The sequence below is a fragment of the Acartia tonsa genome, chromosome 8, assembly GCF_053477335.1.
Source record: "Acartia tonsa isolate MP-2025a chromosome 8, ASM5347733v1, whole genome shotgun sequence".
Lineage (NCBI taxonomy): Eukaryota > Metazoa > Arthropoda > Copepoda > Calanoida > Acartiidae > Acartia > Acartia tonsa.
The window spans coordinates 39,690,955-39,763,043 of record NC_137267.1 but is presented as its reverse complement, the minus strand read 5'-3'; the positions used below and the strand labels follow the sequence as shown (position 1 = coordinate 39,763,043).

Below are 72,089 nucleotides of genomic sequence, written 5' to 3'. Positions count from 1 at the left end.
TAGGTACTAAACTTAGTAAATGGATGCTGGGGTCAGGTGTGTATACATGGCTCTAGCCTGGATTTAGGGTGAAAATAGGTGACTTCTCTTTAACTCTAGTATATGACACCTTATTTCTAATATATATATACTTTCTATCCAGTACATATATACAGGCCTTCAACTATTCTAGGGATCCCTAACTATCCATATACTATATGTCCTATATCAACTATTCATAATGCCTGATGGTTATTGGCAGGTTAACACGGAACCAAGTAGCACACAGGGGGGGGGGTGGGGTGTCCATTAGCACAGGAATCTTCACACATCTAGGCCTCCTGACTCGTACTTGGAATTTACTCTAATCCACACTGTTAACCGTACATCCAAAAGTGCCCCTTTGAGAGGGAACACTTTCAACGGCACCGAATACCAACAAGGCTAAACAATTACTGAACAAAATCACAGTACACTCTATCGTGATTTTGTATTTATATGCATATTATACGTTTATGATAAACATATAATTACGTTAACATTCTTTTTGATCTCTTTTAGTAATTTATTGGATATTTCATTTCTATTCATTTATGTTTTATTTTTAACTGTCGACAACTCCCAGTTAAAATATGTATGTGAAATTATTATGAAGCTGGATTTATCAGTTTTTCCAACTTTCACAAAACAAATGTGGCCTCCCAGCAGCCCGATCTTAATTCAATGGACTTTTGGGCCTGTGGATACTTAGTAGCATGCAACAATAGACGTGCCCATACTACAAAGACCTCCCTCATTGCAACTATCAAGGAGAACTACGCCAGCTTGGACAGGTACATTTGACCTGGACCTGCCAGTGGTTGAGAAGGCGGATAGAGGCGGTGATTAAGGCTGGCGGCGATTTTATTGAATAATCAAATAGTCATAAAATCTTTAAAATTGACGATTTTATGTTCATTTGTTTAGAAGTTAGAATTTGTCCGGTCTTATTTGCCCCACCCTGTATATAATAGTGTAAATTATGTGGGGAGGTTTCTAAGACATATCTATGTAGATGCATGATCCACTAACATCATGTGACCAATATATGTACATATCATTAATTACTGAAATAAATAAGATTGACTTTTTAGAGAAAGATATATTAACAATAATCTATTTATGTATTCATCTATCTATCTTGCTATCTATTTATTTATTTCTCTATCAAATCCGTGTTTATTATATTAAACAAACTCCGCCTAATCTGACAATAATCCTCTGGGGAAATTTTGTTTTATACCACAAATTTATTTTGATAATGTACAAAGAGTAAACAGAAAATCAGTCACAACTCAGTGAATTATTAAAAGCGAAGCTTTTCTATAACTAGGGTCGGTCCGTTCATCCGTAACAGTTAGCTCTTTTCGTTAATTTTGGCATGTTAGAATTGTCCTATCGATATCAAACTTTGTATGATGATTCCTATAGCAGTTAGGTACGAGTTAGAAAGCGAAGCAACTCTATAATCGTTACAGGAAAGTCCGTACGTCCATTTTTAAAATGTTGGTTAATAACTTTTTAACAATACTTTTTTATATGATAAAACCATCCGATTAGTCCGACTTTTAGAATACTGATTCCTAGGACAACAAAGTACATTGTCATGAGCTAAGCATCTATGTATATAATCAAGTCCTAAAAATGTAAGTATGTCCTCAAACAATATCCTGTATTTTAATAGTTTTTCAACAGATTTACTTACAATTTTGTTTTGTTTTATTCGACTTTAATACAAATTTATATTCTGATTATTCATTCCCGTCGCTCTACAAGTGAAATGTTCGTTTGTCCTACCGTTTCAGAGCTTCGCTATTAATGATGTTATCATCCTTGTTTTGTTATGTTGCAGAAATTGATATAAAATACTTTGACGGGAAAAATCGTCGTAAATTTTTGTTGCTAATCAGGAACCTATTTATTGGCCTGTTCTTTAATACAGTGAATTAGAAACAAACATTTTTATTTCAATAAAAAAAGACTATTTTTTGTATCTTATTTCACCCTTTTGTGTGTTTACTACATAATAGAGATAATCTAAAGACGTTCCTACTAAATCAGCCAATAGGATAACATCCTAACAGGTCATTGGTTGAAGTTGTGTATAGATTTTGGTAGGAAAGGGCATATTTTTAAAAAATCTTATATCGAAAAAATCATAGCTGTTATGAAAAAAAATAAACAAAGATGTTTGTCTGCTTAGGGTTCCCTTTTTAATTTGACGAATTTTGGGGTCACATGGAACATCTATCTCTATTATGTCTATTTACAAGTCAGACAAAAACATTACACAATATAATCTAATTAAATTGTATACAGGAGGATAATATATTATGATTACATCTTTACACCTAGCCTATCTATCTATCTTCCTTTTTATAGCTATCTAACTTTCCATCTCTTCCTTCAAAGGTTTCGTGAGTTTTAATATATGAAATATATATTTTTAAACTGGTAATTTCATTCATTAATGAACTAGAAGTTCAGTTGAACTTCATAATGGATAAATACAGTGTGTTTTTTTATGAGAACTTTTTTGAAAGATATTTTACCCCACTTATAGTTATCAAAATTTAATGATTAATGGCTTATTTTCTTCGTTTTTTAAGACAATTAGAATAATAAAAAAATATTTCAGTTTTTTAAAAGTACAGTAAAATCTAAAATTTTAAACTTAGGTGTCAACATCTAAAAATGGTTTTAGCGCAATTTTCTTGTGCTCAAATCTTCTACCTTTTGCAAGAATGGCTGCAAAACGCTTCAAAGTTGAGATGTAGAGATAAAAATTATTACAAATACTATTGGTGACATGTAATAAAACATATCAAAGTTTCAAGGCCATATCTCAACCAGGAAGGGAGTACTGGCCCTTCAAAGTCGACTACTGAAAATCCAATTTTTTTTCTTGGAAAGGGTAGAAGTTTTGAGCTTAAGAAAAATGCGCTAAAACCATTTTTAGATGTTGACACCTAAGTTTTGAACTTTAGATTTTACTGTACTTTTTAAAATAAAAACTTAATTATTTTTTTGTTGTTCTATTAATGGTCTTGAAAAAAAAAAAATAAGCCATTAATCATTAAATTCTGATAACTATAAGTGGGGTAAAATTGCTTTCAAAAAAGTTCTCATAAAAAAACACACTGTAATTTTTGCAATATATAAGAGAATTATTCAAATCAAAACCATCATTGTCTTAACTATGCAAAGTTGATTTCATATGTTGGGCCAAGGAATTCCCTCTAACATAATTATTACCAATAATACATGCAGTGGCGTGCACAACGATTAACTAATGGGGTGTGAAACAATTAGGGGGTAAAAAAGGGTAAGGATTCTAATTTTAATTGGGGTGTTGACATCCCTCAACAACGCAAGCCTTGGAGGCCATGTATATTTAACAGTCTGTTATTTGTGTCCTTTTTTTAATTACTGGCATCTTCGCCCATGCCTCTAGGGGCTATGCCCCAAGAGGTATAATTACATCTTTTATTACCTGGAGAGCCCCCACTCCACCACTATTTTAAATAATAAAAAAAATGGTGGTGAGATTTTTTGTTTTTGGGGTTGTTGGGAGTGTCCCACCCCCAAGAAAATAGCCTAAAACTACCAAAGGATTAGTAGGTATATTCCCTGAAGAGTAGAATCTGAGGGACAGACGGACAGTCAGACAGACGGACAGACAGACATCATTCTACTTTGTATTATAGAAAGCAAGATCCTTCGCTACAGACAAAAATAGCTTAGTACTTTATATTTTTTTCTAACTTTATATAATAGGATAGACATAATTGTCCTTGTTGTTGAATCATGGTAATGTTAAAAACTTGGAAAAACAGATGAGTGGGGGGGGGGGGTGAGATAAGACAAATATTTTCAATAAAACTCACAAACAACAAACACATCAATATCTATCTGCTTGTGGTTCTGTATTTTTATATCTCATAGACGTACAAGGGTGGGGATAAAGGGGTGTTTACTCCCCTAAAAACTTTAATGTTTTCCCACTACCAAAAGTGAAAAAATACATTAGAATACCCAAATCAAACCTTGAAACCCTCATTTAACACCGCTCAGAATAAATATCTTGGACATCCCTGTTATATCTATCTAGTTTTTTAACGAAATTCTAAGGTCTGTAAGTCTGTCCTTCTGTCTGTTAGTCTGTCAGTAATACTGTATAACCAATAATGTATAGATGTATAACCCAGACAACTATAGGGTTCTAGTTTTAGGGAATTTTTTGATCTGCTAAAAAATTGCTTTCTGTTCTTTTGTAGTGACTTGACTGTGTTAATATTCCCGACGCTAATGGATGATATTCCATGACCCAATTGGAAGTCTGCAGAGGGTCACCACAAAATAAACATAAGTCATTTAACCCCTGCCCAATCTATTCTTTTAACATTAAATTCATTATCTACCTTTCAGTATATTGAAATATTTTTTTTTATAAAAAGAGAAAACTGATGAAAAGGCTATCCTATATCTTGCTTATAATTTCAAACAGCTTATTATACTTAATCGTCTTTTATTCATTACTAGCAGCTACGCCCCTAGAAGACTCTAGGGGCACTGGTAGGAGATGGAAAAGTCAACCTCATAACATTTTAAATGTGAGTTTAAAAAGAGTTAAACAAATATTTTTTGGGGGGAGGGGGGTGAAGACACTCTCTCCAAAAATAGTTTAAAACCTTCCCAGGACCTATCAGAAGCTTCACTGTAAAGTAGAAGAATATCGGTTCGGCGGTTAGCGAGATCCTTCGGGACAGACAAAAAAACGCTCACTACTTTATATAATAGGAGGATAGCAGTAAAGAATACAAAATTTTACGTTCAGATGTAATATATAAATATCTTGCTTTCTATAAATTCATCCATCTGTGTTGCAATCTATCCATTTATTTCTCCATTTTAATACCTCTATCTCTATAATCTAATATCAATTTATCTTATCAGTGTTTTGAGAATGATTTAAAACACATTCATTTATTTGTTTTATAAATGAAACATAGAAAAAGAGAAAAAAACAAAACTAAAGAGATAGAACAATAGATGATAATTTTATGTACTCCTAAACTATTTTTTAAAAATATGTTTGATATGTTTACCTGGTAGGGGCGGGATGCTCCTTCGATTTAAGTGATCATCTAGAGAATCCAGAGCATCATCCACGTGTAATGGGATGCGATACTCTAACACCCAAGGATATTAGGTCAAGAATATGTTACTTTGTAAAACCAAATCAATAACCAACAAAGTAAAACCTTTTGCAGTCTATTATCCCCTCCCCCTGTTTTAATGAAGAGATTAGACCCATAATTTACATACACTCCCTTTACATACATGTTTGTTCACTAAGATCTTAAAAACTACGGAACTATAAGAGCTACAATTATTTTCAAGGAAGATTTCTATTTAAAAAAAAACAAAAAGAGTTTAGAAAATCTATAAACGTACTATGGTAAGTTGAAGTGTTTCAGCTTACCGTTGCGAGTTCGAATCCAAACGAGCCCCTAGCCTTAAAGATTCTACCAATAAAGAACTAGCAGTAGTTACTACTACAAAGATATATTTTAAACTGAATACATTTACAATAGGATTATTACTATATATACAAAAATAGATGATAACAATAGGTTAGGTCGAAGGGGGTGTGGGGAGATGAAGGCGGAGCCCTGCTGCGGTAGACAATTGTGGGGTAAGCCGCAGTCAGGGGGAAGGCAAGCATCTCCCGGTAGGATAGTTGACTGGGGCTTGGGGTTGTAAAGTGGCCGCGTCCCTCCCACTATTATGCCGTCCAATCTGACCGCTGCTTGTGAGGTCTCGGCAAGGCCCCGGAGGGGCAGGGGTGAAATGGTGATGATAGGATTAGCGCTGAAGGCTTGATTTGATAAGCCGCTGCGTAGCAACTCTGTGAAATGCTTGTCCGTATGCTGCCGTATTACCACAGTACTTTACAAGACATTTAAAACATGTTAAAGCATGGGAGGGGGAGGGGGGTTAACAACCCAAATCCTGGCGCAACAAGCAGTAAAGTACATAAACGAAAAAATCTTTTATATAACATAAATTAAACACAACATTTGTCTTGTTTTCAAATCTAGACATTTTATCAGCCAAACAAAGAAGGAGTCCTTTCAAAACCACAAAAAAAATATATCAGAGAGAGAGTAAATAAGGGACTGTTTATTACACTAGTCCCCAAAGTTTTATGATAACATTTTCTTATTCGTTGGTTTAACAACTTTGGGGACTTTTACTGTATTTTGAATGGTTGGTTTGTTGAGTTTAAAAGTTTCAACCTTTAATCTACATCACAGGTATTTTTGTGTGTCATTGTTAGGGATGTACATCAATGTATCGGCCATTGTCTTATCCCTTTAGATCTCTAAGTTTATATTCACTATTCAAATCAAACAAGAAAGAAATATATGTATAATAAGAGATAAATTATTACAAAGCAAAAAATTATTTATTATTTATAAGACTTTATTTTAACAGTCTTAAGCGAGACAGCGTAAAATGGCACCAAAAAATGACGTCATAAGATAAAATAACCAATGAGAGGCGAGTATTTATCTTACTATTGGTCAATTACAATGTATACTAGCCTCTCATTGGACAACTTTATTGTATGTTGTCATTTTTTGGTGCCATTTTGCGCTGTCTCTTCTTAAGGCAATTAGTTATAGCCCTCAATAATTAACACAAAAAATATGATATAAATGTAAAGAAAATCTTTTAGTAAATTTTGGTCTGATTTAGAGAATACTAGAAAAGCACAAATCTTGTCAGACATTGAGATAAAAGCTTTTAGCACAAAATGTAATACAACATAATAAATTTTTTTATGCAAATATAAATTTCCATTTTTTAACCCCCTATGCTACGAAGCTTTAAATCTGCTTAATACTAATACAAGGCTCTCAGTAATAAAAAAAAATATTAGTTTTGCCGTGTACGAGATTTTACAGGACTTAATACACTTACTGGATATATCAAACTTTTAATGTAATACAGAATGAAGAAAATGTATATTGTCACAGATTTATAAATTTATATCTTATACATCTTTATAAATTTTCTAGTATTGAATTTAGTCAGGGAATGAATCTAACCACTCCTGGGGAGCCCCTAGAAGCTAGGTTAGTTGCTTATCATTAGTAGTTGGAATAAAGCAAAACATATAGCATATTTACTTATACCTTTTGCTCTAACATTAGTTGAGATTGGAAGATTAATTTTGATGAAAGCATTTTTGTTCTGTGTTTGCTTGATGATGGCTATTTATGTATTGTAACTTTAGATTCTGGATTTATGCAAAATTATAATCATTCTAAAAATGAAGTTTATAGAATATAATCTGATATCATAACAGTTGGTAAAATTAGCCAAGATACCATTCTTTATTTGGTCCTTTATTAAATTTGATCTATTTTTTAATTTTACTTTTTTGCTTTACTACAGAAACAATTTTGGGTAAAGAGAAAACGTTTAAAGAAAGCCTTTTAATGAAATTGAGCTTTTATTTAATTTCAAGATTGCCCAACCAAAAAATCCTCTAATTTTATAAATTAACTTTTCTGCACAAATATATATATTTTTTTTTACAAATAAATCAAATACTTTTAAAAAGGATAAATGATTTTAGTTATCTTTAGTTAAGGAGGGGGAGGGGATATAAGACTAAACTATACTGGTACCCAAAGTTTTATAAACAAGCCTCTCATTTAATAGCCTGTAACTTTTTTTACTTTTACTAATCTTTTTTGGTTGGTGCAAAATCACAGTGTAATTACTTTTCCACCAACAATTATAATCTATATAGATAGGATAATTTTGTTTAAGGATGTTTATCTTTTTATAGTCCATTGTTAAAAAGGTTTCTTGATTTTATGATTCGTCGCATATTTCTTTTTCCTTTTTAATGACAAAATTTTTTTTTGACTTTTTTGTTTGTTTCTCCATCCACGGTTTTTTTGTGCTCTACTAAATATGTATACTGTCATTCTTGTTTTTAGTTCCATTTTTAACTTTATTTTAAGTAAAAATTAAGTAAAAAGCCTTGCTTTGAATTATTTCTGATAAAATAATTTATTGATAATAGTTATACAAAATACAAAGCTGATAACAATATTTCCTTAATTATACTTGATATGATGGAGAGTGCATTCACTTCTGCATATTATCATATTAGCAATTTTACATCAATTGCAAAATTTACAAAATAGCAAGTAAAATAGAGAATAATTTGAGAGAAAAATGAAAAAACATGTATTGCAGTTTATGCTTTAGTGATAAAATTCGATTTTATTATTTGCGAAAGCGATTGCACACCAAAATTTTTTGTCAAAATATATTTCATATTTTTTTTGCATAAGAATGCATTTCAATTTTTACACAAATATATTTACAATACAATTGTATGATACATAATTTGGCCTAAATTTCACCAACTGTGTTAATCATTAGAAATCTGAAGGGATAAGACAATGGCCGATAAATTGATTTATTGTTCATCCCCAGTTATGATACTCTAAATTACCCCTTTTGTAGATTACAAATAAAGTTGACGCTCAAAACTTAATAATCAATAAACCAAAAGTCAATAAAACCTTTTAAGCCAACAAATAAAAAAGCGTTATTATAAAACTTTGGAGACTAGTGTGATAATCAGCACAATGTCCACCCCCCCCTCCCCTGGTTATTCATGATACAATTATGACTATAAAAGCTAAATATGAATTAATCCAGTTTTTAAAAAATGAGCAGCTTCAAAAAGAAGCGAAGCACTAAAACCATCATTGATAGACCTACTGACCAAGAAAATTGTATTAAAGATTTTCTTTGGTTAGAAGTATTTTTACGAAAGCAGCCCTATACCGCGTTACGGACTAACAGACTAATGAAAGAACGTACATCAAAGTTAATTTTATAGCATCTTCGCTGCTTCAATGAGGGCTGAAAAGAGTGATGAATTAAAGAGGATCTTTTAAATCATAAGTGTGTCCCGAGTTTGTTGTGAGTCTGATGGTTGGATTCCTCTGGTCCCTTCGAACTATAATAAAAAATCATATTGATAGGGTAGATATATAGAAGAAATATTTAGGACCATAGATATAACTTTTAGATGCACAGAAAATATTATTTTGTTTTGGAGACTACGCCGCGCCCCTAATATATAGAGACATATTATTGAATGAGAAGGGAAGGGGCTGAAAAATAGCTTCACACATTCCAAGAATTAAATTTGAAAATAAATAGTCTAAAACCACCTGACCCCCCCCCCCCCCCTTACCTCTATGAAATTTTTCGAAAAACGTATTTCTAGCCTCTGCGAGTGTATCTAAACCTGCAGAATCGTATCTTTACTTTGAATTATCTCTTTGAACCTATCATAACCTAAAATAAGCATCAAACTAATACTTTTTGTTTTCTTCAACGTTGGTTTGTGGTGAAAATAACTACCTGCATCTTCATTTATATCTGCAGTCAACTTATTTATATCTTCAACCTTGGGGAGGCTTCCCGGACGAGGCTTGGGATTACCATCCTAAACAAAAAAGCTCGTTTCAAGGATGAAAGAGGAAATACTCATTTTTGCATACCAACCTAAAACTCAAAGAACCAATACTTTTTTTTTAAAATTACAACGACTTGTTTCAAAGTGCCTTGTTAAGCACAGAACCCTTATTTTTAAAAATAAATCGATAGATACTTTGCGAGGGGCCTTAATCCTTCGGGGCCTATACTTGATGGGCCCTAACCCTCCAGGGCTACCCAGTACCCAAGAAAACCAAGCCTAACCTGACCTGAAGGAATAAACAAACAAACAACAACGCTAACATTATTTTCAGGGGGAGGGAGGGGCTGGTTACTATGCTCTACAGGGCACTGACAAGTTTCTTTTTTATAGCAAAGTTCTTTACATTTTTAATGCGTATTTCTGGACAAGTCTATGCCAGTGACGGTCCATTGAAAAATATTTCTGCATACAATAATAATTTACTTTTAATATTTTGGAATGGTGATTGCTAGAGCAATTAGGATTAATGTCAAAATAGCAACATTTGGAATTTTAAAAAAAGTTTAGTTATGTCCTTATTAGGCATACTTTATTTAAAACACTGTGTAATTGTTATACATTCATTTGTTAATTTTTAAATAAAAACTTTAATGTTTAAATGTATCTGTCTATCTACCTTGTCAATTATCCTAGGAGTTTTTCTAAAGTTGAAATAAAATCCGCTCAGTAACATTTCATTCTAAAGTAAAAAGTGTCCTAGCTTTCTTGATGATGGCATTTTAAACAACAAGAGAAAGAAACTCTCAAAATCATTTTCAAAATGTTTATCAATTTTTAGTCTGAAAACGTAGTTTTGATTCTATAAATATTTTTTACTACGGTTTGTTAGCCAACTTTCTTTTTATTGAAAGATAATCATAATATCCTGACACAATTGATTTAAAAGTCTCCTTTTTTATATTTAATACGAAAATATTATAGCAAAAATTGGAAGTAAAATAATTGAAGAAAGAAACGAGGTACAGCCACTGTTTCTGGAGAAGCAGCAGCCACAAATCTAGCCACTTGTCCTCTGTATTAAACAATTCCTTATTATCCATTAGCTGTTGCAACTACAGCCGCTATTTTTTCAACATATAAAATCGGCAGCTGTAGAAAACAAAAGAAAATTTTAATATTGAAAAAAAATCCAGGTTGGCCTCGAAACCGATTAATATCCGCTGGATTAGAACCGGTTATAAGCCATACTGAAAAATCATTTATCGTATAGTTTTATATACAGTTTTTCTACTAATATAAAATGTACAATCATAATATTAGAACCCGTTTTTTTAGCCCGTGCCTTCGGCATCTCGGGGATAACAAAACTAGTTTTAATCTAGTTTTAATTGTACATTTTTTATTCGCGGAAAGCTGTTTCCTTTACGATGCGATAATAACTAGTAAAAGATTGTAGCGAAGCTTTTCTAAATTGTTGAACCTTATCTAAAACTGTGTATCTGGATTCCATGCTCTTTTCTTGCCGTTGAAGCTCCACAAAGTCCTTTATTTAGAAAAATGCTTTAAATTCGCAAAACATAGAAAAAAAATATTATTGTTAACCGCAGGGACATATTTTAGTGGCTAATGTTTCTAAAGTATTTTGTCTTTAGATGTCTACCCTCCCTCCATTCTTATGACTATGGTTAGAGGGTTAAAACCAAAACCTTTTAAAGAGAAAATAATATTTTTTACCTCTCGTCTTCTAGTTTTACCAAGATAGTATTTTGCACCACCTGCCAATCCTTAAAAAATAGATTTAATCTAGATACATAATCTTTAAATCAGTCTATATGAAAACGGTGGAGGTTTAGTGGAACCGTAAAGTAGATATTTAAAATAAAGAAATTTTAAAAAAATGATTAAAAGCTTTCGCAATTTTGATTAATTTCAAAAAGATAATTAATAAAAATAAAAATGTTATATTTTAACCCTTAACGGTCGGGGGGGGGGGCGTTGAACGTCCCCCCCATCCGGTTTTTTCTATCTCATTTTCTGTAAGATAAAGAGCCCAAACTGCTTGACTTTTTAAGTTTGGGTATGACACATAACTGAGATTTGGAATTTTTTGAATATCTCCATCCTGGCGGGCACAGGATGCCAGCAAACCTGGCAGGGTCATCCAGGTAAAGAGCAAAAATATTTTTTTGACTAAAACAAAGCATTTTATCATACCAAAATACTAAAAAACCCTCTAGTAGTACATCCTTATGTGAAATACAGGCGTTCAAGTCACTTTCAGGTTCCAGGTATGATCCTGCAGGTCCTGATCCTCCTGGTCTCCAGAAATCTTTAAAAGGCTCCTGTGGCCGCAATTTTTGACTTAGAGACTTCAAATTTTAAACTTAAGCTTATCTTACATGTCTACATAACGTATTAAAATTTCATGAAGATCCGCCGCCGTTTTCCCGCCGACCGCCGACTGCGGCGGCTGGCAGCTGATAAGTACAGCTGCGGCCGCTGAAATTTATATTTTGATATTTCTAATGTAAAATTTACATAAAGATAAACATTTTCTGGAAAAAAAATTTTCTTCTAGCTTCAAAAATAAGAAAATTACAGCCGTTTGAAATTTTTAAGGTTGTTAAATAAAAGGGTGAAGGAAGCGAAAATTGACTTAGACTTAAAAAAGGTCGGAAATTCATTATCAAACAGGGGACTTGCACAAAAAAAATTAGCCCTCTAGCTCTAATAGGAACTGAGATAATAAGGGGGGGCGTTGAACGCCCCCCCCCCCCCGACCGATTAAGGTGCGGCAAGGGGCCCGACTGTAAAGGGTTAAGGATTACAAGCTATATTGCTGGAAATAAAACAGGGTGTTTTAAAAATAAAATATGTTTTAGGCATTTACCTAGACGTTTTTATAGAGTAAATTTTACTAGTGGCGGGGCCTTAGAGTTAAATATTCTAATTAAAGAGTAGCTGTTCTAATATAATATAACCTACCAAAAATTAGAACTATACCACATAGACCATCAACTATACTTCAGAAAATAGAGTTAAATGTCATGATTATAGAGTATCGGTTCAAATATAATATAACCTACCATCAATTAGATTTATACCACATAGACCACCAACTTAACTGCAGACATTAGAGTTAACTATTCTAATTATAGAGTATCTGTACTACCATTCATATAACCTACCATCAATTTAACTTTGGACATTAGAGTTAAATATCCTAATTACAGAGTGCCTGCATTAATATTTAAATAACCTACCAACAATTAGAACTATACCGCATAGACCTCCCACAATTGCAGACATTAGAGTTAACTATTCTAATTATAGAGTGCCTGCACTAATATTGAAATAACCTACCAACAATTAGAACTATACCGCATAGACCTCCTACTATTGCCGCAATTGTAGTAAAATCTTCTTCTTCATTTAAAGTTTCTAGCAAACAAGGAAATATAATTAATCAATAAATGCCAAGCTTAAAAGATATTTCGTTAATTTTAACAGGTTAGAATTGTCCTTTCGATTTTAAAATTTGCATGATGATTCTTATGACAATAAGGTACGATATAGTTTCCTATAATCTTTACCGTACATCTATCTAAAACATAATTTGTTATTTTTTTAAAAACATTTTTTCTTAATATAGGTTAAAGTTATCTTATTCGTCTGATTTTTTGAATTTTGATTCCTATTTCCATAATATACAATTTATAAGCGAAGCATCTCTATAATCAAGTCTTATAAATGTAAGTATGTCATTTAACAGTATCCTGTATTTAAGAAGTTTTGCAAAACATTTACTTACAAAGTGTTAAGACGTACGCATTAATATTCTGCTTATTCAGTTCTGTCACTCAAGTGTAAGATTAACCTACTGTTTCAGGGCTTCACTTTTATGAATGTTTTCATCCTTGTTTATAAGATATAAAAACAATGTTTTTTTATATTTAAAAGTTATAAAAACAATATGTTTTTATATCAATGAATATAGTTATACCTGCAGGTAAGCCAATTCTTGTAGTGTTGCCTTAACAGAAGAAAAAGTAAAAAAAAAAATGACTGATATTCTTAATAAAGTTTTTTTGCTTTATAACTAAAAAGATATTCCTAACTCTGCGGGCTACCATATGCCTAACATAATCTAACCTAACCTTAATTAAACACGAAGATACAAAAATTCTTTCCCTTTATTTCGACTTTAATTTAAAATAATTTTTTGGGCGGTGGGGAGTTTGAGTGAGGAAAACCCAGAGAGAAAAATTGGCTATTTATTACATTTGTACTCAAAGTTTTATATTAACGTTTTCTTATTCGTTTTCTTAAAAACTTTGGAACTTTTTATGAACTTTGATTGGGTAATTCATTCAGTTAAGTGTCTAAACATTTTATCCACTGATTGTATCATACAGAAGGGGTAATTTTGTGCATCAGCATTGGGGATGTACATCGATTTATTGGTCATTGTCTTATCCTTTTAGATCCCTGTAAAAACTACCAAATTCTTTATGAAAAACCTGATGAATCTTGTTCATCATTGATATCAACTACGTCAATGTCACCTAAACATTAAAGTTACATTGAGTAAAGCTTCATATCACAAAAAAAATGTTTTTTTAAATTAATTTATAATCTAATAATGATAATAATAACATGATTTTCAATAAATCATCAATATAAATCAGGAAATATTTTTTAGCGAACAATGTGTAAATATTAATTAAAATTTGAAATAAAGATTTTAATTACCAATGGTTCTAGCTGTTGTGGCTTGATTGGTATCTTAAAATAAAATAAAAACTTGAACAATTTATGCTCTGTAGCATATTTATCAATGTGTAAAACCCCTTAAGTCAAGGCATAAGTCAATGCTTTTTTCCAAGTCATTGAATTTTGCGATTTGAATTACTATATAAGGTGCAGAAGGCATTCAAGGCCCCTTCCCTATAATCTTAGCTATTAGAGCTAGAGGGCTAAAAATTTGGAGCAAATATTGATTACGCGCCTCCAAAAATATACCAGGATTTGCATTGATTTTAGATGGCTCCAATAGCCGCCAGGATTAATGGATCAAAAAAAGGTTTCAAGAAGAGTTGCATATTGCATAAGTTACTTAACGAATGACCCCCCTCCCTATAGATTAGGGGCCCGAATTTGAAAGTTTAAATTATCTTTACCTGGACCTGTTGTTATTCTTTCAGAAGTAGGTCTAGTCGTACTCGGAAAAAGAATAACATCAACTTTCGCTTCTCTTGGCTAATCAAACATTAATTATATTTCTATAGCTACTCTATCAAATAAGATTTTTGTTTTATTTGTTTCTTTAGAATCTATATATTGCGGTATTTATGCGAAGCAAATTTATGAAACTTTTTTTATTTAATATTTTGTAAAAGACTGATAACTCTAACCATCTCCTTAGTTTTGAGCTATTTTTTGGGGGGTTGGTGGGGGAAGGGTTATCAGCGATCTGTAATTGAGTTGAGTAAAAGCCCCTGTTATCAGATTATTTTGTAAAAATTATATCTTATAAAATAAATATTGTTTTCCTGAAGGTTTATTGATTCTGACCATTCTGAGGTTGTTTTATCTTAATTAAAATTAAATCAAATGACTGCATGTTTGTATTTCTGTTTGTATATCCACTATGATCTCATAAATAACCCTTCAAATTACTAAATTTTTTGTTTATCAAATTATACGTATTCTCTAAAGTGCACTCTTTAACTATATGCAGTACTAGCAGTTACGCTCCTAGACGACTCTAGGGGCACTTTGGGTGGAAGGAAGAAAATGTACCCACCCTTCTCCATTTTTAATTTGAGTTTTGAAAAGAAAAAGGGGAGGGAGACATTTTTTATAGGGAGAGTGGAGATACCTCCCCCAAAAATAGTTAAAACCTTCCCTGGACCTATAGAAACATTCACTGCATAGGAGAACCATATCGGTTCAGCGGTTAGCGAGATCCTTCACTACAAACAAAAAACAGGTATTTTGTATAAAAGTTTGTATGTGTAAATATGTCTTTATTGATATGGAATATTGCAGTATTTTATCAACTTTAAATGCATTGGTAAAGTCAAAACTATTTTTGCGTTAAACACGGATAACCCAGCTAGGTTTGTTAGTGAGTATTACCTGGGTAGTTATATAAATAATAACAATACAGTTCTAATTCCAATTGTTTTTAATTATAGCCTTCTATCCTTAATATACAAACAAAGAGCCAAGAAAATCAAAATGTATAACACAGAAAGACAGGCATTTTGAATTACAGAGTAGCTTTGCATTTTCTATGGTTATACTACCTTGGAAATGCACCCTAACTCTTGCAGTCAGCTTATCTTCTGCCAATCCAACCAAACTATTATGTTTACAAGGACCTGAAAGGAAGTTTTTTATCATAAGGTTTCTTCAATCTAAATATGATCTCAAAGGATTGCAACATATACAATAATGGATATGGTTTTGACACGAAAGTATGAATTAAGAGATGCAAAACTTTTGCACCTTACATATTTCCCTAAAAAAAAACCGCAACCGTGGCTCAATACGTAGAGCATTCGCTAGTCGTTAGCAAGGTGGTAGGTTCGAATTTCAACCCGACAGTGCGTCATAACTTAAGACATAAAGGTAATTAAAGGTATCCCTATAATAATAAGAAATCAATAGAATAGTTTTTTAAATTAGGAAATACAGATGTAAAATGTGAAAAGCTTTGCTTTTAAATCTCCTACAAAACTTTTACCTGTTCCGGTACAGTATGAGTCTTCAATTGTAACATTATCTTTGCTTTTAATCTCAACCTGGGTTGTATCAACATCCTCACAGGCCTAAGAAACAAAATAAATTACAGAACCGATTTGTATCCAACGGGAAATGATTCAGGGCCATTGCGATAGATAATATGCTATAAGTTGACATCAAAAGCCTTATATAGTGTCTGTAAAAATCACATCATACTGGCCTGCCATTGGTAATTTGCATTGTATGACGTCATTTCTTATAGAAACTATATAAAAACTAACTCGCTTTGTTAGTTTTGAGTATAGCAGACGAAAGAATTTGTTATGATATGGCTGGATTTAAAAAATATAATTTCATAGATAAAAACTTTATTGTGATATTTATGTAATAAACAATCTAAGAACCCTTATCAAACAACTTAAATTTAATTCTTGTATATAGTGGCATTTAATATCTAGGAATATGGGTTGAACGAGTTCCAGGGAGATTTTCCTAGTAATTAATTACAGAATGGTTACGTCAGTCTGATATACTGGTAATCTAATTTTCAAATGAATGCTTTTTTTCTCGGAACTTTTTTCTTATTTTATAGTTTTCTAAGTTTTATTAACACAACCTTTACAATTTCCTTCAAATATTCTGGATAAATCTGGATTCCATGGTCTTTCTTGACATCACTAAAGTGATTATCTTATAAATTGACTTTTAACTACTTGACAATAATATTACTCTGTTGTATTAAACATTTTTCTCTTCACATACTGTTAACAACTGGCACACTTACAAAGTGAATTTTAGAGTAGATGCTTATTAATGAGGAAAGTCTTTCTAAAAGTCAGCAGTCTAACTTAAATAGCATCCTAGAAAAGCTAGTATCAGACTAATTATAGTTATTATTATTAATCTTATAAGATTAAAATAGTTTTGTTAGACTAGAGGGGCCGAAGGCCGGGGCTAACAAACGGGGCAGAGAACCGTTTCTAATTCATCAGATATTAATCGGTTTCGAAGCCATATAGAAAAAAATACCTCATATCCTAAAACATTAAACTGAGCCGTGTTTTCTTGGTCTATATATACAACATTTAGTTTGGGAGGAAAATTCTTGGCAGGTAGTTTAAATTCCAAAGGTTTTCTGAAAAAAAAGAACAATATTTGATTGTAAAGCCAAAACCGATTACCGTTCGGTTTAAAGATGATTATACAGTTGTTGGATTTTCCAACATGTTTTGTATTTATTTATTTGAATTGTCCGTCCGTCTGTCAGTATGAAACAGAATGAGGAGAAATGTGAAATTACTAGCTGATAAACAAGATAGAAAGTTATGATTTTGTTAAAAATTTAAAATTGACAAGGTCCACCTGTCTTTCGGTCAGGTTTTAAAAATTGACTTGTATATTGATATGAGAGGTTTCGTGATTTTCTACTTTTTAAAATTTCTATTTCTATTACAGTGAATATCTGTCTAGACTTTGTCAGATTTTTTTTGTGATTTTATGGATTTTGTCATCCTTTATTGATCTCTAAATTTTTAATCAAAATTCTCTAATATAAGTTACCCGATTTTTTCATTGTCATCTACTAATTGAGCTTCATACATAACACAAGCCTACAAAGATATTTAAAATTAATTAATCAAAATTATAAATTGTCAATTACGAATTCTAAAATGTGAATAATATTTATAATCATCCTTTTATTTCTTTTTATGTCTATGTGAAGAATATCGCTAACCGCTGAACCGATATGGTTCTTCTTTACGATGAAGTTTCTAATAAGTCCAGGTTTAAAAAAAATATTTTTATATTTTTGGGAAGGATTCTTCACCCTCCAAATAAAAGATGACCCCCCTACAAAAAAAAAATATTTTCTCTTTTTAAACTCAAATTGAAAATGGGGGTAGAGGGTCGACTTTTTCCCCTCTCACCTTAAGTGTCCATAGAGGTTCTATACATTTATTTTCTTGATACACAAATAACATGAATTCCAAGAGAAAGAAGAAAAGAGAGATATAAGGAATAAGTCAGCCAGGGAGACAAAGAAATAAATGTAAACTTACTACGCATTTAACAAGTACATAATTTTAAAAATCTATTTTCTAGTATGGTTTCGAAACCCATTAATATCCGAATTAGAATTGGTTCTTAGCCATACTTAAAAATCATGCATAGAATCTTATTACAGACAATTTTAATATCCGCAGAAAGCTGTCAATAATATGATGCGTTTATAAATTTTATCAAATTAAAATCGAAAGTTTGATTGTTACCTTTAATGTCTTAATTTGTGCCAAGTCAAAAGGAAAGGGTCCAATAATTTTATCTAAATATTTTCAAATTATATTTATACTTTATTTATCATTTTATACAAGCTTATTAAACTACACTTTTTGACTTTGTTTATTTTCTTTTCCTTATATAAAGTAACAGGATGTCTCTCTGTCAGTATGTACAAATAAATCCTTCTAATACTTCCAGGGAAGGTTTATAACTATTTTGGGGGAGGTTATCTTAACCCTCCGTAGAGAAATCCCCCCATGAACAAGTGACCAACCGCCCAATTTCCAAAAGTTTTGTTTCTAAACAAACATTTAAAGTAGTGGATCGATTTACTACCACTCCTCACTCCCTTATGCCCCTAGAGGCTTCTAGTATCTTAACAACTAAATAAAGAAGTTTTGGTTTCATTTAAACTAAAATTATTTATCTTTTATGAATTTAATACATTTTACCTGAAGAATCTTCGCCATTAACTTCAAGATCAAAGTCTATCTAAAATGTAGAAAATGGTGCATAAAGCCAATTCATAACTTATAGTATAACTGACCTAACTTGAAAATTTCAATATTTTACAATTATTCTTTTTATGAAATTATGAAGAAAAAATCGAACCTATTTTTTGATCATGCCTGCAGGGTAAATTTCAAAAGCAAGAAATAAAATTTAGATTGTCTTACATAAACATCATAATTTTCTTCTAAATTTGTGTCAGACAGCCATATAAAGTTAGGAGCAATATAATAGCTTCCATACATAAATATTATATAAATACCTGCGCAGTTATACAATTTCCCATGTCTATTCTGACACTAGTATCCTTTTGCACCAATGTGGGTTCCAATATTTTACCCTAAATTTAAAAAAAAATGTTGCCTGTCTGTTGGAATATAAAACCTCATTCAGTCTGTCAGTGTATTATAAGACTGTCTGATTGTCTGCCTGTCTATACCTCAAATGGTCTGTCTGTTCTTGCAAAATACCTGATGATCTGTGATTAGCTGAGCTGACAAAAGAATATTTTTTTCATTTTTGTCATGCTTTGCACGTGATTCCACTTGTACAGTCACCTACACACAACATAAATATAAATGATGTTTTGATAACTATTTAGGGGGAGGGTACCACTATCCTCCCAAGAGAAATGTCAAAAAATATATCTAGTGCCACCTAGCGTTTGTTTAGATATTTTTTTTTCTAAACATAGAATGAAAATAAATATTTTTTTTGCCGCTAGAGGCTTCTAAAAACGGACAAAACATCAACATTCTGAATTCAATGTGTAGTTTTTTTTCTTTAATATTTTTCCTATGGCCATATCTCTTAATAGACCTAGACTAATACTAAATTTCCGTGAAAGTTTTCTACAAGACCTTTTTGTACATACATAAAGATAGAAATTATTTTTGCACAACCCTAAAAGATCAAGCCCTTGGCAAATCCCCCTCCCTGTCTCGATGAAATAGGGTCAAGTCAAGTAGTTCACCTAAATACTAAGGAAAATCTTAAATGTTTCAAACTCAATATTGAAAACTTGTTAAAAAAAAATTTACCTTACTGCAAGGACTATCTTTTATCACGAATTGACTTAGATCTTTGCTGTTCCCAGAAATAAGAAAATCATCTCTACAAACAAAAACAATTATTTGTTATTTTTAATGTTAAGTTACCTTTGAGCAAGGATTGTTGATGTACTTTGTAACTATCTTTACTTCGTTATATTCTAATCTAAAAGCAGGATTTTAAACTTAAAGGCAGTGCAACTGCTCTATAAATAGGGTATTTTAGATTATAATGTAAAATAAGAAACCATTGCTACTTATTTGCTTTACAGTCTAAAAACTTAATTTCTTTTTTTCCATATTCCTTGGTTAACTATTTTTTTTAGTGTGAATTTGAAACTTATTATTATACACTGGATTAGAACCTGTTCTCAGCCATACTGGAAAAAAGTATCGTAATATAGCCAGTTTTGGTTTTAATCTTTAATTTTTCTATTTAACATCCGCAGGAAGCTGTCTATGATACGATACAGTACAGACAACTGGCTGAATATAAAGCCTAAATCTAAAACCACAAGAGCATACATACCTATGGGTTCCACTAGCATAGATTACATAATATTCAACCATATCCCTACATTTTTTATTGGTCCAGTCCTTTGGAATCTCTAGCTCAGCCTCTTTAAGTTTTGGTTTGTCTAAGTCATCAACTCCTGAAAAATGTTTATGGAATTTTTCCTTTTTTAGATGTTATGTAAGTTTTGAGTACGTTAAGGTTCATGTACATCAAAAACTCCTAATGGATAAGAAATTTTACACAGATATTACATATTAAACTGTCAAGGGTTAGAGCTAATAAATATATAAAAATACTCATTAGATAACTCTTTTGTAAGATCTTGTATTCATTTATTTCATTATAAACCTATCTTCTACAAAAACTGAGATGTAGGCATATATTTTATGTACAACTATTTAATCTTTTTCATTTTCATGTCACCAGAATTCTTACCTGAAAAAAAATTCTTTTTACCAAGACAGCGTAAAAAACAACAAAAAATGACGTCATATGATTAAATAACCAATGAGAGGTAAGTATAATTTTTACCATTGGTCAATTACAGTGTATACTGGCTTCTCATTGGTCAACTTTATTGTATGATGTCTTTTTTTGGTGCCTCTTTACGCTGTATTCTTCTTACCTGGAGAAACAATAATATCTTTTATAGCAACTGCCAATTCATAGTAGTTCAGGCCAGGTTTATATTCATCTATACCAATTCACATTAAAATTGTTTATCATTAAAGATTGAGACCCATTTATGACTTTTAAATTAAAAAATACAGTATTAGGAGTTAATCTAAGTCTCCTTGGGTCCATTAGAATAATGACTTGAAACATTATACCTGGAAACTTATAGTTTATGTTAGGGATAGCAAAACATTTTAATCACTTTAAATTCTTTGTATAAGTCCTGAAATGTATTTCCTCTATGCAAGGTAAAATAAATTTTGAATATTCGTTTACAACTAACTTTATCCTCTAGTCAGCTCAAATATAATATAGATTTATACTATGTAATTGCTAAATATTTTAAAGTGTTCCTGTGAAAAAAGTCTCAATGAAGACTTTTTCTTTGCTGATAACCTGACATCCCTCCAGCTCCACAGTGTACTCGCCCTTCTCAAGGTCAGCTTTGTTCAAAGTAGCTATTGGAGACTCAGTTCCAACATAGATAGCCATACTCTGGCCACACAGGTTACTCCAACTGATGCTCAAAGTTTTTCCTAACAAATATTTCTTAACCTTTAACAAGAAAGGGAGATTCATACTGGTTTAATAATCTCATTTTCCTTATAACCACTGGAACTCATCAAACCCAAAAATAATCGCTTTTAAAAATAAGAAATTCGAAATAGAATTCAAAGCTGTAATTTCAATCATATTAATGCTCTTCTTTGAGATCTATCCTATCTTTAGCCATTTGCCAATAAAAAATTCGGGTATAGTCCCTTTACTGGCAATGCCTCTTAAGGGGCTATTCGTCGTATTTTCACAGTAGCTTTTGAAAGGTTATTTTGGGTTAGGTTAGGTTAAGTTAGGTTAGGTGATTGCCTTGCAGGGTTAGGCAATTGGCCCCGCATGGGCTAGAAATTGCCAAAAAGTCAATCACACTATCATAGTCACTGCAGGTGAGTTTAATCAGCTATATTGGCTAATACATACATTTAATCATTATGCACTCCAATGACGATAGAAGTAAATCATGAATATTAGATTAAATTTTACCTTTTATTTCAAAATCAACATCTTTTCTCTTCTCAATATTTTCATCTTTAACATCAAACTTTTCAACATCATTTACTTCCTATAATATAGAAACATTAGCTTGTATAACTTTGAAAGTTGTCAAGGTACAACAATTTCTGTTAGGGACCTATAAAATCTGCATATATAGGGTAAACAAGTTTTACAAATCAGTTCATAAAAAAATAACAACATTTAAAAACAGTCAGCACAAGTGCATGGATCAAACCTTCTAACTACAACAAACCTCTTAATTTAATCTATAACCTATTTGACCAACAAATTAAAGCCTAAACAAGGATGACAACATCCATAAAAGCGAAGCTCTACAATGGTATGACAGATGAACATAAACTCTTATAGAGTGTCAGAAGTGTATATACAAAATTTGAATATATATGTTTTGACAAAATTATACGAAAATTTGTTACAAAACTTCTTAACCCTTACAGATCGGGCCCCAATTCCCACCTTAATAGATCGGGGGGGGGGGGGGGGGGGGCTCTCCAAGAGCCCCCCAATCTATCTCGGCTCCTGGTACAGATAAAGACGTAAAATTTTTTTCTGGTGTGTATTTTTAGAGAAAATTACTTTTTCTAGTCATAGCGGTCAGACCGCTACTTAGCCGCTTTTTTATAGCTCTCCATCTTACTTACAAAAAAATGAGATTGAAAAAACTAGAGGGAGGGGGAGCTCCTGGAGCCCCCCCCACCCCCGATCAGTAAGGTTTAAATGCAGAACTCTGTTTAAGGACATACTGACTTTTTTAGAACTTAATTATAGAGATTTTTCGCTCAAAATATTGTACCTTATTGTAATAGGAATCAGTGATCCAAAAATCCGATCAATCAAATGAATTTATCACAAAAAATTGATGTTAAAAAGTAAAAAAACCAACATGTTTAAAATGGACGTACGAACATTCTGGTAACGATTATAGAGATGCTACGCTTTCTAAATCGTACCTAACTACTACATGAATCATCATACAAAGTTTGAAATTGATAGGACAATTCTAACATGCCTAAATAAACGAAAAAGCTATCCGTTACGGACGGACTGACTGACCTACCCTAATTATAGAAAAACCAAGAAAAAACCAAGAGCCCCCCCATCCATGTCGGCTCCTGGTACAGATAAAGACGTAAATTTTTTTTCTGGTGTGTATTTTTAGAGAAAATTACTTTTTCTAGTCATAGCGGTCAGACCGCTCCTTAGCCGCTTTTTTACAGCTCTCCATCTTACTTACAAAAAAATGAGATTGAAAAAACAAGAGGGGGGGGGGGCTCTTGGAGCCCCCCCCCCCCATTCTGTAAGGTTTAAATGTAGAACTCTGTTTAAGGACATACTGACTTTTTTAGAACTTAATTATAGAGATTTTTCGCTCAAAATATTGTACCTTATTGTAATAGGAATCAGTAATCCAAAAATCAGATCAATCAAATGAATTTATCACAAAAAATTGAAGTTAAAAAGTAAAAAAAACAACATGTTTAAAATGGACGTACGAACATTCTGGTAACGATTATAGAGATGCTACGCTTTCTAAATCGTACCTAACTACTACAGGTATCATCATACAAAGTTTGAAATTGATAGGACAATTCTAACATGCCTAAATAAACGAAAAAGCTATCCGTTACGGACGGACTGACTGACCTACCCTAATTATAGAAAAACCTTGCTTTAAAAAGAAAAATACATAATGTATCTAGATGAAAAGAGAAAAGGGAATGTGATTCTGAAAAACAATTCTAAGTGAAAATTTCCCCTCAACTACTTTTTCTTTTTTCTCCCCTTCTTACCCAACAAATAATTAATTTTCGGTAATTTCAAATGTAATTAATTGGCTGAATGGCAGCCCCTGCCCACAAATTAAAGACTAAAAAATATGCATAAAATATCTAGATGATCCATCTAACCACAAAATTCATCAAACTTTGAAAGGAATTTCTAGCAGACAAACACCTTATTTATGTTTGTTTTACACAACTCTTTCTAATAATACCAACAACAACATTTTTTCTCATAATTTCCTGAAAGTTAGCTCTATTCACAGCTGACTTATAATACATGATTTGTCATATTGTTCACATTAGATGAGAGGAGACATTTTTACACGTATAATTTAACCAAGTAGCCCTTACTCAGTGTAAAATATGTAAACTTTCTAAAAAATAGTATGGCTGTTTCTCTATTGTTTTCCTATTGGCTGATTTAGAGAATATGTCTTTGATTATATCTATTGACTACAAAAAGGTAGAACAATGCTTGGTTAAGAGGTACCTTGTAAAAAGGCCCAAACTCATCATGTCTTTCTAAAATAGTTCCATCTGTATACTCTAAAGTTAGTTTGATATTGTACTCCATACAGGGTTCTGTGGGTTCTGGGGTTTCAGGATTCTTCAAATCAATTGTACTCTTTATTTCATCTGAAATATAAAGAATGAATTATTCTTTTTGTTTGAAAAAACAAACATATTTTATCAATCGATTATAATCTTTGTATCCTCTAAAATGTGGAATCAATAATTCTATTTATATAACTAGCAACTACGCCAAAAAAAGCCTCTAGGGGCACTAAACAATTATTTTTTTTTTTTTTGGGGGGGGAGTTGATTTCTCTTGGAGATACCCTTTGCCAAAAATGTTATTAATCTATAAGAAACTTCACCTTAAAGGAGAATTATTTATTTTCATTGGTTAGCAAGATCCTATGCTAAAAAGCTAATTGGTACTTTATATAATCGGATATAAAATACAATAGTAATAGTTTTGATCTCTGTTGTTTCCAGAAAAGACATCATTGATGATATTATTTATATTTAAAAACTTAACTGTGGATTTGTCAATAAGTTGCAGTTCCAACTTTTGCATAAGCTTCTGTCTTTTACAGCTCTTATCACTTGAATCTGTAAACAAATCTTTCCATTTTCCTAAAAAAACAAAATTGTTATCTAATTAGCAGAATAAATTATAGCTTTTCACCTCAAATGGTCAAAGCTTATTAATATTCCTTTCATTTTTGTAATATGTAGAACTAACAATATAGATTTAATTTATTGACATTAAATTTGCAATTTTATAATGATGATTTTATAACAGTATAAAATAATAGAAGGACAGTTTTATGATCCACTCTTGTTGATGATTAAGAGTTCAATTTTGAACAAGTTTTTTCAGGGATCACAAGGGATAAGACAATGGATATTAAATTGATGTACATCCCCAATGATAATACATAAAATAAATAACTTAATGATCCATCTAATCAAAATTCACTAAAAGTCCCCAAAGTAAAAGCCAACGAATTAGAAAACGCTGTTATAAAACTTTGAGGACTAGTGTAGTGAAAAGCCCATTCTCCCCTCTCTCTGAATTTAAGAAAAAAATAATTATATAAATATAAAATAACAAAGATGACAACATTCATAAGTAGCGAAGCTAAAAAATCATAAATTGATATCGGGGAAAAATTTCTTATAGAGCAGTGTCATACAATAATCATTAAACTTGATAAAATAGGGAAATCACGAAGCCTTTAAAATCACACAACTTTTGAATCACAAAAAAACCTTAAAAATCTAGGAATCGATCTAGCACCGATATTAATAGACAAATCTTATCGCAACTAGATGGAAATATGTAGAATATGAGCATATTCAATCCTTGATAAATTTAGCCGTCAATTGTGAATAGGAATAGAAAAAATCACGAAAACCTAAAAATCTAGGAATCTATCTGGCACCCCAATTAATGAAGAAATCTTAATAAAACTTGGTGAAAATATTTTAAATGTAAAGTAAATTAATATCTGAAAGTTTCAGCATTCTATCTTGAATAGGAATTGAGAAAAAAAACTTGACAATCTAGGAATCGATCTAGCACCCCAAGTAACAGACAGATGGACAAAACAATATATAGATTAGATGGACATATGTCAAAGGAAGACACAACCCAATCTTTCCCGATTTTGTATAATTTTTGATGGAACACGACTCCAGTGACGTCATATTTTTCTTTCCTGAAAAAGGGAAGGGGGAAAGAAAAAAAGAGATGGGTGAAAAGGGGGTTTTCCCCATCTCTTTTGAAGAGATTTTCATCCCCCCTTCCCTTTTTCGGGAAAGAAAAATATGACGTCACTGGAGTCGTGTTCCATCAAAAATTATACAAAATCGGGAAAGATTGGGTTGTGTCTCAAAGGAATCTACACTTAAAATTTCAGCTGTCTATCTTGAATAGGAGCCGAGTAAATCACGTTTCCCCCAAAACGTTTCAGACATACATACAGACGGGCATTTTAAATTATGGAGTATCTTTGCTACAAAAAAAGTTATACTGTATCTTGGTATTTGTAATATTAAACTTACCCCTTGATATTTTTAAGGAGAAGGGGTTCAACCTTTGTTCTCCATCTGAGGAAATGGAAGGAGAGTATTCTACAGTCACAAACTTTCTGTTTCAGTTAATGTGTAACTTTTGACGAAGCCTAATCTGCACCACTTTTGACGCCATATTATCCATCTCTTTTTTAGGGGTTTTCTTTCCCACTTCTCCTCTCATCTCCCACATTTTATGACGTCACAGGAATTAAAAGTGGTGCAAAGTGGCACATTCTATTATGCAACAATCATTCATTTCTCTTCTCATGGCGCAAAGCCCTTAGATGCTAGGTATGAATTCATCGGTATAAAGAAATTATGCAATAAATAATGCATAATCTCAGAAAATTTTTTCAAAAAGCCAATGTACTATAACGTAAGGCCCAGTATTGTGCTAAAAAAGTTGATCTCTTTGCGTATTAAAATTATTAGTATGTTTAAAGTTTAAACCAAATAGTTAAAATTTCATAACAAATCACTTAGATAGGGTTTCAGAGATTTTTGCATCCCTACACAGCTATATTAGGGACAATACAATACAATAAATATGTACAAAAACTATTTATTTTAAGATAAAGTTAACACATCCCTGATTTCTTCAATTAGTTCACAATTTTGTTGAGCATGCACCAAAGATATTAGCTTAAGCCAGGTAAAGGCTATAACACATAGTCTAACACCACCCATATTTTACAATAACATAATACTAAACTATTTAATAAGTTGTTAAAACTCAAAACTAACTATAGCAATATCCCACCAAGCACCAATTTGAGCCCCCATTTTAAAAATAAGCAAACTATCCCTATAATAAAGTACCAGGATGTCTATCTGTTTGTATCAAAGAATCTCGCTAACCGCTTACCTGATATGGTTCTCCTTTACAGGGTAGCTTCTCATATGTCCGGGAAGGTTCATAACTATTTTGGGGGAGGTTACCACCACTATCCCTAAAATTACCCATCATATTTTTATAGATAAAAAATCAAAATTGAAGCGGGGGGGGAGTTGACCTCCCCCACCAATTTTTAAAAAAAATTCAACTTCCTCTTCCTCAAGTGCCACTAAAAGCCTCTAAAGGGGGTGTAGCCTGTAGTAAACTATATAACGGTAATGAAAGTAAAATCTTCTGTAAACGAATTATTTTAATTCTACTGTATTGTATTTTTATTTATGCCTTTATATGATTGAAGTGGATTATAATGTACCTTGCTATACAAGCATTTACCTGAAGATTTAGTGTTCCTAGAATTAGGAATCTAAAGGGATAAGACAATGTCCGATAGATTTATGTACATCCCCAATGATGATACACAAAAATTATCCCATCTGAAGAATAAAATTAGTAGTTGAAACGTGTGAACACTCAACTTATTGAAGCAACTAATCTAAAGTCCCCAAAGTTGTTAACCCAACGAATAAGGAAACAATATTATAAATTTTTTGGGACAGTGTAATAAACAGCGTACTGTCTCTTTTTTTTCTGTGGTAGAATAATTAACTTTATCAATTTTGGCATGAAATAAAAATTTGGCCTTTTTTAGATTAATAGGGTTTTACACAAAATGCTTATCAAATATATTTAGTATTATTTCCTGTATGACTATTTTTATTTATATTAACTACTTAAAATATACACAAGAACAATGACGTATATTATGGGAGGGCTGTAAAATTAATTTATTTGTATTTGTCATTCCAAAGAAAACACTAGAGACTACGCCCCTAGAGGCCTATAGGGGCAGAGGTGTGGGAGGGGGGGTTGATTTCGACTACTATTTTTTTATTTTAAAGGAACAATAAAAAAAATATCATATCGGTTTAGCGGTTAGCGAGATCCTTCGGTACTAACAGATATACAAACATACATACTGTTACTTTATTACAAGGATTACCAACTTTACAGCGTTGATAAGCTTTGCTTTCTCATTATTACTCTGTAGGAACTCCAAGGGGATGGAAATTTATTTTATCCAATAATTGTCAAACCTAATATTCTGAAAAAGATTTCTTTGGATTTCTGGTTGCCAAAAATGAAATCTACGCGTCATTTTCAGCTAGTTGCCATATCTTTAGATAAAATTGTGAATTTCAAACTTAATTTTCTAAGTAATCAACTTTGCGTTTATACGATTGCTGTTGGATGACAAGATATAAATAAAAAATTCAATTTTTTTTATTTGCTCTGAAATGTTCTGACTTTTCCCCTTTCATTTAATATTTTACTGTGCATATTGTTTTTTTTTCCATAAAATAATTTAATCATCCTTGTTTTAGCACCAATTCTGATGTTGGTTGGCTAATTATAGGCTCGATTTTGTACAGTACGTATTTTGTACATATGGTATTACTGTATTATTGTACAAACTTTTTTCTCGTATTCATTCGAATCCAGTGGATAGGAACCGGTTCTCATCCATACGAAAAAACTATGTCTAGCATCGTATTATATCCAGCTTTCTACGAATATAGAAATGTACAATCATAAGATTAAAACCAGTTTTTTTAGCCGGTGACTTCGGCACCTCGAGGCTAAAAAAAACTAGTTTTAATCTCATAATTGTACTTTCTATATCAGCGGAAAGCCGTTTATAATACGATGCGAGAAATAACTTTTAAAAATCTAATTTTCTAAAATGTACAAAACAGATTTTGAGAAGCAGTGTTTTCAGTTTTGTGGTTATAAATCTCTGTACTTTGTTATATTTGCGTTCATTTTCGGTATGTTGGGTGTATGTCTTCATTTTGTTGCTCTAAACGCATATCTTCTGAGTTTTGTTTTGTTTAATTGTAAAAGTTTGTGTAAAACTTGGCACAATTGTTCTTTAGCAAACTATCTAAAACTAGGCCTCACATCTTAACATATATTTAAGTAGCAAATCTATTCTGTAGTTTAATTTGTTCGTCCGTCCGTAACGCTATGGAAGAAATATGATTTATTTAAGACAGACAGCTGAAGATTTGAGGTGAAATTTCTTATTCTAATTAGCATCCAGTGAATAATTTACTTGGTCAGTCGGACTGTTTGTTGGTTATAATGAAAGATACAATCATATTTTTTTATAAAGTTTTTGAATGATTTATCGTATATTCTATCCTTTTTTGCTCTATAACTCACTTCTTTCATTTGTCTATCCATGATATCATTGGAAGATGATTAAAGTCCCTCCACAGATTATGACGCCATACGATAGAATAGCCTATGAGAGGCCAGTATACACTGGTGACCAATGGTGAAATTTATGCTGGCCTCACATTAGTTATTTTATCGTATGACGTCATAATCTGCTTAGGGACTTTAATCAACTTCTATGATTGTGCTCCGCTATGTATGGATGTTGTAATTATTCTTCTATTTATATCCTATTATATAAAGTACTAAGCTTTTTATTTGTAGCGAAGGATCTCTCTAACCACTAAACCGATATAGTTCTCCTTTAGAAGGAAGCTTCGTATAGGCCCTGAGATGGTTTTAGGATATTATTTTTATAAATAGGTTTGGGTATGGTTTTAGGCTATTCTTCTGCCCTTCTATATTCTTTTGAATATAGAGCCCTAGATGCTAGGGGCGCAGCCGCTAGTATAATACAAATTAGAACGATGTTTGTTTGTCTGTCTGTCTGTTTCTCTGTCTGTTTGTTTGTAGCGAAGGATCTCGCTAACCGCTGAACCGATCGGGTTCTTCTTAACAGGGTAGCTTCTCATAGGTCCCGGGAAGGTTTATAACTATTTTTTGGGAGGTGGAATACCCCCAACCCCCAAACTAAAATTAAAAATGATAGGGGCACCGGCATCCCCCCCCAAAAAAAAAAAAATTTCACCTCCAAAATATTTTTTTTTACTTTTTCTTTTAAAATCTAAAATAAAAAATTGGGTTATCAAATTCGACTCCCCCCTCCTCAAGTGCCCCTAGAGGCCTCTAGTACATAACTAAAGTAGAGGTCTAAAGTTTTGTGTGAAGATTCAATTACTATTTTTTTACACTATTCTATTAGAAAACCACATTTGTTTGCAAATATAATACTCATAACCTATGTATTGAATCAAGGTATTTCTAGTTATGTTTCTAGTATGGCTTTCATACCGATTAATATCCGCTGGATTAGAACCAGTTCTCAGCCATACTAAAAAAGCATATATAGCATCGTATTACAGACAATTTTCCACGAATACTAACATAAAAATCATAATTTTTTTTGTTTGTCCGGTTGTTCAGCCCCTCGGGGATAACAAAACTGGTTTTAATCTTATACTTTTTCATTTTAATATCCGCAGAAAGCTGTCTATTATACGATGCGATAAATTCTAGATTCTATCTCATTATTATTCCTTCCAAATCCTTTTTCTATTTAATAGGCTTGGGGGATAAGAAATAGACTTTTAATTTACAGATAAATATATTTTCATTTTTGCTTTGTTAATAGAGGTAGACTAGAATAAAAACAGTACTTCCCCCAAGGTGCCTTCTGAGCACATAACCCCTTTATATTTTAAAACTTTAGGTTTAAAAACTAATTTTAATTAATTTCAAAATAATGTGGAGGACAAAGATATTTACGTATTTTTTTATAGGCACTTTAAAGAGCTTTGTGTATACGCGGGTAGGGGGTCGTGACTAGGTTTTCTTTGCTTTTAATTAAACAAGGATGACAACATCCATAAAAGCGAAGCTCTGAAACGGTAGGACAAACGGACATTAACACTTGTATAATGTCAGAACTGAATAATCAGAATGCGAATGTATAAGAGTCAAAGCAAAATTGTAAATTGTAAAAGTAAATTTGTTGAAAAACTGCTTGATACAGGATAATGTTTATGGACATACTTACATTTTTAGGACTTCATTATAGAGTTGCTTCGCTTATAAAATTGTACTTTGTTGTCCCAGGAATCAGTATACCAAAACTCAGACCAATCGGATAATTAGGTCACATACAAATTTGTTGTTAAAAATGTAAAAAAATCAACATGTTTAACATGGACGTACGAACATTCTGGTAATGATTATAGAGTTGCTACGCTTTCTAACTCGTACCTAACTATTACAGGAATCACCATGCAAAATTTGAAATCGATAGGACAATTCTAACATGCCCTAATTAACGAAAAAAACTATTTAAAAAAGTAAAAAAATCAATATGTTAAAAATGGACGTACGGACATTTTGGTAATGATTATAGAGTTGCTACGCTTTTTAAATCGTACCTAACTACTAAAGGAATCACCATGCAAAATTTGAAATCGATAGGACAATTCTAACATGTCTAAATTAACGAAAAAAGCTATCCGTTACGGACGTACGGACGGACGGACGGACCGACCCTAATTATAGAAAAGCTTCGCTTTTAAAAATGAAATGCATGATTTTCAACATCTTTAAGTAGAAAAAAAACCCCGGAAATTAATAAATCAATAGAATATATGTCTGATTATACCCTTCATATTACGGAAAGCTTTGTACTGGTCCAGAACAAGTTTTAGGCTATTTGTAACCAACTTTCTTCAACTTGATGACCAGTCCAGGATAATTTAATCTAATAGATTAGAAGAGAGAGAGAGGAAGATAGTTCATTAAATATTGAAAACAAATGCAAAGGATTTTCATTACTTTGTCTTCAGACTTGCTTTATCTTTATCAAACTAAATATAGAAAAAAAACTCAAAAAAAAGTATGTCTAGTAAGATCTCACACGATTTTGCAATGGCGATTTCTATTGCAATTGGACCTGGGATTTTCAAAGATAAGACATTGGACGATAAATATTCCCTTCTGTACTTTAAAATCATTGTTTGAAAAGTTTGAACACTACTTGTTTTGAACTAACCAAAGTTTTTAGGCCAACGTTGTCATCAAACCATGGGTAGTGGTACCAGTGTAATTTACAGTCCAATGTACCCTCCCTCCTTACTACTAGGCACAATAGTATAAACGAAGCATCTCTATACTCAAGCATTTAAACTAATGTACGTCCATTTAAAGGATTCTATATTTAAAGTCATTAATTAAGCATACAGAAATAAATATGTAAAAAAAAGACAAAAAATATAAGTAGATTTATTAATATAACTATTTAATAAAACAATTATAAACTTAACAAGAGCAGGTACAAAAAAAATTCAATAAATATCACTTTCTGACTAGATAAGTTATTTATCGCATCGTATTATATTCAGCCTTTCACGGATATTAAAATAAAAAAAAGTATCAGATTAAAATCAGTTTTTTTAGCCTAGAGGTTCCGATATTTAGGCTAACAAAACTGGAATTAATTTTATGATTTTTATTTGAATCTTCGTTGAAAATTGTCTCTAATACGATGGAATACATGAATTTCAGTACGATCTAAAACCAGGTCTAATCAACCTAATATTAACCGGTTTCGAGGCCATACTGGAAGTAAAGTTATTAATGCCCATAGAAATATAATGAAACATAAACAATAAATTTTATATTGATGTGAATTTTTGGTTGATTTTTGTGTAATTAACACCATTGCTTGCACGTCCATTCGCCCATCTGAAAATAAAACAAAGATGACAACATACATAAGTAGCAAAGCACAAGAATCAAGGAATGGACCAAGTGAGTTTTAGAGCAGATGTTTATGTTAACATTGTTTATATCTTTTGAAGCTTAACCAATAGACAAACGGACAATACAATGAGTATCTTTTATGCGCATAAATCATAGACATTTCAGCTGTGTATCTTTAATAGCATCCGAGAAAATAACATTTCCCCCAATAAGTTACAGACTGACGGACGTACAGAGAACGTGAAGAATTATAGATTAGCTTTGCTACTAACAAAACTAACAAGTAGTTAAAAAATAGTTTTAGTTTAATCTGTACCATAAACAAAGTTTTTGGTGACTTTTTTCATTGAGTATTTCAGGTTAGGTTGAGTTGAGTAAAAATAGAAACAGATGAATTTATTTTTTTCTTACAAAAGTGACTTTCGTTATAAATAATGGAAAAAAATAAACATTATCGATTTAATTAACATAATTAAAAAAAAACTTTGCTATAACAAATTACCAGTGTATATTCTCTAGCCAAAGATTCATCCTGACAATTCCACAGAGCACAGTAACCTCCTACAGGTAAATCCTCGACTTTGGGACATCTAGATAGATAGATAGATGTATAGATGGATAGATAGATAGTTCCAGAGGAGATAGTAACCTCCTACAGGCATATCCTCTACTGTTGGACATCTAGATAGATAGATAGATATATAGTTGGATAGATAGTTCCAGAGGGCACAGTAACCTCCTACAGGCATATCCTCTACTGTTGGACATCTAGATAGATAGATAGATAAATATATGGATAGATAGTTCCAGAGGGCACAGTAACCTCCTACAGGCAAATCCTCTTCTTTGGGACATCTAGATAGTTAGATAGATATGTAGATATATAGATAGTTGGATAGATAAATAGTTTCAGAGGAGATAGTAACCTCCTACAGGCATATCCTCTACTTTGGGACATCTAGATAGATAGATATATATAAAGATGGATAGATAGATAGTTCCAGAGGGCACAGTAACCACCAACACAGGTATATCCTCTACTTTGGGACATCTAGATAGATAGATAGATATATAGATCGATAGATAGATAGTTCCAGAGGGCACAATAACCTCCTACAGGCAAATCCTCGACTTTGGGACATCTAGATAGATAGATAGATATATAGATGGATAGATAGACAGTTCAAGAGGGCACAGTAACCTCCCACAGGCATATACTCTACTATTGGACATCTAGATAGATAGGTAGATATATAGATGGATAGATAGATAGTTCCATGGTATACAGTAACCTTATATAGATAGAAAGAGAGATAGATAGTTCTACAAATAGAAAGACAACAGATATTCATGCAAAAATAAAATAAAAATATAGAAAAGAGTAACACAATGTCCGTACATCACGATCTCTAAAAATGCTTACTTGCATCCTAGTTCAGCGCCAACAGGCTGACAGAAAGGTCTCTTAATGCTACCATCAGCTACAATATAGGTAGAGGAACTTCTGCGGTTCAAACGGTCACAAAGTCCTGAGCAAATATATTCTAGTATAGTGTAATTGTTTTTTTTCTTTGTCCGTTAAGATCTTGCTAAACATTGAACCGAGTTCTTAATCCACAGATGGCCAAGGATGAATTAAGTTTCCCTTTTAGATTTAGTTTGCAATTCTTTCGGTAAGAACCCTATATGCTATGTACGGAGCAGCTAATGGACATATTTAACAAAATAGCCAAAACAAGAAGATTGGAATTTACTCGGTTTTTAGTTCAGATAATATGCTGAAACAACGTGAGAAAATTTCCTTTCTAATAATTTACTTAGGTTAGATTTTCAGTTATCGTAAAGAGAACATGGAATGCTTAAGGAATAATGTATTTTCTCGTATTCATTCGAATCCGGTGGATAGGAACCGGTTCTCATCCATACGAAAAAACTATGTCTAGCATCGTATTATATCCAATTTTCTACGAATATAGAAATGTACAATCATAAGATTAAAACTAGTTTTTTTAGCCGGTGCCTTCGGCACCACGGGGCTAAAAAACTAGTTTTAATCTTATAATTGTACATTAAGAGATATAAGTTTTCCGGAATTTTAATGTAGGGAGTAGATTTGAAATCTGCATCAAATTTTAAGGATTTTTTATAAAATTCGTTTTTTGTAAAATTCTTTATCTAAAAGCGAAAATACATTTTAAGTTAATTAATTTTGACCAATAGGATAGGTGGATTTTAAACTACCTGCGCTCTAATTGGTTGAATGATGTACGACATCCAATCAGAGCGCAGATTTTTTAAATCCACCAATCACAGATGCCAAAATTAATTAACTTAATTTGTATTTCCGCTTTTAGATAAAGAATTATACAAAAAACGAATTTTATAAAAAATCCTTAAAATTTGATGCAGATTTCAAATCTACTCCCTACATTACAATTCCGGAAAACTTATATCTCTTATTGTACATTCTATATCCGCGGAAAGCCGTTTATAATACGATGCGAGAAATAACTATTACTTAGTTGCTATTATAGGTAGAATACAAGGCTTGTTAGAATTATCACTAAAAATAAGCATCTATTTTACACCTCTTTTTGGCTGTCCATTTCCTTAAGCTAAGTAAATGATAATAGGGTTTAGTATTCATTATAGTTAATTTGTTTGTAGATGCAGCTTATTTATATAGTTTTGAGACGTTAACATTATAACACAAATAACAAGGGAAAATTTAATACAATTAATTTAAAAATTGATTTCTTACCTTTTTTCCAAAGTGCTTGTGCATGGGGAAGGAATGAAACAGTCAAAACAAATATTTCTTATCAAACTATTTATAAAGGAAGAAAGTTTTAGGCAGCTTTTACCAACAACGAAATTGATTCGAAAAAAAAACTATAAATGATTTTCAGCTTTCGTTATTCGCTTATTCCTAAGTTTTAGGGCTTGGCAGTCGAGCGTCACCCGCAACTAAGCTTCAAATTTAAACCAGTTTATATGCTTTAAATATTTTTTTGAAAAAAGGAATTGCATTATTTGGGTCAGGTTTAGACTTTCAAGAGATTTTTAAAATTGTAAAAGGTTAAATTTTGTTTAGGCGTACAGGCTGCTGCCGAGCCAATGGAAGTTGTAATGTTATTTAAATTGTATTATCTTAACAAATTTGATGTGCTTCTTAAACTGTTAATGATATGCTTTTTTTTATTAAATTAAGCCAGGGATATACAGGGATAAGACTATGCCTGATAAATTTAGGTACATTCCCAATGTTGGTATAGAAAATTACCCCTTCTGTAGAATAAAATTAGTGGTTGAAACGTTATGATACTAGTATAAACAGCCCAATGTCCCTTCTCTTGAATTTAATTCATAATGATGAATTGCTTGTTTGAAAAAATGTATTTTATTCTTATTCATATATATTTCTTTTTATTTAAAGAATATGCTAGAAATTAAATATTAGTTAAATTATGAGTAATTTTAGAAAATTGCAAATGATTTACGATTATTGATAAAAAATGCATAGTTAGTTGCATTTAAATAAATGTTTTCCATAAATTTTTTTGTTCTTTATGGGTTACTTTGTTGTGAATATCTGAAGGATTTGGACTATTAATATAAGTTAGGGACAAAAACTCATTGCATGTTCTTTTTAAAGGGCGATTATTGTGGATAAAGGAAAATTTGTCGTCATTTAGGTTGCTAATATGGTTCTTGATTATTGATCAGTTCGATCAAACAGTAAGGAGGGGAGAGGATGGGGTAAAGGTGGTATCATTATTTAGCCCGATGCGAGTATCCAAGTAATAATATATTGATTGTCCTGGTGATTCATGCAACTTTAAACAACTCAATAAATATAATATTTTAAATTGATTGGGCCAAAGTATTCTTGTTTTATAGACAATCTTCCCTTTAGAACCAGGACAGGTTTTTAAAATGTATGTATTCTTTGGGGGGGGGGGGGGATAAACCCTGAACAACTTTATTTTGCAATCTACATTTTCCTTGATATTTTGTCTATGCTTTACCAAATTGAAACAATGTACTGTAAAGCTGTACACTTATGTACTACCATAGACAAAATATACAGGAAAATGTAGATTGCATAATAAAGTTGTTCAGGGTTTAATATACTCTATTTCAAGAATAATGTAACAACTATTGAAAATTTTATTTTAAAGTAAGAAATATATTGTAAGGTAGGTGCGAAATTATTATAGTTTGATAAAGACATAAGCCTGAACCTCATTATGTTGTCTGGTATGATGATGATGCTCAGAGTCATGATGGTGTTCTACAAGTAAAAAATGAAAACATTAATTTTCAAAAATAACGCTTTTGCATCAAGCAAGGCCTTAATAGATTGTTAGGGAGGTTGGGGGGTAAGGGTGAATATGCATTACTCCTCCCCCTTCTATCTCGTCACCTGTTATAGCTAGATGCCTAAAAAATGTTGTGTGGCTTCCTTTTATTAAAAAATAAAATAGAAAGAAAATTTTTCAGAGGATTTTTATTTCTAATTAAAAGATTTTCAATAGATAAAATTTTGGTGGCACTAGTAGTCCATGGCAAAACCATTATGTAGCCGCCGCATCCGCTGTCTTCAGCATAGCAAAAAAATGGCTGCAGATCTTCACAAAATTTGTATATGTCATTTGGTCATATAAAAGTAGCTTAAGTTTAAAATATAAATTCTCTAAGTAAAGAAATTGCTGTTATAGACGCAATTCAAAGTTTCCTTGAGGATAAGGATCTGCAGTATCATACCTGGAAAAAAGTGTTTTTTTTCATCCCTTCTAGCTATTTCAGTATTTTTAAAAAATGTAATGCTTGCTCTGTATCTGGTGATTTCCCTTGCCAGAATGAGGAAGCTTTTCAAAGTTCATAAAAAATGACGTCACACTGGCCTACCATTGGTCAATAAAAATGTGTAATAGCCTGTCATTGGTAAATTTAGCCTGTGTATTGGCCGATCATTGGTTATTTGTATTCTACTACGCCTTTTTTCTAAAGGCAATATAAAGAGCTTCAGAATAAAGATAACCTTTCATTAAACAAAAACCTTCATTGGACCTATAAGAAACTTCACAGTAAAAGATATATTTATAAATATATTGTCTTGTTTTACAAGAATACCTGCATTGTGATGACCATGATGATCTCCATGATGTCCTTCATGATGTCCTTCATGATGGTGTCCTACATAGATAGAGAATGAAATTCGTAGAGAGATAGTTAGATGAATAGACAAAAAGATAAAAAAATAGTTATGTAAATAGAAAGATTGTAATATTAATAGATAAGTACATATTGCTTGTTTTTTTTCTTCGCCTTATTTGACTACACAATAATCTGAATTGGATAAATTTCCCTATCACTTGTTTTGTCACTATATCCCTAGTTGTTTCTAATATTGTTATTGCTGCGCTTTTTATTGACATATTTCCTCTCAAGTAGAAATTATCTATATCGCATTATTGTATTTTAAACATTATTCCGCGGATAGTGATATGGAAAATTAATGTAAATATTAGCTTCGTTTTCCCTCGTACAAACAATACTGTTTTTGATCATATAATTTTTACCTGAAACTTGTCCACCCAGACGGTGTAGGTGATTTTCTACAAGAGGAGTTCCATAGACCAATGGAACCACTGCATACAATAAAAATAACTTTTTTTACGAATTTCAATTAGGTTAAATATTTAGAGAGAGTTCTTATTAATATGACTTTTTCCTTCCTAGAATCTTTACCTGTATTTTGTTAATTCATATAAACCAGTGGCGTGCACAGGTTTTTGCCAGGGGTTATGAGAAGCCCACTCAAAAATTTTGACATTTCACTTAAACCAAAATCGAGGGGACCCTCAATGATGATAAACATAATTTCCCTTCCAATAGTTTAAAACAATATGATGAAAAGAAGTTTAACCTACCAATCAATAATGAATGAAATTACGAAGAGTTTTTAAGACAGCGAATGAGAGTTTTTGGGTACATTTAAAAAGATTAAGACCTAACGGCAACGCACCTCCTAGTCGGGTAATTCGACTCTTCCACCCTTTCAATTTTAGTTTTAAAAAGCAAATGTGAGAAAAAGAAGGGGGAGCGATTTCTAATGGACTAATGATGGTAACCTCCCAATAAATAGATATAAATCTTTTCCAGGACCTATGAAAAGCTAAACTGCAGAGAGGAGCAAGCAAAATAGTCGTTATTGAGATCTTAAGCTTCAAATAAAAATTCTCTACTAATTTATATAATTGGATATTAACCTGTAAGAGTACCAAGCAAAACATTCAGTGTCACAGGCATCTAAAATAAAAATAAAGAAATTAGTTCCAAATGAGTATAGAAATCCTTATAATAAAGTAACATACATGTCTGTGTATACAAAAGAATTTCATTAACCGCTGAGCCGATATGGTTCTCCTTTATAATGTTGCTTATCATAGGTCCCGGGAAGGTATATATATATATATATTTTGGGGGGGAGGATACCATCACCAAGGAGAAAAGGTACAAGAAAAAAATGACCTCCTTTTAAATAACTACAAAAAAATACTCGACTACTCCCTCCCCTTTAAAATAAATTAATCGCCCCAAAAGTGCCCCTAGAGGCTCTAGGCGCAAAGTTGCTAGTTACTGCATAAATTGTTTGATACAGTATAATCATTATAAAACAAGGATGACAACATCCATAAGTAGCGAAGCACAAAAAATTCTGGATGGGAATACGTAGAAGTAGATTTAAAGTGTATTTATTAAAATCAAGAATAGATTTATTGGAGAAACTAAACACGAAACCTTGTTTTATTTTGTATGATGAAGACGGTTAAAGTAAATTACATACTAGATGCACATAATGATTGGAAAAATATTTTGAAACTGTTAATGCAAAAAAGTTTTAACATTGGACCAAAAATACCAAAGATATGGGCAAATATGTCAAACATATAAAAATAGCCAAAAACCTGCTAAAAGGCAGTTTGGCCGCCATTGTTTCTTTTCTTCAAACGCCAGAAATTTAATTTTAATATCTTTAACTGACAAATTTTTGAAAATTGGACCATAAACACCAAAGATATGGGTAAAATTGTGAAAAATATAATAATAGCCAAAAACCTGCAAAAAGGCAGTCTGACTGTCATTGTTGTTTTCTTCAAACGACAGGAAATTTAATTTTGATATCTTTAACTGAAAAAATTTCGAAAATCGGACTATTAACACCAAAGGTATGGAGGAAAATGTGAAAAATCATTGTTGTTTTCTTCAAATGACGGGAAATTTAAAATAATAGAGCATATAATGTTGATGAGTTACCACGACTACCCCACATCCACAATTATCATTAAGATACCCTTAACGGCCCATATAAGCCAAGCCAGTTGAATTTGATATTTAATTTTCTAAAGTTTAAATAAAATCAAACAAAACAAGCATCTTGCTGTTTATTGTTTAAAATTTGGTCAACAAAATAAATAACAGTTCACCATAAAGTCATTTATAAAATGACCATGACATATATTAAAACAAGGACAATTTTGTTCCAATAGCCAAAAAATCAGGGTTGAAAATTTGAAGAAAAGTATTTGTTATGCTTTCTTTTGGGGCTAAATTGGGTTAGATAGTGAATGAGTTATATTGACACCATTATAAGACCCCACAGGGACTAAAAAAAAGTGTAGTAGTGAATTTTCAAACTAATAATTCTTTTTAAAAGTAGGAGGATGTCTATTTGGTTTTCCTTAATAGTGAAGCAACTATAGATCCAGGTAAGGTTTTAACTTTTAGAACTATCCCCCCCCCCCCCAAGAAAAAAAATATTTAAAAGTAAAATTTAATAGAAGAGTGTCGACTCCCCTTCCCCCCCATTTAAATACACCTAGAGGTTGCTATCGACAAAATTATAAGATAAACAAGCTATATTTATATAACAATAGTTATTTATCGCATCGTATTTTAAACAGCTTTCTGCGGATATGAAAATGTACAATGCAAGATTGACCAGTTTTGTTTGCCCCGAGATGCCAAAGGGACTGGCTAACAAAACTGGTTTTAATATTATGATTGTACATTTTTATATTCATAGAAAACTAGATACAATACAGCGAAAATTAATCCGTTTCTAAGCCACACTGGAGATTTATAGAATAGCTGTTTTACAAAAAAAAAACATTTGAAAGATGATTTCCGGGATGACAGATTAAAATATTGCAAAGAATCCTATGAAAAAAATATGTTTTCACATTTAAGCCAAACTTGCAATAGCCAGTTTCATCCATTTTTAAAAGCGAAGCTTTTCTATGATTAGGGTAGGTCCGTCCGTACGTACGTCCGTCCGAGACGGATAGCTATTTTCGTTAATTTAGGCATGTTAGAATTTTTATATCGATTTAAAACATGCATGGTGATTCCTGTAGTAGTTAGGTACGATTTAAAAAGCGTATCAACTCATTAATCATTACATGAATGTACGTACGTCCATTTTAAACATGTTGATTTTTACTTTTTTAGCAAAAATTTTTATGTGATCTAATTATGTCATTGTTCTGATTTTTAGTATACTGATTCCTGGGACAACAAAGTACGATATCATAAGCAAAGCAACTCTATAATCAAGTCCTGAATTGTTTGTATGTCCATAAACATTATCCTGTATCAAGAAGTTTTTCAAAATATTTACCCATAATTTTGCTTTGACTCTTATTAATTTATATTCTGATTATTCAGTTATGACACTATACAAGTGTTAATGTCTGTTTGTTCTACCATTTTAGAGCTTCTCTTTTATGGATGTTGTCATCTTTGTTGTTAAGGTGTTTTCTAATTATATTAGGCTGGGTTAAAATGGTCTAGTTAATGTTGATGTTTAATGAAATTCAAATGAACCAATAAGAATTATTCACATTTATTTCTGTTAGATTGACAATCAATGTATAAATATCTAGAGGCTTTGGTCCGTTATTTTAAGTTAGGTTTTAGGCTATTTTTTGGCGAGCGTGTATTTAAACTCCCCACAGAAAAAAATACCAGAGAAAATATTTCTCCCTGTAAAGGCAAGTTCCTAGATTCTATCAACGAAGCCTCTAGTGGTATTTTTAAAATTGTATGAACAAATATTTCCATTCAAACATACGTTAAAATAATGTTTTTATTGGTCATTAAAATGTCATAAAAATAAAAGTATTTTATTGCTTCTCGAACCGTTAAAATGCAACAACTAAATGGCTTAATAATATACTATTTTTTTTGTACATTTAAAATGTAGAATGTCTTTTTTTCTGTACAAAAAAAAATCACCTAGGGGCACAGCAATTATATAAAAAAATCTCTAAAATGTCTTTGTAATTTTGTAAATATTTGTTTTTTTTGGTAACAAATCAATTGTATGTAAAAAAATCTTTTAAAATAAATCTAGGTTTTAGAGTGTCTTTTTAAATACATGTACATGAACTAATAATTATAATTACTTAATAATAATCCAGTAAAGAATACGGTTATATATCTATCTATCTACGTATTTTAAACACATCAATTCTGTATGAGTAAAAACGTTAATTTAAGACAAAGAAATATAATTTTTTTTAACACATAATTAAATAGGATTATTTATATCAAAAGCTTACTGTACATAAAAATTATATGTAATTACAAATATTTCAAAACATATTTTAAAGCAACAGGAATTCCAATTTGATATATATTTGCTTTTTAGGTACACTTCTTATTTTCACCTTAAATTGCAGCTACTCTGCAATTTGGGTATGTTTGTAATTATATCCTAAACTCCGTCAACACATGCACTAATAGATCAGATGCAACACTTTTTATTAGCGAATGTTTTCCATTAAACAATTTTAGAATATGATAAAAAATGGCAACTACAGTAAAAAAATACTTTGTGCCGGAAAAAAAAGCGGCCAAGATTTGGCAAAGAAACAGAGTAAGACGGACACATTTACACCAACTTTTTGGAGATCATTTTTTGGCAGTCCTTGAGGGCCATACGAGAATACATAAAAAATGTGAATTAGTGGGTAAAGTAAATATATGCCTTTGGTCAAATTCGTCCTTTTTGAATTCAGTGAAGGGGGAGATTAATTTATCTTCGATTGACCAAGCCCTGTTAATGAAGTTTGCGAATTCTTTCTGCTCAACTGGCTACACTTTTTTAATATCATTAAACATACATGTAAACAAATCAAAGTGTTTCTATGTTCGTACAAGAATGTCAACAATCCATAAAAGCATACCTAATTATGTCATAATAGACAATAGTTGACAAAACATTTTACATCATTAGCTTTGTTTATTGTAAGAAAACTGTATTGTTTTTGCGAATTTTAAATTGGGCTTGGGTTTGAGCTCGATCTTAGAGGGGGGGGGGGGGGTTGAGTGACTTATCTTATTTTATCGATTTCAAACTCGAAATGAGGATTCCTTTCACCGTCAGGTTATATTTATAATCAGGGAGTAAGGGAGGGGACAATGGGCAATTAATTCAATATAAGAGTTATCAAAGAAAGGGCATGAAATCCAGTTTAATCCAATAAATTTGTAGGAAATTATAGAGGGATTGTTAATTGAATAATAGATTTCCATAGCGTCATGTAAAGTGAAATCACAACTTGTTTTTGATGAAATATATTGAGGTTTTTTGGTGTGATTTTTATATTAAAAGATTATTGGACCCGGCCAGCTGCTAGCAAGAATATGACTGCCCCTTTTTATTCTGTTTATTTCCCTTGCCCCTTTCCCCCACCTCCCTTCTCCCTTCTCCCCGTCTGCTACATTCCAAACTAACACAACGAGTGTTTATTTCCCTTCCCCCCACTTCTCTTACCCCTTCTCCCCGTCTGCAATATTCAAAACATACATAACGAGTAGCGGCATTTCATGCGCAAGTCCCCAAACTCAGTCAGAAACTGCTAAATTCTTGCACATTCCCTTTAAGCCAGTCCCCAAAGTCTGAGACTCCTAAAAATTTAATATTCGATCCATTGTCCCCTCCCTTACTCCCTGATTTATAATACATAGATTTTGGTCAGCTGGAACCTAGTAATAGTGTCGGACTGATTATGACGTAAAAAAATAGCCAATGAGAGGCCACTATAAATTTTACCATTGGTCAATAATGGCCCCTCATTGGCTATTTTTTTTACGTCATAATCATTCTGACACTATTACTGGGTTCGGTCAACTAAATTTGAGTTTCCGATTGTGTACATAGCACCCTCATCCTATCTAAATATTTACTACTAGCTAAAAAAGCTTTAAACTTCCAAAAAAATCTAAAGTTGAAAAATTAAGATTCAGTTGACCTGTTAAGAACTTAAATATGACAATAAAACAGGTGGAATTATTTTTCAAATTGTAAATATCTAATTTTTACTGCTTTAGAAAAACTTTTTAGCGAACAAATATTTTTGCAAATTTTCATTATTTAAACTTGAAAGAGATGTTTTGGTGGATTAATTTGATAGGATAATTCCTTCATTATATACAAAAGGTCGAGTACAGCTTTTGCATTTTTTTCTGATTGGATAATGAATTAATTATTGATTAACACGTTTAGACAACCCAATTAAGATGTACACATAATAAGAATTTCTCTCGGAATAGAAGAGGTACACAGCTCTAAAATGAATAAAAACATTTTAGAAACTAAAGAGAATCTTTACAAACACACAGCCAGACCATGCCAAGAACAAGAATGCCAACATCAATAAAAGCGAAGCTCTGAAACGGTAGGACAAACGAACATTAATACTTGTAGAGTGCCATATCTGAATAATCAGAATGTAAAAGTATAAAATTAAAAACAAAATTGAAGCAAATTAGTGAAAAAACTGCGCTAATACAGGATAATGTTTAAGGACATACTTACATTTTTAGGACTTGAGTATAGCGATGCTTTGCTTATAACATTGTACTTTGTTGTCCTAGGAATCAGTATTCAAAAAATCAGATCAATCGAATTATTCTATCATATAAAAATTTGTTGTAAACAAGTTAAAATCAACATGTTTAAAATGGACGCACGGACATTCTGGTAACGATTATAGAGTTGCTGCGCTTTCTAAATTGTACCTAACTACTACAGGAATCACCATGCAAAGTTTGAAATCGATAGGACAACTTTAACATGCCTTAATTAACAAAAGGGCTAACCGTTACGGCTTGACGGACGGACGGACTGACTGACTGACTGACTGACTGACGGACGGACGGACGGACGGACGTACGGACTGACAGACTGACCGACCCTAATTATAGAAAAGCTTCGCCTTTTAAAAGAATATAGAGGGCACGAGCTATATGTAACTCTACCCACGGGGTGGGACCCTGTGCTGACTCTCCATTGGGTCTTTGAATATAAGCCAATAGCATCGGAAATATTAATACAGCAAAGTGTCTACAAAAGAGCACAAAGAAATTTGCTAGCAGACGAAAAAGGTCCTCACCACTTGTGCCAGGTTAAACATCTATAGTTATAAATATATTGACAGAACAACACACATTCAATAATACTTCAGATCTAGATCCAATATGCATTTGACATTTTGATGGGGCATAGTTAAGCATAAAAATACTTGGCGGTCGGACTGCTTTTAAATAGCTTTGAGGCCACGTTTGTCTTGTCTAACTTATGACTACATATTTTTGATTTTTTGGTCCGATTTTTATTATTTTTGTATTCGAATTAAAATTCCGGTCGTTCTTTAGTATTTTTGTGTATATATTTAAATGGCCAAGAGGTAGCTTTATTATTAGCTTGATATGTTTAGTAAGATCATCACAAATTTTATTTGTAAAAGTATCAAAATTAAATGTCAAGATTAATTAGCTTCTACTCTTTATGCTTCTTTCGTGATATCTTTCATTATTTTTATGCTTCGCTACTTATGAATGTTGTCATCCTTGTTTGTGTTTATTTAACAGTATCACAATATCAAAACCATCACTTTAAAAATAAAGAAATGAACGTACCATTATAAAAACAAGGAGGGTTGCTAGACAAAGGAGGGGAGGAGAGTGAGATGTGTTGACTCCGTCGAAGCCAAGAAGGAACTGAGAGCTGGTGGCACACTTATAGCGTTACGTTCCAATGGTTAAATCTTAGCATTTTATAGGTGTTCATCCATACCTTATAAAAAAAAATTGTTACAAAAAAAATTTTGTTGGGAAATTTTTTTGAGTGGTGGGGTAGGAATGTAAAACAGAAAATAGCTTAAAACCACCATAGGACCAGTAGGTATATTCTCTGAAGAGTAGAGCCCAATCGGTTAAGCGATTACTGAGATCTTAAGCCTCAGACGGACAGGCAGTCAGACATCGTTCTACTTTGTATTATATATCTTAATTTACATTCATTTAATCAATTGTATTTTCAAACACAAATTCAATTTTTTTGTTGTTATTTCATATGAACAATTTTAGCCTTTCAAGCAATCATATAATTCTTTAATAAAAACAAACTTATTCGTCATTTTAACTGTTTTAAGAATTAGAGTGCAGTAAAAACTAATAAAGGGACATTTATTCGGAAATAAATATGCGTATTACGTGAAATTCATACCCGAATAAGTACTTAATTATTTCTTTCTTGTGGATTAATTTTTTAGAAGAAATTTAAAAGAAATAATTAAAGTTTACTGAGTTGATTTAATCATAAACAATTGAAAAGAACTCTTCCTTTTTAGTAGCGAAGCTACTCTATAATTCGAAACGAAATACCGTCCGTCTGTCCGTCAGTCACGAAGTGGAGGAAACCTGATATTTTCGGCTCCTGTGTAAGATATATAGCTGAAATTTTCAAGGATTAAACCATCAAAGGACCAATAGGAATGTTCCCTATAGAGTAGAATCCAATCGGTTCAGTGGTTACCGAGATCTTAAGGGACAGACGGACAGACATCAAGCAACTTTATATTATGGTTTTGTATGCAGGGATCTTAAGAGAAAAGACAATGGTCTACAAAAAAATGTACACCCCATATTTCCTATTTGAAGATTTAAATTAATTGTTTAAAAGTTAGGACACGATTTTAGGTCAACGAATAAAATAAAATAACTTGTTGATAAAACTATTATAATTTACAGTCGATTATCCCCTCTATCTCTGATTTATATATGGCTTTCGTGAGAAAAAATACAAATTTTTCATGCGCAACTAAGTGATTATTTAGGTTATGTAAATCACATTGAGATAGATAGATTGATTTAGACCGATTGGTAATTAGATTTTTGAATAATTTATTGCAAGGCTCGGCAGCCTCAACCGTGCTACTTACATCATATTTAACACAATAAGTCTCAGCCGCAGTTACTCTCCGTCAAGCCTCAGTGAAATAATTCAGTTGCACAAACCTCAGCTTAGGATTGACGAAACTGCAGCCGCTAGAAACACTATGAGTAAGCTGGGCTGCTTGGAATATAATTTTCAGTATAGCTTCGAAACCTATTGATATTCACTGGATTATCTCTGCTTTTCAGTCATTCTGAAAACTCATGTATAGCATCGTATTAAAGACAATTTTTCATGAATATGAAAAGAAAAATCATAAGATTAATACCTGTTTTGTTAGACCGGAGGGGCTGAAGGTAAAAATCCAATAATATTTCATTTTAATATCCGCAGAAAGCTGTCTATAATACGAAGCAATAGATAAATATTATATATTAACTAAACAGGACATGAATTATCAGTCATTCTGAAAAATCATGTATAGCATCGTATTAAAGACAATTTTCCACGAATATGAAAAGAAAAATCATAAACAGGGCACGAATTATGATTGCTCTAACTGTTTTATGCTCTAAAAAGCTATCATGCCAGGGGGGGGTGATTAGTATTTAAGAACTGTTGTTTAAATGATTTATTCAGTTTACAGAAAAAAATCATACAAAATATAGAAAATTTTAGCCATGATTGATAACAAAAATAGTTGTCCTTGTTTTAAGTGTTAAAATTAATATATTTCTCAAGCACATGATATGTCCAAATGTCTAAAATTAAAACACATAATCATGATGACAATTTAATAGTTTGGTCTACTTAGCAAATAATATCTATATATAGATAAAGTTGTTAAATTCAAAATTTTTTAAATATTCTAACTTCAGATATTTTTTTATTTTAACTAGCGGTTTCGCCACCAGCATCTAAACGGGAAGGAAAGAATAATAGCCTTAAACCAATTTAAGACTTGAATCTAAAACACAAATTAGCCTAAACCCATCCCTGGACCTATATGAAGCTTCCCTAAAATTGAAAACCCAATTGGTTCATTGGATTAGGAATCTTAAGCTAAAGACAAAAAAACCTTACTACTTTATATTATAGGATTAAAATTATGTATTGGTAACAGTATATAGTGTAGTGAGGGAGGGGACATTGTTTGTTAATCTAGAACCTAAAGTTTAAATCAACGTTTTTTATTTGTTGTATTATCATTGGGGATGTATTATTGTCTTATCCCTTTAGAACCCAGAAGAAAACCCATTATGTTTAAGAAATACATTCAAACGAAAAAAGTATTAAAACGTAATTTTATTTTTTTCTCCTAAACATTGAAAGGCAAAAAGAGTTAATACCACTTCATACTATTAAAAAAGCTTCACAAGGAAGTCCTGCAAAAAAATTAAACTTAATGACAAAGTATTTTTGATACGTCACATGGTTTCTTTGATTCTTGTTTAGTTATTCAATCACTGACAGATATCAGGAAAACACCTAAGAATATGCACTGTGATCTTAGTTTATTTTATAGCTATAGGAATCGCCATACATTGTGTCGTTAAGAATGATATGTATTAATTACAACAAAAAGGACGATATTATCCATCAGTGGCGCAGCAAATAAAAACATTAAATGAAAAATAAGCATCGAAAGAAAATTATCATATGATATGTGGTATTTTTAGAAGTTAAGCTGCCTATTAATTTCTAATGTCCAATTGTTTTTCTGTCTGTTTGTTTTTCCGACTGTCATCTACGTCAGCTACGTTTATGAGGTAACTGATTTTATCAGTTGCTGTTTATAATATAATTTTTTTAATATACCCTGTAAAAAAGAGCTTTCAGAAATACGTTGACGGCATTCGATTTTTGTAATAAGATTTTTATCTATTCGGACAGTTGAAACCAGCAACTGAATTAATTCGAAAAAATATTCTTAAAATTTCGTGCATTTGAGAAGCAATATGTCGAAGTAAAGGCGTCCTTATTTTCAGGCCCCAAAATATTATTTATATTTATTATATTTATTCTTAATGTCATATATAAGAGCTTCGCTACTTATGGATGTTGTTATTCTTTATTTACAATTTGATATATTATTACATGGATGTTGCACCAGATTTTCATGTACTCTATACTCCGAACTGGGTAAAATAACTATCACTTCATTCCCACTCTTTACACCAACCCCTTCCCCTTCTACTGGATGTGCAAACTGACCAAAAAATGGGGTCCATATTATCAATATATCCACGTATTCTATATTCTTTTTATTATTACTACATGCTAAGAAAGTGAACTGAATAGGACAAATGACTTTTCAAAAACTACTTTTTATAAAATTTTGACGCACACGTTTATTTTAAGAAATAAAGAAATACAAATAATTTTGTTTTCTTAACAAATCTGCTTTGTAGGAAAATTCAAATTATTGACTGAAGGATCTTTAAGAATAAATAAATATGTAATATTATTAAGTTAAATTTTAAATATTAAAAGAATAGCAGCGCACCTGCCACCTAATACTAAAACAAGGGTTTCGTGATTTTTCAAACTTCTTTCGTTTAAAAAATGTATAATTAAATTGTGTATATACTATAATAGTTAGACTTGGTATTTTTTGTAGGTTCTAGGCTGTTTTCTGGTTATGCCACTATCCTCAGTCAAGACTTTAAGCTTGTAGTTCTAATATTAAAGCCAATTAATTACACATACAAAATTATCGCATACACTTCAACAAACTTTTATTGGCTACTGAAGTTAGGGTAGGGAGGTGGGGGTAAGTTTGCTTTAGTTTTACAAAAATATTTTTACTGTAAAGTAGAATCATAAATATAAATTAGTAAAGTCTTAACCTGCAGACAGACACTTTATATTAGAAAATAAAACTCAGTGAGAAAGGAAAAAAATTCAATTAAAGTCCAGTACAAAAAGGATTAATCGTCTTTCATAAAAGGATATGTTTATATTTGGATCTTTCCCCATTCCTCCCCCTTACCCCATCCCCTCCCCTACAACTGGATGAAAATGACCAATAAATGAGTTCTATGTTAGCAACCTAAATTAACGACATTTTTTCGTCTGTCATATTATCCACCAAACTAAGACATTAACTTTAAAATCTCGAAACCTATCATTTCTAGAAAACAATTAAAATCACGCAACCTCCTTAAATTAAATTGATGTTGTTTACTACCGTCGGTGGTCATGGTTGGATAAGCATTTCCTTACAAAAAAAGCAGCAGTAATTCATTTAAAAATGTTCTTACAAAATAGATAAAATGTTGATTTTAAAAAGATTTGAAATGACTCTTATGTTGTTTGAAAATATTTTTAATCCTAATTTTTTTCTTTTTTCTCTTTCATTATAAAATTATGAAGGTTGGGAAAAGAGGGGTTTTGAACACAGACCATTGTTACAAAGGGGCGCAGGAAGCCGAGATTAAAATAAAATTAAGATCTGTAATGTGAAAATGAATAACCTATATAGATAAGGCCGCTGTCCATGACACTTTAACATCAGGTTCAACAACCAAGAATAACTAAGGGGAACCTTCTCTATTTTTCTCTCCAAACAGACAATTAACTCGTTGATTGCAAGACCTTTTTCTTGAAGTCTTAAATGTGCCTTTTTTGGGCCAAAACATTCCCAATAATGTCAATTTATTTCGCCCATCTAACATAGCAGCAGTAGAAACCAATTGTAACTTCTTTATGTACATTGCTGAGATTCAAATGTATCACCTCTCCGACGACTAGCCACGGTCGCGGGTATCACCACCTAAAATATGAATTTATAAAATTTTTAAACTTTATTTTACTTGAATGCAAAAATACTTTTTTTGATACGATTTTTCTACTTATATAATCGTACACAAAATACTTTACTAGCTTTCATATGATAAAGCCAAAAACTTTTAATATCAAAACTTAAAATATAACTAGAATCTAAGTGGATGACCACAATTTGCTAGCAGACGAAAAGTGTCTCTGCCATTTAGGGCAGGTAGTTGTCTGGATTATACTTCTATGCTTATACATTTATTTAGTATACAATTGACTTTTCGTTGGTATGTAAAACTAGTGTTAAAGGTTTCGTGAATTTCTAGTACGTTACCATAAACCTCTTCTTTCTTTGTCTTTCTCTTTATTATGATGACTAAACATCTGTTCTATGTCCATCCATGATTTTATTGTGCTTTTCTTCTTGTAGGTATTGTCTTACTTAATGAAAATGGATGTAAAATATATATGGATAACAGGGAAAAGTTTCGTCAGCTTGCTAACACGTAAATCATATATTGGTCATATCGTTCATCGAGTAGGATGGAAGGGGTTAAGGTAAGGGGAAAGTTTCCTTTCATTAGAGAACCTAAAAATCTGGTATATGATCGAATTGATAATTCTTCAATTTTAATATATACTTTTTTGTCTACAGTATCAAAAGTTTTGGTCGATTTTCCCGTTGCATGTACATAGGTATAACATATATACAGGGTGCGCCACATAAATCCGGACTTTTTTAAAACGGCCATAGCGCAAAAACTACTTGACCAATCAGGACGTTTGAGCCTACTATAAAAAGCTTAGGTAATAATGACCTTGTTGCCCATGAAAATCTTTGGACGATGGAGGACGTGTACGCCGAGCTGGCCGCGCATATGTTCAACAAGGCAGATTCGAATTGCGCAGATAAATTACCGTGGCTGGATTTATGACTTTGGCCTACTAAATCTGACCTTAGCCCATCTTTATGTGAGATGGACTAATGAAACTTGTTGGAGATACTATCAGATGCCTAGTGAAAACACTAGAAAAGACTAGAGTTCTCTATCCCAGCTGACTTGGCTGTAGTACTCCGCAAAGTGGATCGTGGTAGATTTTAAGATGTCAAAAACGTCAAAAATCTTAAAAACTTCTCGGTTCTTGACTTCAGGGGCCCATATGGAACCTTGAAAGTCGTTTTAGACTATGTATTGCGCTAATAACCCTATCTTAATCTTCGTGCCATTTTTAAAAAGGTATAAAACGTTGTTCTAGCTTAACTGTGGCCCAAATGAGAGCCGCCGTGTCTAAGGGTAGCTTTAAAGATAGGTTAATTTAGATCCTGCTGTTACTCACTCCTTAAGGAGATGTGGCCTCCCAGCAGCCCCCTTCTTAATCCAATGGACTTTTGGGCCTGGAGCGCCATTAAAGCATGAACCAATAGACGCGCCCATACCAAAATGACCTCTCTCATTGCTCCTATCATGGAGAACTTCGCCTGCTTGAACAGGGACATGGTGACCAGGGTCGGCGGGCGGTTCAGGGGGTGGGAAGAGGCGGTGATTGAGGCTGGCGGCGATTTTACTAAATAATCTAATAGTCATATACCTAGGTTGCTTCCCAGATTTTAAAATTCAATAAAATCTTTAAAATTGACGATTTTATGTTTATTTGTTTAAAAATAAGAAAAAGTCCGGATTTATGTGGCGCACCCTGTATATGTATATGTGTAATTGGTAGGGTAATTTCAGTAGCATAGCATTTCTATATATTATCTTTGGCTACATCCCCCCCCCTTATGGTCTCTAGGGTCACTTGAGGGAATAAAGGAGGGGAGGGGGGGGGGGCGGTTAGACGTCCTTTATGAGCAATTTTTCTTGAAAAGCTGGATAAATCCTCCCACAAAATAGTTATAAACCTTCCCTTTACCTATAAGAAGATTCACTTTAAAGGAAAATCATAGGGTACACACAAATAGACGTCCTGTTACTCTTTTATGTAATTAGTGTAGAAATTTCAGTGGCATAGTATCATCTACAAGTCAACCATGTTTGCCGGTTTAATAGATTGTATTCGACTTTTTAATTCACATTTTCGCTTAGAATGCTTTTAATTATTCTTGTTTTTTCTTTTTTTCTTTAAATGCGCTTGTACTGTCTTTCCGCTTTCTTATTTGCAGCGTAGCTACTCTTTATTATATGCATTTGTTTGTTTGTACGTCTTTTTATTAACATACAATATTAATATTCAATACTAGCGGCTAAACCTAGCGGCCTCTAAGAGCATTTGAGGTGGTGGGGGTTAAATTTGAACCCCCATGTTTTATTTCAATTTTTTAAAAAATATAAAAAAATTGTAGGGTTGTGGTACCCTCCCCAAAAATAGCTCTAAACCATCTCAGGACCTATGTGAAGCTAGACTTTAAAGAAGAACCGTATTTATCAGTGGTTAGCGTTACAGACAAAGTTTCTGTTACTATTATATATAAGGATTAAACACCTTAATTTGTTGTGCTTGTTTTAATTAATTACAGCCGACGGACAAAGCATTTTCTTTATTATCCCTTTTTATTTATTACCACTTATGTGGATACAGAGTCAGGGTTCTAAAAGGATAAGACAATGGCTGATAAATTGATGAACATTCTTAATGATGATACAAAAATTAGCCCTTACAATTTATGATTGAAACGTCTGAACAGTAACACTAATCTTAATAAACCCCAACCAATAAAAGCACTTCAATTATAAAACTTTGAGGACTGGTGTAAATGAACAGCCCAATGCCCACTACTTCCCTGATACAGAGTACAAAGATAATTAATTTTATAAGCAGAAGGCAAAGGATTTTTTTCTCTTTACAATTAGATTTCGTTTGTTTGTGAAGGATAGCTCTAGTCGTCATTTGGGCATGCTAGTACTATTGTACAATACCACACTTTGAATGACGATTATTGAGACAATAAGGTATTGGCTTTGGAGCGTAGCCACTCTAAATATTTTATTTGTCCAAATTTGAAATAAGTATTTAAACGTGATTCCCATGACAAATAGGCATTCTATTATTTTTATTATGTGATGTCAAAAAATACATGTATGTCAATACTACATCTAAAGCAGTAACTAGAAGAATAAACTTAGTATCATAAATACAATGGTGTTCTCAGTTCTGGATATTATCATCCTTGTTTCACAAGCTCTAACTTTTTATCATTAAGGAATAAGACTTTTTATTTATGAAGTAAAGTACAAATAAAATCATAGCTTTGAACTGTACATTTTAACTTCTGAAATGTAGTTACGTATCATCTTAAAAACATCAAAACCTTATGGCTATATACGTCCAAGGGTGGGGGTAACATTGAAACTGTAAATATTTGTAAAACCATTAAACCATCGAAACACCTCATCTTTCCGCAAAATAAAAAGCTTGGATGTCCGTGTCTTTTGCATCAAATAATCCCCATAAAAATCAAACACACTACAAAAACTATTAGAGTTCTCTAAATAACAAAATTTAATCAGTGGTGGTTGGGTGCATACATCTCATCAGACTTCCTTCTTCTCAATCAACCTCATTCACCCTGAGCCAAAACTAGCCTAAATGAAAAAGCAACTACCAGCTAGGCTGATTGGAGGATGAATATGTAAAACTCAGCCGTATCCAACCCAACTCACTACCAGCCATAGCCGTAAAATCTTAATTCAGCCAACCTCTTATAGAGTCATAATAAGTTGTCATCAGTTGCAGCCACCATCAACCATTCAAATCAACCCTCAGACTAAACGCACAAAGCCTGAAGGCGCGGCTGCCGACCACTGCTTTGATTTATTGCAGTATTGCCTATGAATATATTGTAATTGTTATTTTGACATCTTTTATTCATTATTTAACTGACTTGTCTAAAGTAATTAATTTTGTCTGTACAGACTAATTTGTTGTTGACAGGAGATTGTTATATTTGTTATGGTGTATAATTAATACAAGGATGACAACATCCATAAGTAGCGAAGCACAAAAAATCGTAGATGGAAATACGTAAAAGTAGATTTAAAGTGTATTTATCCCAAAAAAGTTTGAAAATTAGACCAAAAACACCAAATATATGGGGAAATATTTAAAACATATAAAAATAGCCAAAAACCTGATAAAAGGCAGTCTGACCGCCATGGTTGTTTTCTTTAAACGACGGGAAATTTAATTTTGATTTTGATTTTGATAACTGAAAAAATATTGAAAATCGGACCATAAACACTGAAGATATGGAGAATTATGTGATAAATACAAAAATAGCCTAAAACCTGCAAAATGGCAGTGTGGCCGTCATGGTTGTTTTCTGTAAACGACAGGAAATTTAATTTTGGTATCAATAACTGAAAAAATTTTGAAAATCGGACCATAAACACTGAAGATATGAAGAAAAATGTGAAACATACAAAAATAGCCTAAAACCTACTAAAAAGGGGTCCGACCGCCCTTGATGTTTTATAGTTAATTGTGCTCCTTAATAATGGGAATGTTGTCAAAAAATTTCAGCTGTCTATCTTTAATAGGAGCCGAGAAAATCACGTTTCCCCTATTCTGTCTTACACGGACAGACGGACGGACAGACGGACGGACAGACGGACGGACAGACGGACGGACGGACATTTCGAATTATAGAGTAGCTTCGCTACTAATAATGGATTGGTGTTTAAAATGATACAAATACACAATATCCTAACTTAAAAAAAAAATAAATTATAATAACAAATCAAGAACAACAAACAGACACAAAAAGTTTTAGAGCAGTGGTAGCTTAGGAAAATCTAAAAAAATTGACTTTTAATAAGCCTAATTAAAACAGCATATATGAGTGGATGGAACCCAGTAAAAGTGTCTGACAATGACGTCAGAAAAAATTAACAATTAACCAATGAGAGACCGCTATATATTTTACCATTGGTCAATTACAGTGCATACTGGCTTCTCATTGGTTAATTGTTATTTTTTTCTGACGTCATAGTTCGACACTTTTACGAGGTTCGAGTGGATGTTAAAGAGTAAGAATCTACAAAAATCTAGCCTTCTTTCTTACACCAAGTACATCATAACATAGAAAACAAATTGCATATGACATTTTCCTGTGGGCTATTCCCCACTCCCACATCTTTTAAAGAAACTGACAGAATTAAGGAAAATAGAGACACGTTTTTAAAAGCGAAGCTTTTCTATAATTAGGGTCGGTCCGTCCGTACGTCCGTCCGTACGTCCGTCCGTAACGGATAGCTTTTTTCGTTATTTTAGACATGTTAGAATTGTCCTATCGATTTCAAATTTTGCATGGTGATTCCTTTAGTAGTTAGGTACGATTTAGAAAGCGTAGCAACTCTATAATCATTACCAAAATGTCCGTACGTCCATTTTAAACATGTTGATTTTTTAACTTTTTTTATAAAGCCTTTTTCGTTAATTTAGGCATGTTAGAATTGTCTTATCGATTTAAAATTTTGCATGGTGATTCCTGTAATAGTTAGGTACGATTTAGAAAGCGTAGCAACTCTATAATCATTACCAGAATGTCCGTACGTCCATTTTAAACAGGTTGATTTTTTTACATTTTTAACAACAAATTTGTATGTGACCTAATTATCCGATTGGTCTGATTTTTGGTATACTGATTCCTAGGACAACAAAGTACAATATTATAAGCAAAGCAACTCTATAATCAAGTCCTAAAAATGTAAGTATGTCCATAATCATTATCCTGTATCAAGCAGTTTTTCAACAAATTTATTTACAATTTTGCTTTGACTCTTATACATTCGCATTCTGATTATTCAGTTCTGACATTATACAAGTCTTAATGTCCGTTTGTCCTTCCATTTCAGAGCTTCGCTTTTATGGATGTTGTCATCCTTGTTTAACACAGTTTCAGAGTAACTTTTCTACTAAAAAGATTTACAAATCACATAAAATATAGGCCAGAGAAATTATCAATTGATATCTAAATGAGTTATTGAGTAGATGCAAAAGTAGGAGATTAGATGTTTTCCAAATCAAACACTCATATGGTTATAAAGCTTTTGAGTATCTTTGCTACTAAAAATACTTTTAAATTTTTAAAAGTAGGTCAGAAAACCAGTGATGAAATTATCGGATGAGATCTTAATTACAAAAACTCAAGTTTAAACACCAGTAATGATAAATTCTTAAATTTATGTATTTGGCTTAAGGCAATAGAGCCAATATTTTAATTCAATATTAACAGCCCATTTTAAAAAAAAAGGTTAAAAATTAAAACGTTCAAGGATTGAAAACTTAAACTTTTATTATAAGCATAAATATTTTTTTCACTTACTTTTTCAAAGTTCTCTTAGCTTTCGTTGTAAGAATGGATTTATGATATACATGGCTATATTGACAGGGGAAAGTTTGCTGTGAATTTAGCTTGCTAATATTAACCTCAGGGTGAAGAAGTTGGATGGCGGGTATCGTTATATTAACCAGCTGTGAGTAGCACTTTGACAGAGTACATGAAAATCTGGTGCAACATCCAAGTAATAATTTATCGACTTTTGAAAGCAATAAATGGTTTAATTACGATTTCGCAGTATATATAGTTCATATTCTTAGTTTTTAAAACTACAAGTAGTTACGCCACTAGAGGTTTCTTGAGGCCATTAAAGGGGGCGGGGGGAGTCGACCCCACAACGAGATACTTCGGTAGCAAGATACTTCGGTACGCATAGAGATAAACGGACATACAGATCCTTTTAATTTATAATAAGGATAAAAACTACATAGTTTAGAATCATCCTCTCCTTTAAATGATTTCCTAACATTCCTGATTAAAAGAACTAATGATAATAATTTGAATGTGATACTAAATGCTTATTATTTTTTTTTTTGACACAGATTCAATTTCAATTTTGATGGCTGGTGCACGACAACACAGGGTCTAAAGGGATAAGACAATGGACGACAAATTTTTGTACAAATGCAATAATGATACACAAAATTATCCCTTATGAAAATTTAAATTGATGGTTGAACCGTTTTGGCACTCAACTTAGTGAACCAACCTATCAAAATTCGATAAAAATAACCAAAGTATTTGAGCCAAGGAAAAAGAAAACGGTATTATAAAACTTTGGGGACTAGTTTAATAAAGAGCCCAATGTCCCCTCCCTCCCTGACGACAACATCTTAATATAAATGGCAGATAAATACAAACTAGGATAACTTTTTTCATAGGTTTGATGCATTTTAAAAAAATATCTTGGACTTTTTCGATTCTTTACCACAAAGTAACTTTCGAGCACTGACTTGCGAGGCCTATACATGAGTTATTCTAACCCTGCGATGCTACCCATTACTCAATAATAACCTAAACTATTTTGTTTATTAGTTATATATGTATATCTTGAATATATGAATTACTAATAAACATTGGTTATTATAAACTTATTGCATTATAACCGTTTTTGGCGTTATCCTCTATTATTTTAGTTTATTAAATTTTAGTACCCCCCCCCCCCTAGATATACCACACTTTTCTGGGATCTTGCCAGATCAAGTATCAACTGTGGGGAATACCAAAGGATGTCTCCATGCAAAATTTGAGCCTGATCCGGCCAAAACCGGCCGTGATTTTTATAAAAAAAAACCGTTTTTTCCGGTTTTTAAGGGGTATCTGTAAATCGATTCAGCTGGAGCAAAACCGGTTGGAGGTACAAAAAATTTTACTTCACATGAAATTTAGCCAATGTAATTGCCTACAAAAATGTAGTTCATCATCAACTTGATTGGACAACTCTTTCCCCTCCTAAATGTCCATTAAAATCTCGGAAACGGCAAAAATCGCCAAAAATCATGCCTTCGGCGGCGAATAACGGCTAAACGGTCAGCCGGAGGCGAATCAAACATAAGTAAAGAAATGTCCGCCTCAAAAACTTGTTCAACATCAAAGAGATGCTTGAAGTCTCTAAAACGACTCCTTCCCCTACTTTAAGGGGAAAAACTGAAAAAATGTGATTTTCAAAAGTATGCCCACTTCGTGGGTGTGGGGGGCACTGAACCCGTCACCCCAGGGTCACCAAATATAAAGTCTAGTCGGCCCACAATGCTGAATTTTCACCAAGTGAATGTCTTGTGTCATTATCTCTTATGAGAAAAAAGTTATTAATTAATCAAAATTTCAAATTGTGATTTTTTGATGGATTTCTTTGAAGAAATGACACCCCGGTCAATTTTTAGGCCATTTTTTGCGGTTTTTGGCCCGCCAAGCCCAAACGGGTTGAGATAATCTCACGGGACCTTTTGCCCAACCTAAGTCTGGTTATTTGTGAGGTCTAGGAAAAAAAACAGACTTACACAAAAGATTATAATCATAATCTTTACACAGAAAAATGGCACAAGGTGAGGGTTTGAGGGGGCAAAATGAGCCGACCAGCGATTTTTGACGGAGCGAAGCAACGTCGTGCTTCATCAAATCCGGGATTTTTTTTTCTTAGACCTCACAAATAACCAGACTTAGGATGGGCAAAAGGTCCCATGAGATTATCTCAAACCGTTTGGGCGTGGCGGGCCAAAAACCGCAAAAAAATGGCCTAAAAATTGACCGGCGTGTCATTTCATCAAAGAAATCCATCAAAAAATCACAATGGGGTGACGGGTTCAGTGCCCCCCACACCCACGAAGTGGGCATACTTTTGAAAATCACATTTTTTCAGTTTTTCCCCTTAAAGTAGGGGAAGGAGTCGTTTTAGAGACTTCAAGCATCTCTTTGATGTTGAACAAGTTTTTGAGGCGGACATTTCTTTACTTATGTTTGATTTGTCTCCGGCTGACCGTTTAGCCGTTATTTGCCGCCGAAGGCGTGATTTTTGGCGATTTTTTCCGTTTCCGAGATTTTAATGGACATTTAGGAGGGGAAAGAGTTGTCCAATCAAGTTGATGTTGAAGTACATTTTTGTAGGCAATTACATTGGCTAAATTTCATGAAAAGTAAAAATTTTTGTACCTCCAACCGGTTTTGCTCCAGCTGAATCGATTTACAGATACCCCCTAAAAACCGGAAAAAAACGGTTTTTTATAAAAATCACGGCCGGATCAGGCTCAAATTTTGCATGGAGTCATCCTTTGGTATTCCCCACAGTTGATACTTGATCTGGCAAGATCCCAGAAAAGTGTGGTATATCTACCCCCCCCCCCCCCCCCCCCTACCGACAAAGAACAACTATTTTATGTTAGGTTAGCTTATAGGCTAGGGAGCCGAGCGATGCGGCTAGGCAGGCAAGGGGGGCGAGCGCTGCGGCTAGGCAGGCAAGTGGGCCGAGCGCTGCGGCTAGGGAGGTACTTAATTTTTCAAAGTTGAAAAAAAAATTCCTGGAGGATATTACCCCGTTCTTTTAAAGAGTTGCTTTGCCCCCTAAAATGCACTACATTTAAGAAATGCAGTTCTCTCAATACTTTTATGTTTTTAATCTGTTATCCTTTTTTTAAAAGGAAACCTAAACTTAAATTTTTACTCTCGACCCAAAAAAACAACCAACTCCTCCAGAACATTTTTTAGCGCTTCATGCAATGGTTTTATAAAATCAGGCCTTTTTTTACATTTCACACAAAAATTTTTTTTCTTCGACATTTTAATCTTTAAAAGATAGGGTTATACATGTTTTAAGGATATTGAAACCCATTTGCTAGCCGATGAAAAGGGTCTCCACCACTTGGACAGATAGTTATACATCTATACTTTATTGGTCACTTTTCATTTCTTTCTTTCAGCAATAAAGACAAAGTTTTGAGTGTCCCTTAAGGGTCTGTAAAAAGCAGGACATTTAAAAACCAAGAAATGTAATTACATCATCATAAAATTTTACGACTTAATAAATTAGGTGAGATATAGTAATAGAGGTAGTTTCATTTTTATTTGTAATTAATTCTTATATAATTGTAATAAAATGTCCATTTTTGTGTCTAATTCAATTTATCTTGCTAACAGCTGAACCTATACGGTTCTCCTATAGAGTGAAGCTTTTATATGTCCAGAAAGTTTTTGAAATTTCGAGGAGTGAACCTATACACTCGCAAGATAAATTACCCCTACAAAAAAATACCTCTTACTTTTATTGATTAAAAGTATATTTGGGCTGGATATCCGATCTGGCCAGTTATCCGGCCATTTTCAATATTCGGCCGGATACCGGATATTAAAACTATCCGGTTACATGATATCCGGCTGATTTTTGACGCCGGATATCCGGTTATCCGGCCGGATATCCGGTAAATTGCTGGATATCGAACCTTGGCCAGAATCCGGCCGGAACCGGATATCCGGCATCAGCCGGATATCCGGTATCGAATATCTGGCCAAAAAAGTATCAGGCCCAACCCTAAGTAAAAGAAGGTATCTTTCCTATTGCAGAAAGATTTTTCCAGTATGGCTTCGAAACTGATTGATTTCCGCATGGATTAGAACCAGTTTTCAGTCATACCTAAAAACCAAGTGTAACTAATTCCTATTACAGACTAGAGTTGGCTCAATATAACTATCTCGCTATTTGCTAGGTTTATTCAATGATTTATTTACTTTTTTTGGATTTACAATATAAAATACGCTCAATATTTCTATAAAATCCTTTCGTGGCATTCTTTTACTAAAAACCCACCTTGTATTGGCATAGTTTAATAACCAATTCAAAATTAATCTAATAACCTTTACAAACTGACATTTTAATTCATACATTTTATTTCACAAATTCACTCTCTTTAGATTTTTTTGAAAAAGACAACATTGAATATGTTTTTGAAAACATGTTGTGTTCATCACAACATGTTGTAACATACACAGGGGTGGGTTTTTATTTTATTTTTTTTTTTATCTTTCCTTTGTCATGAAATCTATGTACTTTTCTATGTCTCTCTTTCTCTCCCCCTCTCTGTCTCTTTCTCTCTCTCTCTCTCTCTGTCAACAATATTTTCTGAAACAATATTTTTCAATTTTATATACTTTAGCATGTAAACTAAGGCTGTAAAATTGTAATCTTTATCCAATGCTGATGTGGCTTTTGGTTAAGGTGTCAGGTTTGAGATGTTAAGTTTCAAGGTGAGTGGTTCAAGACTCACCACTGAAATTTTTTTTTCAATCTTATATACTTTGGCATGTAAATTAAGGCTGTAAAACTACAATCATTATCCAATGCTTATATGGCTCTTTTGGTTAAGGCCTCCGGTTTGAGATGTCAAGTTTCAAGGTGGGTGGTTCAAGACTCACCACTGAAACATTATTTTTCTTTCAATTTTATATACTTAGGCATGTAAACTAAGGCTGTAAAACAATCGTCATTGTCTCATGCTGATTTAGCTCTTTTGGTTAAGATGTCAGGTTTGAGATGTCAAGTTTCAAGGTAGGTGGTTCAAGACTCACCACTGAAACATTATTTTTCTTTCAATTTTATATACTTTGGCATGTAAACTAAGGCTGTAAAACAATAGTCATTGTCTCATGCTGATTTAGCTCTTTTGGTTAAGACGTCAGGTTTGAGATGTCAAGTTTCAAGGTGGGTGGTTCAAGACTCACCACTGAAACATTATTTTTTTAAAATCTTATTTATTTTGGTACATAAACTAAGGCTGTAAAACTATAGTGATTGTCTCATGCTGAATCAGCTCTTTTGATTAAGGTGTCAGATTGAAGATGTCAAGTTTCAAGGTGGGTTGTTCAAGACATTATTTTTTAAAAAATCTTATATAATTTGGCATGTAAATTAAGGCTGTAAAACTAAATTAATTATCTCTTGATAATTTAGCTCTTTTGGTAAAGGTTAACTAAGACTGTAAAACTACAGTAATTGTCTCATGCTGATTAAGCTCTTTTGGTTAAGACGTCAGGTTTGAGATGTCAAGTTTCAAGGTAGGTGGTTCAAGACTCACCACTGAAACATTATTTTTTTCAATCTTATTTACTTTGGCATGTAAACTAAGGCTGTAAAACTATAATAATTGTCTCATTCTAATTTAGCTCTTTTGGTTAAGGCGTCAGGTTTGAGATGTCAAGTTTCAAGGTGGGTGGTTCAAGACTCACCACTGAAACATTATTTTTCTTTCAATCTTATATACTTTGGCATGTTTACTAAAGCTGTAAAACTAAAGTAATTGTCTCATGCTGTAATAGCTCTTTTGGTTAAGGCGTCAGGTTTGAGATGTCAAGTTTCAAGGTGGGTAGTTCAAGACTCACCACTGAAACATTATTTTTTTCAATCTTTTTTACTTTGGCATGTAAACTAAGGCTGTAAAATAATAGTAATTGTCTCATGCTAAATTAGATCTTTTGGTTAAGGCGTCAGGTTTGAGATGTAAAGTTTCAAGGTGGGTGGTTCAAGACTCACCACTGAAACAATATGTTTTTAATCTTATATACTTTGGCATGTAATAGCTTTTTGATATTTTAAGTGACTGTTGGTATAAGGTAAATGTTTAAAAATATTTTTTTACTTTTACCAAATATTAATTATTATCTCAGAGAGTGAAAATGATATTTAGTGTTAAGGGTAGATTAGAACCATATGACCTGAACTGGAACCTCATCTCTACCCCTGAGCTACAATGACAGACATGAAAAAGAGTAAAATATTAAATTATACTATAAGAATTATGTTTTTGTCTATCTTGTCTTTTTTCACCACTGATAATTGGTCTCCGTCATAGCTCATTTATAGAATGTCGGTTACCTTATCTGTATGATGCGGGTTCGAGGCTCTCCGAGAGGGGCGGGGTTTTTGTAGTAGTTAAAAATTGGAAGAATTTATAAAACAAAAGTTGTCACAAATATAGGTATTAAATGATTTTCCACGAATATATTAAAATAAAAATCATAAAATTTAGACCAGTTTTAATCTTTTAATTTTGCAATTATATGATAAATAACTTATTACTAATTAGGTTTCTAGATAATTTTTCTCTTATATTTATATTTGTATAACTCTATAAGAGATTAAATTTTGAATATATTTTTAGTAGTAATAGTGTAGCTACATTTCCCCAATTTTTAAATCCTTTTGTTTTGACGTGTATCTGATTAATATAGATTGATCGAGTATTTTTTATTTTTCCTCCAAAATTTTCATCAGCAAAGCTTTTCATAAATAAATTAAAATCGTCCCAAAAAAGAAAAAAATATATCTCAATTTTAAAATGTTTAACTTGTAATCCTATTATATAAAGTAGTAGTAAGCGTTTTTTGTCTGTCCCGAAGGATCTCGCTAACCGCTGAACCGATATTAGTCTCCTTTACATTGAAGCTTCTTATAGGTCCTGGGAAGGTTTTAAACTATTTTTGCGGAGGGTATCTTCACACCCCCCCCCAAAAAAAATATTTTTTTACTCTTTTGAAACTCAATTTCAAAATAGGCTGAGGTTGACTTATCCCCCTCCTACCTTAAGTGCCCCTAGATGCTTCTAGGGGCGTAGCCGCTAGTCTATATTATAAAGTAGTAAGGCTTTTGATTGATTAATACTTAAGATTTCAGAAATTATGGACCGAATTGGTTAAACTTTCAGGGAAGTTTATTAATACATTAAAGTTGGTTTTATAATGTTTTGATGACCTCCTACACCCTCTTTACTACTACTACTACTACTTTAGATAGTAGAATTATGGACAATTTATTTCTTGTTTTGATATATCTTTATTTTTAATTGCTTTTTTTCAAGATTTGAGCTGTCTTAGATTTTATTTGATTTGTCCGTAAATTAGACATAATACTTTTAGAAAATCTTCAAAAAATAGTAATAGTAATTATATACTAAAATCTTATTACAATGTTAGACTGACGATAAGTTGATATTATGTCAGCAATGGTTATTTTTTTTATTCTAGTCAACGAAAATATATTTCAAAAATATAGAGAAAGACTAAAGTCGCATGTGTGACGTCAAAAAAATACGTCTAAAAAGGAATGATGAGAGGAGAAGTGGGAATGGAAACCCCCCAAAAAGAGATGATTTTTTATGACGTCACACATGACACTTTAGGCAATCTCCTATAGCATATAGATATCATGACATATATAACCACTTTTATTAAAGCCATATTAAAACTGCACATCGATAGAATGTAAATAGAAATTTCAAGTAATAGAGTAGCTCTTCTACTAAAAATAATACGAAAAAAACACTCTATACTAATTCTACTACTGTTTAGGTCCGTGATCTACTTTTTCATTGTTTTATACCAATCAATCATTTATATTTTGTTTGGGATTTTAGAGTAGTGCGGCTACTCATTTATTGGGAAAAGAGTGTCGGTGTTCAGAGAGAGAGAGAGGGAGAGAGAGAGAGAGAGAGGGGGGGACAATGGGCTGTTTATTACACTAGTCCCCAAAGTTTTAATAATGTTTTCGTTTTCATTTTCTTAACAACTATTGAATTTTGATTAGTTGGTTCCTTAAACTGAGTATCAAAACATCTCAACCACTAATTTTAATCTACAGAAGGGTTAATTTTAAATATAATCGTTGGGGATGTACATCATTTTATCGGTGATTGTCTTATCCTTGTAGATCCCTGATTTCAAGTAGCTAGTCTACTCATTTAATTGTCATAAGAGTCTAGCTGTTCAAGAATGGACAATCAAGCAAAAGCTACACGTAAATATTAAGAATTTGATTTTAAGCATTCAATTTTCGATTTTGTATAACACTTAAACTGCTACTTTTCTAGTGAGCATTAATCCATATTTGTTTTCTTGCATAAAAAATGTCCAATCCTATAACTTAAAGCCTTAAACTATTATTTTTTCAAGTAGCAAAAAGCTATAACAGAATTCACATCGAGTCAGAGGCGAATTATACTATCCACACCTCTCCGCAAGAATCCGCAAAGTGTGGCGATAAAATTAAGGCCTATATTTCATGTTTTCATTTACAGTTAAATCCTTCTTTCCCCTTCTTTAGAGATATTTAAGTTTTTTTTTTAAATTAAAAACCTTATCATTAAAATCAGTACGACGACTTTCAATTTTTAGGACTAATATATTGCCTATCAAAAATATATTATATTGAAATACGAGTATTGACAATTAATTAAATTATCTTTTAAAATGAAAAAAATCTAAACTTTTTTTTATATCCCTGAAAATTTTACCTTTATAAATCTAAAATAAATAATTGTCTGCTAAAATGTTCACAACATAACATAAATGTTCATATAAATAACTCCCAGTGGTAAAAAAATAATAATATGAATTTGTTGTAATTTATAACAGATTTTTAATGCATTAGCGTTCGTATTTGATTTTATAAGAAATAATACTATAAAAAACGTGTTATTAGGCAATTAGCATTGGAGTTTTTTTATTACAGTCAAAGCAGTGCCGCATTATTTTGCGGTAACCTAGACGAAATTTAAATTATCTCCCGCAAACATGTATTCAATTTGCAAATGAAAAAATAGGGCCCAGATGCGTGCAAAAGTAGAATGTGAGAACTTTATAAGCAGGCAATTAATTTGTAGTTATTAAACAAAATTGTACATAAAGTTGCAAAATTACGTAAATACTGTTGAAGAACATACATTTGAATATAGAGATGCTTCGCTTATAAAATTGTTGTGAGTAATCTAAAAATCAGATGAATATGATAATTATATCAACAAAAGCTGTTAGAAAAGTAAAAATCAGCATTTTGTGGTCAGAAATATATAGCTTTTTCGCTTCCTAAATCATACCCAACTTTTATTTGAGTTTTGTTCAATAAGGAGGACATCCTACTTCTTATATTTTAGGCTGGAAACTAAAAATTTTAAACTAAAGCTTCATGAAAAAAATTTCATGAAAAAGTTTTCCCGCCAACCACCATCTGCGGCGGAGCTGCTAAGTACAACTGGTTAAGATGCAGAAAGGGGTCCTACTTTTGAGGGTTAAAGACTGTTAAAGATATATAGTTTTTAATTTAAATTAACAGGGTTCAACAGCCGCGGGTAAGCCTCAGTTAAATCGTCATATTATATCTTTAAAATTAAGCTGAAAATCTAAACTTGTTTCTCCTTATTAAAATCTTATTTTGCACACCTGCGGAATTTTAGGCTTGTGCGCGGCTGTCGATCCCTTGAAATTACTATTCGTAGCCCAACATAAGAAAACGATATATTCTTTGATAACAGCTGATTTGATAAACAATATTTCCTTTTAATGAAAAAATAAATATTTTAGCAATAATCATGTTTTAAAATTTTTTTAAAAGTTATACAGCTTAAGAAATAAATATAAATAATTTTTATTTAACACCTTTTTTTATTTTGCTGCCTTAATAAGGAAATATTTAATATATTTGAATCGGCTTAATGCAATTTTTTTTCTTTTTTTTATGATTATTCAATACATATAAAAAAATAACATTTAAAAATCTCGCCACAAGAAGATTTAACAAACAAAACATTGATTTTGAGTACGATTTGATTTTTAAGTTTTAGAAAAACTATAGAAATATTCAAAGTTAAGTGTTTGTTTACATTTTGAAAAAATAATTTTGCCCTGTTCTATTTGATTAGAACTTTTCTAACAAACTTTCTTTTATAAAAGATTAATATTTTTTAATGTTTTTTAAAACATATTACTTTAGTTTGGTTAAAAGTTTATTTTTCTAGGTGATTTAGGGGTTGCAATTTTTTTGCAAATTACGTTTTTTGGCTTTTCATTGAAATAGGTTGCACAATTCTGGTTTTTACTGTATAAATTTATTAAATGACTTCAGAAAAACATATTATAATACTTACATTTACTTTTTTTTTCTAACAATCTGTTTTTAAGGAGACTTTTTATATCGCTGACATAAATGGCATTATTCTGCAAAAAAAATATCTTTTTTTTTGCAAATTTAAAGATATGAAAGTATTTAATAAATGGTTAACTTTAATTTTTATTTTAGCAAAATGGATTATTGTTTCTTATAAGATGAAAATAAGGTATCGCAAATATTTGTTGCAATTTTAATGCGATTTTATTGCAAATAGGAAGACATAGGATTTTAGTTTTAACAGATTATGATTCTGGACCCAAAATTACATAGGACTGAAGTTTTCGTTTGTTGATTGCTGAAAGTTAAAGTTTCTTGCTCTAGAATCGCTATGTGAGAACCTATGTAAATCTTTCCAGAAATTGAGAAGCCAATCTTAAACTATGGAGTAAAAAAGCTTACTGCTTTATATATTTTTTTTTGGGAACTTTGTATTCATATCGCATATAAAGCTTTAAAACTCAGGGACTGTGACAAATATTTAGTTATTTCAATCCAATTTTATCGTCAAATTAAGAATTTTTGTTTGTTTATATCTGTTAAAATCTCACTAATCTATGAATTGCTTGAGTACTTCGTTTTAGGAAAGCTTTAAATAGGTCCAAGAATAGGCTTTTTCATTTATAAATAATTTATTTCATGATATATTTAAGCTATTTTTACTGCATTCCCTCCTCTAGACTTTGGAGACTAGTGTAATATATAGCCCATTGCCCCCTTCCTGCCTGAATATTTGTGAATGTTTACTTTTGTGAGTTGCGGCTGCATCTGCGTATTGTCCCAAAATGCAGCATTACGCGGTTGCGGCTGCCGATCGCTGGATTAAAATTATAGAATATATTTGCCTTGTCCAAATTCAAAACATAAAATTTTATGGTTCCTTTGTGTCAAAATGAAAACTGGTTAAGTATTTTCTTCAATCAAGAACCTATAATCCGTTTTAAGACGCTGTTAGTCGTAGCGTAGCTACTTTATATATTACTTATCAAATCTGTTTAGCCTCCTACATTTTCCAAATTCCACCAATCAAAATAATGAATTTGTCATTATAAAAAACATAAAAAAATGCAGTAAAAAAAATAATAATAAAATGTACATACTCATATAAAAAGAATCTATTTCGCAGAGCAACAATTAGTTGTTAAAAACAATACAATTTGCTTTCATAATGATCATTATACAATTTTTTGTTTTAGCATTGTTTGCATAATGCATTGCATATTGTCATCCTTGTCTATCAATAATATAATTTCTTACAAAATGATCAAAAGCAGGGGTGAGGGAGGGGACATTGGGATGTTAATTTTTTTGGTCCCCAAAGTTTTATAATAATGTTTCCTTATTTGTTGGCATGACAAATTTGGGGACTTTTATTGAATTTAGATATTTTGATTGGTTGGTTCATTAAGTTGAGTGGCCAAACGTTTCATCCTATAATTGCAAGATACAGAATTTTGTGTATAATCATTGGGAATATGCACCAATTTATCTACCATAGTCCTATTCCTTTAGATTTTTGGACGTTCTACCCCTTCCGCTTATATTACAGTGCAGTAGAACGGCAAAATAAGAAAGCATTAAAAACGCAAATATATCAAATTTTTATGTCATCAAAAAAACAGATTACAATCATATATGTATGTACTCTCAAAATATAGATTAATCAACAAGGTTTATATTTTCCAAAAAGCATTAAAAAAATTGTGTAGTAGATTATAGTGTAAATTATAACACACTATTAGAAATAATTGAAAGCTTATCTTTGGCATTATGATAATTTAAATGCTTATTTATTACAAAATCCTTTAAATTAAAAAAAACCTCAGTTTCAATGGCATTATTTCTAAATTATAAGAGATTACATTATTATGTCCACAGGATCTGTCTCTGTCTGTGTGTGTGTACCGTTGGAATTCGCTAACCACTGAACCGAAATGGTTTTCATTTATAGGGTAGCTTTTCGTAGAACCTGGAAAGGTTTATAACTATTTTGGGATAGGTTACCACACCCTACCTAGATAAATCGTCCATAGAAAAAAATTACCCCCCCCCCCCCTAAAAAAAATAATAAATAAATAAAAACCTTTTTCTAGAGATTTATCATACAACATTTATTATTAAAAAGATCCTTAAATCATCATGTGTGTATTGAAAATATGTGCTTTATGTCAACAGTTATAGAATTGCTATGCTGCCTAAATGATACCTTACGTACCATCAAATAGGTTTTTATGCAAATTCTAAAACCAAAAAGGCAATTCTAACATGCCAAGATTAGCGATAGGCGCTATCAGATACGGACAAACGCTCGTACCTTAAATCTAAAAAGGTTAAGGTGTATATTAATTTTAGCGCCATTGCCTACAATCCACGGAAGTTTTCTTATTTATTGGTTTAAAACTTTGGGTACTTTTAGCAAATTTTGATTGGTTCCTAACTATTAGTGTGTCAAATTTTGAACCAATAATTTTAACCTACGGAAGGGGTATATTGTTCATAATCATTGGATGCAGACATCAATTTATCGTCCATTGTCTTATCCCTTAAAATCCCTGCTACACTCCCTTTAGATGTTAACTAGACTAAATTAAGTATAAGTAAGTACAACCTTATGGCAATAGGCTACTTTTGTATTAGATGACTATATACCATTATCGGAGGAAAGGGAAATATATTATTTGAAACCGAAAAAAACATGTATCGCATCATAGCATAGACAACTTTTCACGAATAATAAAATACAAAATTAGTCTTCAATTAATCTCCAATATTAATATAGACCTCATTTATTAGCCAGTCCGTTCATCCAGTAGGAGGCTAGAGGATGGGGTTAGGGTGGTGCATTGGGGCCGGAGTATCATTATTTTAGTCAGCTTCGAGAATTACTTTATCAGAGTACATGAAAATCCTGGTGCTACATCAATGTAATAATATATCGATAAGCATATATATATATGAATATTTATTCCTATCCATACTAGAACTACTGTGAACAAATCTTGACAAAGGAGAAAATAAACTTGTTTCAATTACAAGTCAGGGATCTAAAGGGATAAGACAATGGCCAATAAATTGATGTACAATCTCCATAACGATACACACAAATACTCATTCTGTAGATTACAATTAGTGGTTAAAATGTGGTTAAAATGAGCCAAACAATAAATATTCAATGAAGGTCCCCAAGGTTGTTCAGCCAACGAAAAAGAAAACGTTATTATAAGACTTTAGGGACTTGCAGCCCAATGTCTACGTAAAGGTGAACAATTCGTTCCAAAAGTTAGTGAGATCTTAAGCTACGGACACAAACAGAGACAGATTAAACAAGAATTATTTTGGGATAGTTTTGTTATACTGATAGAGTTGCTTAAATTGGCGAAAAAATACAATTTAACTTAAAACTCACGTGCACATATCTGTCCATTTTAGACTTACGGCGAAGTAACGTACATAGAATAGAGTCTCACTGAATATCTAAATGCATGAAAAGCTGCGCTTTTCAAAATATATTTGTACATCAGTAAAATTAATATACATATAAAAAGACGCAGACGCGTTTTACTTTTGGTGATCATATGGTAAAGCTAAAAAATAAGACAAAGTTTTACTTTAAATCATAATTCAAATACCCTATTTTTAATATACAGAAGTTTTTTTCTCTAAAGAGAAGCTTTTCTCAAACTAGGGTACGTACGTTCGTCCGTACGTAACGGTTAGCTCTTTTCGTTAATTTAGCCATGTTGGAAACTTTTTCTTATTCTTTGGCTCAACAATTTTTGGGACGTTCATACGTTGAAACCACTAATTGTAATTTACAGAAGGGATAGTTTATCGGCCATTATCTTTTCCCTTAAGATCTTAGCGTAATCGTCCATTTTTTTCGTTATTTGTAGAAACATATCTTTTGTAAGCAGACAAGTTTGAAACTCAAGCGTCATTCTTGGATTACAAGATTAACATGGAATAAAGGTATGATCAATTAGGCAAAATATATTTTTCTCAAATC

The 72,089-nt window shown here is 32.0% G+C and overlaps 3 protein-coding genes and 1 long non-coding RNA gene across 4 annotated transcripts in view; all 4 read right to left on the bottom strand.

Moving 5' to 3' along the window:
- The window catches only part of LOC145325568 (uncharacterized), an 836-nt gene extending 467 nt beyond the window's left edge, over positions 1-369 (bottom strand). The window contains exon 1 of the long non-coding RNA XR_013881517.1: positions 1-369. This exon is cut by the window's left edge and continues 87 nt beyond it. This is a non-coding gene — a long non-coding RNA (uncharacterized LOC145325568).
- A 7,727-nt stretch (positions 370-8,096) lies between these two features.
- Positions 8,097-14,961, bottom strand: LOC145326609 (uncharacterized). The gene is made up of 11 exons (XM_080169979.1): positions 14,953-14,961; positions 14,725-14,803; positions 14,297-14,329; positions 14,065-14,109; positions 13,548-13,577; positions 12,908-12,985; positions 11,279-11,328; positions 11,025-11,087; positions 10,221-10,283; positions 9,487-9,571; positions 8,097-9,076 (listed from the first exon to the last, which is right to left on the bottom strand). Exons 1-11 carry the CDS (start codon positions 14,959-14,961, stop codon positions 8,997-8,999), a joined length of 615 nt encoding a protein of 204 aa, XP_080026105.1. The 3' UTR covers positions 8,097-8,996.
- An 87-nt stretch (positions 14,962-15,048) lies between these two features.
- LOC145326933 (uncharacterized) lies at positions 15,049-26,883 on the bottom strand. Its single transcript, XM_080170382.1, has 17 exons — positions 26,752-26,883; positions 25,223-25,317; positions 24,668-24,817; positions 22,364-22,442; positions 21,681-21,861; positions 21,276-21,346; positions 20,663-20,786; positions 20,125-20,197; positions 19,555-19,641; positions 19,347-19,424; positions 19,027-19,066; positions 18,565-18,617; positions 17,855-17,904; positions 17,324-17,429; positions 16,296-16,380; positions 15,856-15,930; positions 15,049-15,137 (listed from the first exon to the last, which is right to left on the bottom strand). The coding sequence occupies exons 2-17, from the start codon at positions 25,256-25,258 to the stop codon at positions 15,049-15,051; spliced, it is 1,377 nt and encodes a 458-aa protein (XP_080026508.1). The 5' UTR covers positions 25,259-25,317; positions 26,752-26,883.
- Positions 26,884-32,802: 5,919 nt separating this feature from the next.
- Positions 32,803-71,507, bottom strand: LOC145326608 (uncharacterized). The gene is made up of 9 exons (XM_080169978.1): positions 71,490-71,507; positions 39,574-39,613; positions 38,884-38,952; positions 38,435-38,497; positions 37,544-37,592; positions 36,060-36,103; positions 34,722-34,827; positions 33,801-33,888; positions 32,803-33,280 (listed from the first exon to the last, which is right to left on the bottom strand). Exons 1-9 carry the CDS (start codon positions 71,505-71,507, stop codon positions 33,248-33,250), a joined length of 510 nt encoding a protein of 169 aa, XP_080026104.1. The 3' UTR covers positions 32,803-33,247.
- Positions 71,508-72,089: the final 582 nt, after the last annotated feature.

What these genes read in the sequence shown, in the direction of transcription:
- LOC145326933 (XM_080170382.1), bottom strand. Translation starts at nt 25,258, where the DNA reads ATGCAAAAGTTGGAACTGCAACTTATTGACAAATCC. An exon ending in TGTTGATTTTGAAATAAAAG is followed by an intron (nt 21,862 to 22,363) that starts GTAAAATTTAAT and finishes AATATTTGTTAG; the next exon opens with GAAAAACTTTGAGCATCAGT. An exon ending in AGATATTATTGTTTCTCCAG is followed by an intron (nt 20,787 to 21,275) that starts GTAAGAAGAATA and finishes AACATTTTTCAG; the next exon opens with GAGTTGATGACTTAGACAAA.
- LOC145326608 (XM_080169978.1), bottom strand. An exon ending in TTTGCTTGGTACTCTTACAG is followed by an intron (nt 38,953 to 39,573) that starts GTTAATATCCAA and finishes TATTGTATGCAG; the next exon opens with TGGTTCCATTGGTCTATGGA. An exon ending in TCATGGTCATCACAATGCAG is followed by an intron (nt 37,593 to 38,434) that starts GTATTCTTGTAA and finishes TTTTACTTGTAG; the next exon opens with AACACCATCATGACTCTGAG.
- LOC145326609 (XM_080169979.1), bottom strand. An exon ending in AAGAATTGGCTTACCTGCAG is followed by an intron (nt 12,986 to 13,547) that starts GTATAACTATAT and finishes CTTGTTTGCTAG; the next exon opens with AAACTTTAAATGAAGAAGAA. An exon ending in CGGTATAGTTCTAATTGTTG is followed by an intron (nt 11,329 to 12,907) that starts GTAGGTTATTTC and finishes CTATTTTTTAAG; the next exon opens with GATTGGCAGGTGGTGCAAAA.